The 72,089-nt window shown below is 32.7% G+C and overlaps 5 protein-coding genes and 1 non-coding gene across 6 annotated transcripts in view; 1 reads left to right on the forward strand and 5 right to left on the reverse strand.

Annotated features, from left to right (window-relative positions):
- Positions 1–16,424: 16,424 nt before the first annotated feature.
- On the reverse strand, positions 16,425–16,497 carry TRNAK-CUU (transfer RNA lysine (anticodon CUU)). The gene has a single exon. It is a non-coding gene; the product is annotated as a tRNA-Lys (tRNA).
- Positions 16,498–16,804: 307 nt separating this feature from the next.
- Positions 16,805–19,857, reverse strand: LOC144555418 (eukaryotic translation initiation factor 3 subunit I-like). The gene is made up of 8 exons (XM_078303738.1): positions 19,630–19,857; positions 19,262–19,477; positions 19,028–19,155; positions 18,805–18,924; positions 17,600–17,689; positions 17,390–17,476; positions 17,220–17,299; positions 16,805–17,067 (listed from the first exon to the last, which is right to left on the reverse strand). The coding sequence occupies exons 1-8, from the start codon at positions 19,811–19,813 to the stop codon at positions 16,992–16,994; spliced, it is 981 nt and encodes a 326-aa protein (XP_078159864.1). The 5' UTR covers positions 19,814–19,857; the 3' UTR covers positions 16,805–16,991.
- Positions 19,858–22,595: 2,738 nt separating this feature from the next.
- Positions 22,596–26,202, reverse strand: LOC144556131 (uncharacterized). The gene is made up of 2 exons (XM_078304621.1): positions 24,987–26,202; positions 22,596–22,854 (listed from the first exon to the last, which is right to left on the reverse strand). Exons 1-2 carry the CDS (start codon positions 26,087–26,089, stop codon positions 22,851–22,853), a joined length of 1,107 nt encoding a protein of 368 aa, XP_078160747.1. The 5' UTR covers positions 26,090–26,202; the 3' UTR covers positions 22,596–22,850.
- Positions 26,203–41,213: 15,011 nt separating this feature from the next.
- LOC144555199 (uncharacterized) lies at positions 41,214–41,903 on the reverse strand. The gene has a single exon (XM_078303439.1). It carries the CDS (start codon positions 41,901–41,903, stop codon positions 41,214–41,216), a length of 690 nt encoding a protein of 229 aa, XP_078159565.1.
- Positions 41,904–59,357: 17,454 nt separating this feature from the next.
- On the forward strand, positions 59,358–62,284 carry LOC144555570 (putative trehalose-phosphate phosphatase 6). The gene is made up of 11 exons (XM_078303957.1): positions 59,358–59,648; positions 59,761–59,901; positions 60,114–60,185; positions 60,466–60,564; positions 60,717–60,770; positions 60,987–61,088; positions 61,226–61,303; positions 61,405–61,474; positions 61,597–61,667; positions 61,771–61,863; positions 61,988–62,284. Exons 1-11 carry the CDS (start codon positions 59,373–59,375, stop codon positions 62,045–62,047), a joined length of 1,116 nt encoding a protein of 371 aa, XP_078160083.1. The 5' UTR covers positions 59,358–59,372; the 3' UTR covers positions 62,048–62,284.
- A 7,607-nt stretch (positions 62,285–69,891) lies between these two features.
- LOC144555201 (putative trehalose-phosphate phosphatase 6) overlaps positions 69,892–72,089 on the reverse strand; it is a 3,043-nt gene continuing 845 nt past the window's right edge. Inside the window, exons 4-11 of the mRNA XM_078303442.1 lie at positions 71,756–71,854; positions 71,580–71,633; positions 71,391–71,492; positions 71,199–71,276; positions 71,008–71,077; positions 70,832–70,902; positions 70,332–70,424; positions 69,892–70,195 (exon numbers count right to left, since the gene is read on the reverse strand). Coding sequence (XP_078159568.1) covers positions 70,130–70,195; positions 70,332–70,424; positions 70,832–70,902; positions 71,008–71,077; positions 71,199–71,276; positions 71,391–71,492; positions 71,580–71,633; positions 71,756–71,854 — 633 coding nt within the window. The 3' untranslated portion in view covers positions 69,892–70,129. The remainder of the gene's footprint in view (positions 70,196–70,331; positions 70,425–70,831; positions 70,903–71,007; positions 71,078–71,198; positions 71,277–71,390; positions 71,493–71,579; positions 71,634–71,755; positions 71,855–72,089) is intronic.

The raw sequence follows: 72,089 nt of genomic DNA on the forward strand, positions 1-72,089 counted from the left end.
AAACCGAATGAGGAATTGGATCTAAGAAGAATCTTCCAATCTTCACTCCTCAGCTCCTCCTCTTTCTTGAACGACACTCCAAAGGCTTTGAGATTTGAATTCTTGAATTTCTGAACTCCCTTCTCCAGTGGCAGAGGGTGGTCTATTTATAGCTTTCCCAAAACGAATACTTCAAATTTGGGCCTTTACTGAGCTTCATTGGGCTTCGCTGTCTGCTCTGGAAACTCTGGACGCGAGTCGCGTCACCAGTGATGCGACCCGCGTTGGAACCTGTCTGATGCGCCTCGCGTCTGTGGTAGAGTCAGGGCATGACGCTACCAGCGTCAGGTCTGATGCTATCAGTGTCAGGTCTGCCCCCATTGACTCTGATGCTACCCGCATCGACTCTGATGCTACCCACATCAGAGTCTCAGAATGTCAGTAACTTCCCTGATTTCGCCAGTTTCCTGCAAAATAAGAATGAAAGCGCGGCAGTACCACATTCTATAGATATTCAATGTAATAGACTATTTGATGGTTTAAAATGCAGATTTTGGTACGGGAATTGGTTAGAACAATAGATCAAATATGGTGATATCAACTTCATATAACATCTTTGAAATCTCAGCACAACATATTACAGTCATTTTTAATAGAATACCAAAGTACATTTTCAATATAAATACATAATAACTTACAGCCACAATTGAAGGGACGAAAAACCAGTGAGACGAAACTGGTATGTCTATTTGCATAATCCTTAATACAAGATCAACAATCTACAAAATAAATAAATAAAAATTGATAGATACTATAACAAATGATATGATTGAATTAATATTATCATATAAACATCTATACTAAATCCTTTAAACTAATTCAACAAATCCTGTAAACATACACATATTATCCTACAAACATACACATATTATCCTGTAAACATACATATTGTACTTGAAATCTTTCATTTTTAATATTTAATATGTAAAAAAACAAATTTTAATCTGAAATTCGTACCTCACTGGAAATTTTATTCCCTGTTACGAACACATCTCTGAGTTGTTTCACAGTGCAATACAAGTGGTCTTCTACTTTGTGATGGAAACAATACATTTCACCAGACAACTTACGATTCCCGCAATCCTTGCTCCATTGATCAAGAACAGCTGCAACTTCAGGATTTAACAACCTCCTATTTTTATAGTTGCATCCTGGACCAGGTTTTTTAGGCATCAAAATGTCTATTGGAGATGTAGGAGTATAAAATAAACTGTATTCAGGATTAATATCCTTAGGTTGACTATCAAATTCTTTGAAAATGATTTGTTCAGCAAGGTTGTAAGATTTTTGGCCTTGCTTCACTACTGCTTTAAAAGATGGCCAATTAATATTAGAGAAATTTGGTTCCCAATCCGGTGGCAAAGATAGGTTTCTATTTTCTTCTGGTAATATTTCACAATCAGAATCGCATACACCTTGGTTTGACTTCTTTCTTGCCGAGATTTTCTGAACTTTCTTTCTTGAACGATAAACCTTTTTCCCAGTTTGTCTTTGTTACTCTCTTTCTCATCATTTCCTTCCAAATCCTGCTTGTCCTTTTCAGCTTTGTTGTTGTTGTCCCCCTTATCTCTGTTATCCCTCGTTCCATCATTAATACTTTTATTGTCATTGATTGCTACTGATTTATGAACAACTCCTCTCAAAACATCACTCAATGCTGCTGATTTAGGTACCTCAGAATCCTCAGTCCCATCTACCATTAGAGTTTCATCCATTATAATATCATTGAGAACAGATGTCATATTCAAACTTGCTTTCTCAATCTCATCAGCTGGTACTTCTTTATCATTTTTTCCTTTTGATTTGGTACCTTTTTTTTCTTTTTCTTTTTCAGTAGTTACTGAACACTCCACAGTCGATGAAGTTCCTTCGTCAGTATGCACAGGATGTGGTACTTCTTTATCATTTAGAATTTTACTGGTCATCTCGGTGTGCTGCACAGAACCTTCCACATTCAGGTGAGCTTGATTCCTGCATCCACCTTCTGTTGTACTCTTTTTCCCTCCTCCTTCCTCTATTGATCCTGTACAAACCATCTCTTCTGGTGTACCTTTTTTCTTATCTGCTTCAGCAATCTCAAGCTCCACGGTTGATGAAGTTCATTCGTCAGTATGCACAGTATGTGGTACTTCTTTATCATTTAGAATTTTACTGGTCATCTCAGTGTGCTGCACAGAACCTTCCACATTCAGGTGAGCTTGATTCCTGCATCCACCTTCTGCTGTACTCTCTTTACCTCCTCCTTCATCTATTGATCCTGTACAATCCATCTCTTATGGTGTACCATTTTTCTTATCTGCTTCAGCAATCTCAATGTCAGACAACACACGTGGTACTTCGTTATTATCTACATCTTTACTTGTCATATCTCCTGTAACATCTTGGTTACCTTCAGATATCTGTGCACCTTCTGCTGCTTCATCTTTATCTCCTCCTTTATTTTATGCTTCTCTAACATCCTTATCTTTTTTTGTACCCTTCTCCTTTTCGGTTCCTGTACCATCTTCCCCCTCTTCTGTACTAGTCTTCTCATCTTGCCCTGTATCTTTCTTCTTTTCTGATCTTGTACCCTCTTCCTCTTCTGCTGTATGATAACTCTCTTCTGGTACATCTTCTTCTGCACCTGTACCCATATTCTCTTCATCATCTATCTTACTCTTTTTAACCACTAATTTCCTTGTTGTTTCATACTGGCGCTTCAAAGACGCCAAATTGATGTTTTCATCATTAGAAACTTTTTCTTCTGATCCTATAAAAAAAATAGATAACAATATATACTTATTCTTCTGATCCTGTGACTTTAGCAATTCAATGAACTAAACATATGATAACAATTCTGCAAACATCTACAACATTTACAAATCTATTATGTAAAACATACTTGGCATTATCGGAGAACTTTGCTCTCTTTAACTGCTTGTATATTTCCCGTCATGAAGTTCTGAAAGAATAACAACTGAAAATAGTAAAAAATATTTTTAAGTTATAAAAATTAACCATTTTAAATATTTATAATATAAATAAGTAACCTGCATCATATTGCGACAACTCATTCTGCGGAGAATTGAATAAAATTCCTGTTAACATAAACGTCAATATTGTAAGAATACAATCTAAATAATACAAAAAATAATAGTAGTTTATTTCAGACTTCTTACTTGCTTTTATTTCAGTATTCTTCTTCAATGTAACACGGGATTTACGTTATGAACTTTTCTGTGACAGGAATTGCGAAGAAGCCTTCATTGATGCATCCTTGGAGAATTCTACAATCATGCTTTGTATTTCCTCCGATGAAAAGAAATTACGCAATGGAATATCTTCGTCAATGTAAACATAATTACTGATGGCCAGTTCAAATTTCTCTAATAGAAATTTGCACGGCTTTACCCTGAATTTCATGTATATAGGAACCATATCCAAAAGCAACTCATAAATTGACTTTTTACTTCTTTTATTCATTTCCTCCTCATTACAGATGATAAACATGAAATTCGAAGCTTGCAATCCTTTGTCAATCATTGTTGTCTCTTTATTACTAGGTTCAAGTGCACATTCATTCACCAGCACTACATTGTGTTTCTCTAGTTCTTTGTTGAAACCTCTCCTCTGAAAATTGTAGCTTATCGTGTTCAACCAACTCAGATATCTTGGTACCCTTCCAAGGGTAGGCCTTAAAGATACTGTCATTTGAGCATATTCAAGGAACCACACCTACAAAAAAAAAATTTAATAATACTTCAAATAAATACTACAATAAACAATGTACGATTCAATAAATTATTGTTTGTACTTTGTACACTAACTGCCAATGCACAACCTGATAGATAACCGTATACATTCTTCTCTCCCTTCTCCAGTTTATCAGATCTCTTTCTCTTGGCACCTTTTGTTGTAATAATCTCTTGTTTCTTTCCTTCTATAGCCTTTTTTTCTATGCACCACTTAGAAACAGTTGGAATGTGGAGCATCAATAAATCAAACACTGCTTGCCCCCAGCTGTATAATCTAAGGTCAAGCACATTATCCACATAAAATAATAAGTGCATCGGGACATTGCCAGCAATCTGAGGGAAGAGTACAGTAGTGAAAATGTACATAATTATCAACCCTACTACTTCTTCCGGTGGGCAACCAGTATCATCTAATGTAGAAATAATGGCAGACTCAATCTTATCTCTTAATTATTGTCTTATTAGGGAAATGTCTGTTTCTCAGCACAGATTTCTTTGTCATTATCTTCTTATGAGAAACATAAACCCCCGAGTTCGGGAGGGCCATCACCAACGATACCTCCTTCGCATTGAATTTCAATTTTTTCCCACGGTAATTAAAACAGGAAGAATTACTATCCCATAAAAGAAGAATTTCCTGTAGTATACCAATGCTGGCAACAACTCCCTTTGGAATAACTAGAAGGTGGATAAAAGGAGTCCTTAGTGAGAGTTTGATATGGTCAACAGATAGACGATTTAAAACTTTCAAATTAATGAAATTCATCGCAATATCCACAAAACATATGTGAGAAAGAGCAGTGTACTTTAAAAATCCATATTTTGGTTATTTTTTATCTGAAAAAAAATGAATAATCTTAATTAGAAAAGTTTCTGAAAAAAAAAATTATAAATTGAAGGAAACGAAACATGCAAACTCAAATCTAAGTCAAAACAAAACAAACTTACAGTGTCCATTCAAAATTGAACGCGCATAATTTACATATTATATAGAATCAGTAAGTTACCCTTAGAAACAGTCGCTAATTTCTCGACAGATTCAGTATTGCTGGAATTATGAGATTCAGTATCGGCAGAAGCGACATAAGGAGGATCATCTGTTTTCTTCATTCTATTCAAATTCCTAATACACAAATATATCAATCGAATATATCCGACAAATGATCTCTGTTTATAGAACAACAGCGGAGTAAAACCTAAACTTCGAAAAGGTCGCAAGTTTATAGAAGAACGGCGGAATAAAACCTAAGTCGAAAGGTCGAGACTTTTAGAAAATATTAAAATATTATTATTCTTTACTTTTTCTTTTTTTTTTAACGAAAAGACGGATGGGGAGTTGCGCACCAATAAAATAATAAAAAAATAAATACATAAATACAGGAGCGATAATATGAACATACACATATAATTCTATGAACATTCACATATTAACCTGTGAACATTTACTTATAATCCTGTGAACATTCACATATTATCGTGTCAACATACATTTAGTAATTGAAATTATATTATTTTATTTGGTTCATTCTTGTTGAAATGTACTAATTTTATAAAAAATCTTTTTACATAGAATTTCATATATAATCCAGATATAGATGGTCATAGGATGTACATCATCGATTTGGAATAGTTGAAATTCACATATAGAAAACTATAATAACATGTGTTAAATTCTATAAACAGATTGTCCTAATCCTATGAACATTCACATATAATTATATGAATATACACATATAATTCTATGTACATTCACATATTGACCTGTGAACATTCACTTATAATCCTGTGAATATTCACATATTATCCTGTCAACATACATTCAGTCAGGGGCGGACGCAGGATTTTTGTCAGGGCGGGGCAATAATCAGATGCAAATAGCTTATCGGGTTCAAACTCAAGAGCTTATCGGGTACAATTCAACATAACAAAAAAAATACCAATCAATATAATAAAAATCCTAAATTACTTGAAAAAAAATCAACAATTCAACATTTATAGAGAATTTGAAATCAACATTTTGGTTCAACTTGGCAGCCTCTGCCTTTGAATTAAAAAAATATATATTTTGGTTCAACTAATTTTCGCTATTTGGGATTAGCGCCTATTTGGGCTCCGTTAATTTGTTTCGCTCAGAGTTTATATGGGCTTCATTCCGTCTATTAGAATTCCAGAATGGACTGCATGGGGGCAAGTTGAATTCCAGGGAGGGGCAGAGGTCCGAAAAGCATATTTTTAGCACTAGTTTTGAAAATCCAGCGGATCCGCCCCTGCATTCAGTAATTGAAATTATAATTTTTTATTTGGTTCATTCTTGTTGAAACGTAATAATTTTATAAAAAAATCTCTTTACATAGAATTTCACATATAATCCAGATATAGATGGTCATAGGATGTACATCATCAATTTGGAATAATTGAAATTCACATATAAAAAACTATAATAACACGTGTTAAATTCTATAAACATATTGTCCTAATCCTGTGAATATTCACATATAATCCTGTGAACATTTGAAATATTATCCTGTGAAACTACATATTGTAATAGATATTCTAATATTTATGTCTTTGGTTCATTGTTGTTGAAACGTACGCATTTTATAAAAATTATGTTTACATACAAATATGATTCATACAATCATAGAAATGTGATGTTCAAAGAAATCTATAATAACATGTGTTAAATTCTATAAACAAAAAATATAAACTCTACAATAGTACATATCTTTTTCACTAAAACAAATCTCCAATTACATTAGATAAAAATAGATATAAAGTCATTCAATTCATTCAAACGAAGTTCATCATACAAAAATACATAACATTCATATTAACAATGATATTAATAAAATAAAAAATACATAACAGAGTTCAAACTTTTTCAACTGCACAAAAACTTATAAACTAATATTTACACATCAACTTCTAAAATAACAAGTTTTCCATTTTCTAAATTTTCCATTTGATGTCTGAGATCAAACTTCAACTTATGAAAATGATCCTTTGGAAATTTAATTCTCAGCTTCAATTTGTGATGAACTGTTACGTATTCAACCAAATATCTATAGTAATCGTCTGCAGGGATTCAAGCACCTTTGAACTTCCTAACATTGCCATATGGATTGAAGACAGTAAGATCATCAACATTTGGTGAATTTAAAATAAACCACCTGACAATATCATGTTGGTAAGGAAATTCTGACCAAGTTGTTTCCATGCTCCAATCCATAAGTTCAAAATACAATTTTTTCAAATTTGGAAAACATGCAACCTTTTCCAACTCCTCCTTCACGTCAATCTACATACACAATTAAAAAATACAAACTAAACATGAGTATTATTATATCATAGAAAACATAATTATAGTGTTAAAGATTGAAAAACATACCGGTTCTCGAGGGGCATAAAAGTCAAGAACTTCAACACCGGATAAGAGCATAGAAAAAGAATAGACGGTACTCAAATCCAGTTCATATTCCATTGAAGAATGGCCAATGATTTTCAAAAAACTGTCGTCATCATTAGGAACGAGGGCAATGAATTAGGGATCAAATTCGGTGTCAGGATGAAATGTCGCCTCAAGAAAAACAACATATTTTAATGTGAAGCTGTTTCTTCTAATGGTTGCCCTTTCAACTTTTCAGAAATCTTGGGGACCCTCAATAGTTGCAAATACACACCTTTTAAGCGAAACATATTTCAACTTGTTCATAATGACAGGAGAAAACGTACCATGACAATTTTCAAACGAGAGATATTGAAGGAGGGGAGAACCTTTTATAATTTTCTACATGCTAGAATCATCAACAAAACAAGAACGTAAACTGAACTTTCGAATAAAAGGGGGGCTTACAACATCTAGTATAACATCTATCAAACTCAGTTTACATTCAAATAGACATAAAGAAATGACTCTCTATTTGAAAACTGGCGAAAAATCTCCAGAGCAATTAACAAGAGTAAGATCTTCAAGGAAATGACACTTGTTGAAAATATAACTAATAGTTTTCTTATCGAAAGTAGCATAACTCAGATACAACTTCCTTAATTGAGGGAGGTTTATCTTAACATAATCAAAAGAAAAATACTGCCCAGGGCTATCATGAATACAAACAGATAACTCCTGTACTGACGGACAATCAAACAACATGCCAATGTAAAAAGCAAAGACCATTGTTGTTTCAAAGGATAAAAATATAGGATTAAGCTTCCTAATATAAGGAATCCATCTTTCAACCAGATGGTATGAATTAAAACTGCCAAGTTCAATATGAAATAAATCAATTGAAGACAGCAAAAACTTCTCAAACACATGGTCACCAAAATTCTGGAAATCTTGATTAACTTCATTATCATTCCCAACATAAAACACATGGTCACCCTCTTCCATACTGATACCCAACGCTTTGATATTTGACATTTCTGAACAGCTTCTTTGGTTGTTAAAAAAGATGAAATTTTTTCAAGAATTTCAAGAGGCAACCGTTGGGTCGGGTCAGTTCTAAAATCCATAAGAATTGCAAATTTGTTGATTCTGTAATAAATAAATGGAAAATAACATGATTATATAAATTTAAAAAAATGGAAATAATATAGTAGATTTCTAATAAATTAAACAAAGTTTATTTTTAAGGTTTCAATAAATCATTAATTCTATAGAAAAGTAAGATAAATCCTATAAAAAACTACTAAAATAATAACTTACATTGAACAAACTGTAGATGAAGCAGATTACAACCTTCTGATCAATAGCAAAAGTTCAACAGCGTAAAAACTATTTGAGAAAGATGAAAATGATTAGAGAATAATACTACTAGAACACAAACAACAAATTTATAATATCAGTAAAAAGGATCAAAAGATTCTAGAAAGTAATGATGGATATTCTATAAACAAAAAAAAATTATTTCAAAACTTACTGAAAGAGTTGTCTGTGCGGAGAAGAAGGATATCGCGGGAGTGATAAAACCTAGGTGAGAGAAAGGGGACGACGTCTCGATATAAAATAACATTTCACCAGAAGCAAAAGCGGTTGTTTTTTTTATAAAGAGAAACGACAGGAGAGTACAATTTTAATTTTTTAAAAATTAAATATATTCAGGAATAATCCTTTCGAAGTCCAAACGACGCTTAGTCTGTTTTTCAATTTTCCAAATTTCGTAATTTGTAATTTAATATTTAATATGTTAAAAACTGTAAGTTAATGTGATAAATCATGTTAACATATAAAAATTATCTGTTGAACTTATTAAAAAACAAAATTAAAATCTCTTTACGTAAAATTTCACATATAATCCAGATATGGATGGTCATAGGATCTACATCGTGGATTTGGAATAGTTGAAATTCACATATAAAAAAATATAATAACATGTGTTAAATTCTATAAACATATTGTCATAATCCTGTGAACATTCACATATAATCCTACAATTATCCGTTGAACTTAGATATTATACTTGAAATTTTATTTATAATATTTAATATGTTAAAAACTGTAAGTTAATGAGTATACATCATCGGTTTTGAATAGTTGAGATGCACATATAAAAAACTATAATAACATTTGTTAAATTCTATAAACATATTATCCTAATCCTGTGAACATCTACATATAATCCTGTGAACATTCACTCACATATAATCCTACAATTATCCATTGAACTTACATATTATACTTTAAATCTTAATTTTAATATTTATTATATTAAAAAACTGTAAGTTAATGTGATGAATCCTGTTAAGATACAAAAATTATCCGTTCAGCATACATATTACACTTGAAATTATATTTTTTTTATTTCGTCATTATTTTTCAAATGTACTCATTTATATATTTTCGATTACAATACAATATAATTCCTACAAATATATATTTGTATTTGGTCATTACTTTCCAAATGTAGTGATTTTATAAAATTCGTTTACCATAACATATAATTCCTACAATTATATATATGTGACGTGGTAAATAAATCAAAAACAAATAAACATATAAAAATCTATGAGAACATATATTAAATTCTATAAACATAAGATATAAATTCTGCAATAGTACATATCTTATTTGCTAAGATAAAACTCCAAATATAATAACATGTATTAAAGATTTGATGTCATTTTAACCAAAAATAATAATGGCTTTACTTCTTCTTGTCCATGGGATTCTTATAAGCTGATTGCCGTGGCCGACCCTTTGAAATAGATGCAATTGGAGGAAGAATTTTTTTAGTTGGTGCAGAATTCAAAACTTCATTCTCACTACTTGAGGAATATTGGTTCTCATTCTGCATTGCTTTGGACTTCCGTTTTTTAACAGTTTCATCAACTGTTAAAATCAGCAAAACAAAGTAATTTTAAAAAATTAAATAAAAACAACTTTACAAAAAAAAATGCAAATAACATGAAGGAGTTACCTCCTGTTGTACGTGTAGTCAACATGGCTAATGTTCGAAAAATGGCATCCCAATCACAATTTAATGTGTCACCTGTTATATCAGATGGAAAATCGCATCATAAATATCATTCTTTAAGAAAAAATTATCTAAGGGTACAAATATATTACAACTGAGTGTTATACATACTTGATCTTTTGCTTGTAGAATTATTAACAGCCTTACCTACAAATTTTTTGGCACAAGTTAGGTACAGAATATAAACAAATGAATTAAATAGAAGAAAGTTATTACTGCATTACCATTTCCTCTTCCTGTAGGTTTTTTCCTTTGAATTGTTGAACAATGTTCTTCTATAATGCCACTACCACTACCTGTTGTAGTAACCATAGCTTCCGTATTTTTTTCATCAATCACTTGCTCAACTACTATAAAAAAACAAACAGTGCTATTTAAGCATACATACCCAAGTGATTATGTAATTTATATTATTTAAAACTACAAACTATTTCACAAAAATATGAAAATTGCTTGATATTAGTTGTGCAAATTCAGTAATATATTACCTTTTACTTTACGTCCGGACATTTTCTTTGGATTAGTGGAACTACCATTCAATCTACAAACCCTTCTTTGAGAGCCAACATTATTATTCCTGTTAGTTGCATCCATCACCTCTTCATCTCTAGACCCAGAAATAATATTTCATGATATTTATTGTAAAAAATTATAAAAAAAAATACACTAAAATACAGAAATAACTTTACCAAATCTTCACATTACTAAAATAAAATAGTATTAATTAAAAGAAAAAGAAAAACCTCTTAATAGGTTTCTAAAAGCTTCCAACCTATGTTGCATGGATATGGGTACGGATATCGTGTTGGATACGACACGGGTACGGCGACACGGCAATTTTAAAAAATCTAGGATACGACACGTTTATTATATATATTATTTTTTATTAATTTATATATTGTATTTAGATAATTATAACTTAAATTAAATTTGTTTAGAAAATAAAGACTTCATACAAGTATATTAAATATTATACTTACTAAAACATAACATATAAGAATGTTTGGTGTAGTGGTTAAAGGTTTTGACTCTCATTTGAGAGGTCCAAGGTTCAAATCCCATTGCTAGCAATTATTTTCTTCAGTCCACAGGGGCGGGTGGGTGTCCACGGGCCCGGGTGTGGCTCGCGGTACACAGGCGAATGTCCAGTCCGTATCAGACATTTCGGGCCGTATCGGCAGGGGTCAACCAAGTGTCGGAGACCGTATCAGACGGGTAGGGACACGCTAGCTCATCTGACACGCCATCTGGCGTGTCAGATACGTATCCTACGCGTGTCGGTGTCGGATACGTGTCGGACACGGGTACGATGGCTTCCTAGGAGTGTCGGGGTAACATAGCTTCCAACCCATTGAAAACAATATTCTGCTGCCCATCACTGGCATATCCAAAGCTTATCAGGTCATCAATTATTGGATTAATTGACCTTGTCAAATCATACCTCCTACAAACAATATAAAGTAAACAAATGAAAATAAATGTCTCATAATAACTGGTAACTACAATATATTAATTCCATATAAAATAATAACATACAAAATCAGTAAAAAAAATAAGGAAAAAATACATGTTATTCTCAACACTGTTAGTAATGTCACATCCAGCCAAAATCAAACCTAATCGATTCTTGTCCTTCCTCTAATGATCAAGTATGTACTTATCATTAATACAATTTTGCTTTTCATGCTTTAAAACCATCAGAGCATGTGAGCAAACTATACCAGAAGCCTCAAACAATTTCCAAATGCAAGAAAATTCTTTATACTCCTTGTTGTACTGAACCTCAAAAATCTGACCCCTGATATCTTCAACTTCATAAATGTTCATAGAGTCAGGTGGTTCCAATTTAAATACACAAGTCATATTAACAGAGGTTTTCAACTCATGTTGAAACCTATAGAATATGGTAAGAGTATACACCTTGGCAATCTGCTTCTCGAAAAGTAACTCGAGTACATGGCAGTTGTTTTTGTCTTTGATTCAAAATCCTTGTCATTTTATTTCTGCCATATTCTGTTCAAAACTACCAACAAATTCAGCTAGAGTAGCCTTATCTCTGAGATATTTATCAAGAAAATGATTCATACCCTCCACACGTTGGGTAGTATTCATTCCAACCCAGAATTAGTCATTTAAATAAATTGGAACCCATTTATGCCTCTGTGGAAACATACTTCTAAACCACGGTGCATTTTCGTAACCAATTTCTGACATTAATGTTAACCAAGATTCTTCAAATTGTATAGGTGTTTTCGCATTGTATACAACATCTTTGACAAGCAGAATTATACCATCCTTGTTACCAGCACCACCCAATTTTTCAGGCAATTTGCGTAAAATGTGTCATGCACAATACCTATGCACTGTGTCATCACCAAAAACATGACTAATCCCTGCTTGAATACTCGGGCACTGATCTGTCAAAATGCCACCTGACTTAACACCTTTCATACAAGCTAGAAACTTCTTCATACACCATTTATAGTCGGCCTCAGTTTCTCTTGAGAGAAGAGCACAAGCAAAAATCACTGATTGCCAATGATGGTTCACACCAACAAAAAGTACAAGTGGCATATGATACCTATAAGTTATAACAATAAGATAAAACAGTAAAATTAATCTGTAAGTTCAACTTTCTAATTCTGCACAAAAAATAACCTGAATTAAGAATATGAACCATGTTACATAAATATAATTTGTAAAGTAACACAAAAATATTACCTATTTGTAAGGTAGGTTGCATCCATGACAACAACATCATAAAAATATCTGTATGCAGCACGGCCACGACCATCAGCCCAAAAAATATTACACAAATGCCCTTCCTTGCCATGCTTGTATGTATACCAGAAATCCAAATCATACTTCTTCCTTTCATCAAAATAGTCAGAGAGTAACTCAGCATCATGTCCACCTAATGACCTCAATTTACTTCTCTTGTACTGATCTAAGTGTTTTTTAGCATCTTTTCGTGTAAAAGTACACTTCAAATAACCACCAGCTATCTGTGTTACAATATCTATATTATTAGCTGCTTTCATTCCTTAGTCTGCATTATATTCCATCATTGCCTTATATCTCAGTGGAATAAACCGATAACAAGGGATAAGGAAAGATGACTCCGGATTGAGATCATGGTTATGAGTTAGCTCCATGTCACTCACTTCCCATCTATCAGTAATAGTGGAATATATTATCCTCATATACACCGGGCATTTTGTATGTACTAAAGGTCTCCGTCTCTTAGGAAAAGGTGCAATATCAAGAATACATTCCTTTACATCCTTGAATTTATTGCATGCAAATTTATAATCTACAAAAATATCACCATTCTTGTGAAAGGTTCTCTTGTTTACTCCAAAACCAGTTTGGTACCCATATATTTGTTGTTCGTACAATAATCTTTTACGTCTATTTGACTAATTTGCAAAAACATACAATTATTGAATTATACAATTTCTTCTATTTTGAGAACTTATAGGTCCAAGAAGAGTAAGAACTGCGATATAATAAGCTTGGACTGAAGAAATCACGAAGACTTTTATCAAGAATACTAATTGTAAAATCAAAAGCTTGGTAAAGTATGTATGAGGTTGATTAAATTGAGATAAAACGTTATGAACGTTTTCAAAACGTTGGTAACGTTTTATAATGATCAGAAGCTTCAAAATTATCAAAAGAAGAATCAAGTTATAACGTTATAACGTTATACAACCGTTGTGACGTTTTACAAACGTCATAACGGTTGACAAACGTTGTAACGTTTAACAGATACAGAACAACTGAAGTACAGCTGTTCAGTACAAACTAGAAACGTTGTAACGTTCATAAAACGTTGTAACGTTCATAAAACGTTGTAACGTTCATAAAACGTTGTAACGTTCATAAAACGTTAAGTAACGTTTTACTAAGCTGTCAGAGAATTAAAACCCTAAATCGCATTTGAATAAAACGTTGGTAACGTTTTATGTCAAACAGCTCATTTTTGAGCTGCCACTATAAATAGACTGAAGGGATCACTTTCAAATAATCTCAGCCGACCCTAGTTATTCTAAAAGCGATTTTCTGAGAGCTTAGCATACTCCATTGTTGTGAGAGCTTAAAACTTCAAAATCCCTCAAGCAACCTCAAACCTACTTCACTAATCTTGTTATAGATTAGGTTAGAGTGATCTATTGAGTGTTTCTCTTGTGTTCCTAGACAATCGAGACCTTGTTCTCATCTCTTTGAGTTGGCCGTTTGACTTCCCGCTTGGTGTGTAAGGGCTCAACGGTTCACAAGTTGTAATCCTTTCGTATTGGGTAATAGGAAGGCGCACCTCACAAGGTTGCGAAGCCCCGGAGACGTAGGCCTTTGTTTTGCCGAACTCCGTTATCACCCCGCGTGTCAAATTTCTCTAAACTCATCTCTTTACTTTCAATTGCAATTTAATTTCAGTTTTTGAGCAATTAGAGGTGCCCCTAAGTGTAACAATATTTGCCAGTATAAGTAAGCTTCTGTAATAGAGTCAAACTTATCACCTATTGTAGGTGGAGCGATGAATCGGATCTCATCAGGATCAAGTTCGCTTTCTAACTGATGGCCAACATTAACAAATTGTTCCCCCTCATTCTCAGCCCTATTCTGATTTTCACCAAGATTCACATTCTCAATAGGCTTCTCATGAGAAAATTCAGAAGGATCCTTGTTCAGATCCCATTCATGAATAGATGATCGGGAAACTGTATCATCCACACATTCTTCATTCGGGTCAACATCCATTATATCAACTTGCATTTACACAAACACAAACAAACCTATAAGGACATATGTTAAATTCTATAAATACAACATATAATTCTATAAACATAACATAATACATATCAAATGGAAGCAATCAATCCTATTACCAAATAATCACAATATATCAATTTATACTTCATCAACCAATGCATAATAAAGTTTCAAACTTCAGTTTATGTATACATTACACATACAAATCACAATGCAAGCTAATTTATTAATTCTGTTCTACTAAAAAACTACCACACTATGAATATGTAATTGAAACATAAACATGACAATCTAATGTAATCGATCCTATTAACAAAAATATTGAATCCTGCAAACAACAATTAATAATCATTGAATCCTCTTCACATTATAGTTAAGTAAATTAATCAGAAATTAAAGGTTCAAAATTAAACGATTTATGTAACTTTCAAAGATTCGATACCAGAATATAATGAACAACAATGATCTACAAAGCAATATTAAATGAGAAAAATGACCTGTAGTTTTCAAAACTTCAATGTTGTTCGTCAATGCTTAATTCAAAGAACTATAGAAGACGCTGCTCTTCGATTCTGAGATTCAATACTTGATTGAAACAAAGAAGAAAAGAAAAAAAATCAGATCAGAAAAGAAAAGAAGTTTCAAAATTATACGAAATTGAAAAATTACATCAATACTAGTATATAACGAACAAAATGTAGCTCTCAAAAATTCGATGCTGTTCGTCAATGCTGATGCTCCTCGATTCTACCACTAAATAATCGATTGAAACAAAGAAGAAAAAGAAAGGAACAAAATCAGATCAGGAAAGGAAAAATCAGATCAGGAAGGTTCAAAAAATAATTCAATTTTCAAAAAAAAGGAAAGCGGTAAAAGAGGAATGCCTTAAATAGGAAAAATGACGGCGGAATTAGTGGGGACCGCGTCGCTGCCGGTTATCGGAGGTTGAAAGCGCGTCGGAACGACGCTAAAACGAGAAGGTTTTAATACGCGGGGATTATCCGGAGGACGTTACATTTTCTCATAAATTAATACTATCTTTTTAACTTGAAATATAAATATTTAAATAATAGATTACGATAATAGGAAACAGGAGAGTCTCCCCTCCACTCCTCCAGTATAGGAATAGTAGCAACGGAGGTGATGCCATTGAGATACCACCGAAGAATCGAGAAAAAGAGAGAATTAAGGTGGAATCAGCGTTTCAATGAAAAAGCGGTTGGATGCACGTGACATGGCACTATACAATACAAACAGTCAAATCTCTAACCAAATCATTTTGTGTGAAACCGAAACTGAAACCTGTCTAGCGGGAATTACGTGGTTTTATATCATATCATATCATATTCATACGTTTTCTTTCAAGCCCCAAAATCATAAAGCAATCATAAAAATAATAATAAATCGCCCACCGTGGGGCTCGAACCCACGACCACAAGGTTAAGAGCCTTGCGCTCTACCAACTGAGCTAGACGGGCTTTTGTTTTAAATTAGACGCAGTCTCAATTTAACAGATAGTAAATATTGAGAGAATTCCCAAATTACAACATGTCTAACTTGCTTTCTTATTGCTAGCTGACGATACTGGTTTTGGCTGGTGAAATATTCTCACCTAAACATCACACACTACAACTTAACCAGTGTGATTTTTTTTTTTTTTTTTTTTTTAACTTTCTTAAATTGAGGCGGTATTAGTGTAGCATTCTTTTTTTCTTGCGCCTAAGTAAGGTTGCATGGCATTTTAAAAAAACCGGTAATTCAACTCCATTGCATTACAAATAATACAAAGACATGCCATACAGAATAAGTATAGTTAGTACTCAAGAATCAAGATCCATTTTGTTATCCTAAATAGAAAAAGAAAAAAAAAATCAAAATTTGAAATCATTCAAAATACAACCGTAATCCTAGATCTCCTCATGAAATATTTCAAAATTTTCCATGAATAATGACAACCACACTGCTTGCTCGTCTACATGCGGATGCTGAAGTATTCAGGGTCAAAGTGGTGCAGCCTAACGTATCCATCTTCGCCACCGCTCGAGAAGCTTTTATGATTTAAAAGATAAAATACCCAAGTTAGCATCAAACTATAATAAAGGGTGACCAGGTGGTTACCGGAGGAAACGGGTTTAAATGCAGCAGGATCATCACAAGTGAAATTCGGTCAATTTGGATAAATAATGATAATAGAACTCACCTCCTTCCATCCGGATTGAAAGCCAAGGCATTTATTGGTCCGAAGTGGCCCTTTACTCCACCAATCTCTACTTGTAGAATCTTAAAAGAAACCATAAAAAGGATAAGTCTTCAATAACATTCTACACAATTCAAATTAGCACTAAAATTTTTATTTTAAAAAAAAATAACCTTGTGATAGAATTTAGCTTCGAATTTTCCGGCACGACGATCAGTCATTGTCACATTAACTGCCTCCTGACCTCCTCCAATCACCACCTGAAATGGAAACACCATGTCATATTCTATCAAACCCAATAAAACATACCCAAACTAACCACCTTTCTTGCTAATTTTGCTGGTTTATGTGTAAAAATATTTGCGAGAGTAAAATGTACTCACATGATCAAGGAGGGGAGAAATTGCGCAAGCATTAACAGGACGATCCATCACATACGTCTTCAAAAGTGTCAAAGACCTTGTGTCCCAAAGCTACCCACAAACAAAATAAAAAATGACTTTGAAAATCATGAGACGAGGACATCAAACAAAACTAAATATGAAATTTTATTTCTCCATATTCACAACATTGAACTATCCGTATTTAAATTACAAATACAAATACATGTATATAAGGTCCTGTAAAGCATTATGCTGGACTTACACATAACAAATACACATTGGAGTGTGTTTTTCTATCAGGCTCCTGCTATAAAATTTGTTTTGATATTCATAAAACACTTATACTACTACTCAATTATGATTGTATTACGAGATTACAAATTCACCCTGCTGAAGGTGTTTATCCAATAATAAAGTAGAGTGAATTTGTCAGCACTAACAGATTTTCCACCAAATTGGTTTCTCTATAATTTCACCACGTTCATAAATGTTTGATGTTTTTTAGTCTACAATACCAAAATAAAAAAATTCACTAAAAAAGGAATAACTCCAGAAATTGAACAGCTAATTTATCTCCAGCAGAATATATTCCAACTATGCTACCCTGATACTTCAGATATACCTCCTTACCTGTATCTGACACAAACGATACGTACACAGTTCGTATGTCACACGCCAGATGGCATATCTAACATTTTATAATAGGTTGACACCAGACACGGTCTTTGACATGCGCTGATACACATGTCGACCCCAGAACAGCTGCATAAAGGCAGCCAAAGGAAAACTTCAAGCACTGGGAATAAGTCTGGAACAGTAGTGCTTGGGGCCTTCTATAACCCTCTGAGTGGACCAATAGAGAATGATGAACATTCTGGGAATAACTAAGCGGCAATGAGACCGGATTCAAATCACAAATCAGTCCACCGCTTCATTTAATGCTACAGTTACCTTTCTCCCTCCAGTCTTGGAGTTTCGTGACTTCTTTATGTTTTTTTTTTTTTACTTGTGTATATTTTCACTCATGTCCTTCTGTAAATTTTTTGTTTTATCTTTAATCTTCTTTTGTTTACTTGCTCCCAAGTTTAATTGGTAGGTTAACTCAAATTACAAATATTTTAAAATTATTTTCATACTACATCTCAAATATGAATAAAAATATAAACGATACCAGTATTAGTACGCGTGCAGCACAGTATTCTAACCTTGGCTGATTTATCAGCAGAGCCTGTGAGGAAGTGGGACTTGTCAGCAGACATGCAGAGAGAAGATATTGTCTTCTGATGACCACTCTCTTTATCTGATTCTTTCAACAGTTCACCGGTCTGTGCGCCACAACAGATCATAAGAAACAATTGTCAGATCCTCTCTTTATTTGACATTTAACATGTGTGAGGTGAGGTAGGATTTTAAGAGATAAGAAGAAACCTCAGAATCCCAGATGCGAATGACAGAGTCCTCACCGGCACTTATAATAGTCTTGTTTAATGGGCCCCATACAGCTCTGTTTATTCTCCCTTGTGGGCCCTTGATTGTCAGGACGGAATCACTGGTCTCTATAACAAATTTATATATTAAAAAAATAAGAGTAAAGCCAAAATGGTAGGATGAATTAATTTAGGTAGAAGTGTTGTAGTAAAATATTTAATTAGAGTTAGTTACGGTCTGATGGGTGGGGAGCAATGCACTTGATTTGGATAGTAGATGGGTTGCCCATAAAGGGGTCAGTAGTGATGACAGCGAGCTTGTCGCCGATAGAGAAATCAACAGAGCGAGCGGGTGAGTTAAAGTTGAAGGAGTAGAGCTGGGTGCCAGATTGAACATCCCATAGCTTGACAGTCTGATCAGCAGAACCAGTAATGAGGCGGGTAGAGTCGCCTACCAGTAACAGAGGAAGATATGAGTATTGTAATTTGTAATGGAGAGAAAAGAAGATAGATAGATAGATAGATAGATAGATAGATTAGGGGATGATTGATTGATTGATTGATTGATTGATTGATTAAAAAGAAGTAATAATATAATAATACGTGAAACGTCGCAGCACCAGACAGCTCCGTTGTGGCCGCGGTAGGTTCCGAGTCTTTGGCCGTCGTCAGCGAACCAGAGAGTGGGAGTGTGATCCTTAGCGCAGGAGAAGAGGAGATCGCCTTCTCTGTTGTACTTGAGAAATGTCAGCGGCCTCTCATGCCCTTTCATCAATATAGGCCTCATTTCTTCTTCTTCTTCTTTTAAAAGCAGCAGCGGCGGTGCTGGCGGTGCTGGCGGTGGCCGGTGGGACACTAGAGAGAAGAGAACTAGAGTCTAGACAAGGGAAGGGAAGAAGAAGGGAAGAAGAAGGGAAGAAGGGAAGAGAGGAGGAGGCCACATCTTTCCAACTTTTCCAGTGGGCTCTCTTTTTCTGGGCTTTTATGGGCTTCCTTTTCTTTCTTTATTAATTATTAGTTTATTACTACCAAACCAAACATAGGTGCCACATGAAGTGTAACATAGGTGCGCGGCACCGAAGAACCAATTGAGTGAACAAATTAAAGTGCTTCAACATCATGAAGACAGACATGTGGGACCCACAAAAAAAACAGGAGCAATCGATTGTTTCTCCACTACTTGGCTTACATGCATATCATATTTCATATCTATCAAGCTACACACGATGGATCTAGCTATATTATATTATATTATATTATATAATATTTATATACACTACACTACACTACACTACACCAGTACTAAGTCTTCATTTGTTGTAACCCTAGTGGAAAGGCATCTAACTTTCTAAGGTTTTGGTGGGCCTCTTCAATCCTCTCTTTTTTGAATCGGTGCAAAAGTTGGCCTCAGATTGTTATCATGATGTTCTAACCTACTTCGACTTGCATTGGTTGCCTTTATATATAGTTCATTTTTTTTTATTTGCCATATATATATATATTATGATCGAGTATAATAATAAGCAACAAATTATTGAAAACTCATAATGACTGGTAAGTAAGGTAAATTATTAATTATCACCTTGTCATAGATAAAGCTAGCTATCTATACATATCCAAGTAAAGAGATAGATATACTGACTTAATAATGATCATCACATGATTAAAGCAATTAATATATATATATTTACCGATCATATGCATGTAGGTAAAGTGTGATCATGTGAGGACTAAAAAGTTGTACAACTCAATTAATAACACCAAAAAATTCATTATAAAATTGTAAAATGTTTATATATGAGGAGGGATCAGATGACACCGTTTTTTAGTGACATCGGATGACACCGTGCATTTTCAAAGTCCAAACAGTCGATCCAAACCGTTCAACTTGATGGATATGTTAAAATGTGCTTGCAAATCAAATTTTACATTTTTCTGAATTTTTTTACTATTTATTAAGATGGGTACAAAAATTGAACGGTCTGAATATAGCGATTTTGTTAAATACTTAATAAATAGTAAAACAATTCCAAAAAATGTAAAATTTGATCTGCAAGCACATTTTAACATATCCATTATGTTGAACAGTTTGGATTAACTATTTGGACTTTGAAAACTTTGAAAACTTTGAAAATGCACAATGTCATCCGATGTCACCAAAAAACGGTGTCATCCGATCACTCCTCTATATATATATATATATATATATATATATATATATATATATATATATTTCATCAAACTGTAATCCATTAATTATATTGTAGTACGTACATGCACATAGTTGTCTGTTAATTGGCTGCAATGTACGTACATTAATTACTAACGGGTACGTAATGCACATCAGATATTGCTCCTCCTTAATTAAAAATGAGAGAGTTAGAATATATTTTGAACCTACCTAGCTAGTCATGAGCGCTACATCATTCACAATTTCACATCATCAATTAGCTAGATCCGATTTAATTTGCTTCTCACCTCATTTATTCTCATGGGGCAATTTTTTATTTTTTTTATTTTTATTTTTACATGATTTATTCTCATTTCAAAAAGATATTGTATATATGATATGTCTAAAGTGCAACAAAACACTCACAGTAATTCAACTATTTTTTTGTATTAATTTCTCCGCATAATTAATAATTTTGACACGACTTATCGCATTATTTTTCTTTATACATAATTATATATATGTTTCGTATTAAAAATATATATTTATTTGTAATCAAACTATACTGAATATAATATTCTTAATATAATTATCTTATTTTGGTATATTACATTTTAAATAGATCATATTTAGTTTTTCTCAAGTGATGTCCGAAAAATAACTCTAATAAATAAATAAATTCGCACATGAATCTTATAAAAGAATCCAGCATATTAATTTATTGGATTAATTGGACAAAATAATATTAGTCTACTATATATAACAAATATACTTTGCATAATTGTTTCTAAAGTTATGTCAATATGTTTATAAAAATTATATATTTAATCAAATTAGTGATAGAAGTTATATATATATATATATATATAATTAGTTAAAGTCATTGTTTATAATTCATATATAGCTCTATATATAATATAAATATATTAATTTGTGTCGAGCATGCATGTATGTTCGTTGCTATTTGAAATATATATTAAGCTAGAACATTCAAAATATAATTAATTTGGATCATGTTTGAAATTCGTCAATATTTAATTTAATTAGGATGATTCACATATAGATCTTATTGCATTCAAATTAGAATTAATCTTGTTAATTAGAGTTTAATTAAATACGAATTAATTAATCCGATCGATCTGTACATACAGTGATCGATGTAGATGTACGTACGTACTGGCATGGGAATATATATATATTTGTCCCTCGATCTCTATTTGCACTAAAAATTAATAAATGAACAGCTAGCAGCTAGTCTGATCATTTGAGACATGACAAACGTACACGTACGCATGCAGTGTGTGTATATTTAGCACATGATCGATGTCAACAATTAAAAGATCACCTAGCTCTTTCAAATCACATTTCAGAATTACAGGAAATTAATTAAACAAAGGAAAGAGAAATGGAAGGAAATTAATGCAGATTCTATTTTTACATATACATTAATATTGAAAAAAATTAAGAAAAACAATTAATTCTAGAGAAATTTATAAATACACACAGACTAGCTAGCTAGCAGCTACCTCTCTTAATTAAACAGTTGCCTTAATTCTCTCCTACTCTTTGAGTATATCTATATGCTTCGATCTGATCATCTAGCTACAAATTTCCATATAGCAATATGCATATATAGCATGCAGCTGGCCAAACTTTACCTAATTAATGAAAGTCATCAAAGCAAACATTAATAATTTTCTAATTAAGGCAATTAATATATATACTACCAAAAAAAGGCTCAAATTAAGCAAGCGCGCATTTTAATTTTTAATATTTGCAAAAGTTTAAATCATAAATATCTAGTTAAATTAATTAGAAAGAAAATGTTGAGATTATGTTCAACAACTTGTCCTGACTCCTCATGAATGAAGAAAAAGCCTAATAGCTAGGTATATATACATATGGAAAACAAATATATTTTTAAAAAGCACAATAGCATGTGTGTACACCAAATTGAATATATTTTACTATATATATGGAGCAGTAATGCATAAAGAAAAAGTTCTCAAGCTACAGTATACATCAGACACAAAACGCCTATTTGAAAAAGAAAAGAAAAAGAAGGCTACATGCATATATATATATGGCCTATATTTAGTCAAGTCCACGCACAACATGTACATTGCTAGCTTGGCTTTTGTTTCACTATATATATATTGCTCAAAACATGTACAAATTACATTAATTACAGACCGGACGAGCTAGGGATTAGAAATTCTTTATACAATATATATGTATATATATATCCTTTTTGTTGGCATGATTTTTGATAAAAATTTGCTGGGCTTCGATCATTAAAATGGTTGCAGATCAACTATATATCGTTTATTATTTAATTGGTGTAAATATGTATAGGTATATATATACTTTTTAATTTGTGGCTCCAACGACGTTTGTTTGAAGAGCGATCGAGTTCGGTTGGACCACATGTGCATTGGTTCCTTAATTAATTTGTGCTCTCTTTAGAAGAGTGCACTGTGCATATATTGATATATATATATATATATATATATATGTATATATAGAGATGGGCTATGGTGCATTGCAATGCATGAACCCCCTTATGCATTGCACTATAATCACGGATTTAAAGTCCAAACGACCGATCCGAACCGTTAGATGTTTAATCCATATTGAAATGTGCTTGGAGACCAAATTTTACATTTTTTGGATTTTTTTTTACTATTTATTAAGCATTTTTTAAAATTGCTGTTTTGCTGTGAACAGTAAAAAACAGTAAAATTTTCTGGACCATCAGATCAGCAACTTTCAAAATTGCTTAATAAATAGTAAAAAAATTTCAAAAAATGTAAAATTTGGTCCCCAAGAACATATTAATGTGAAGAACAAGATGAACAGTTTGGATCGGTCGTTTGGACTTTAAATCCATGATTTATAGTGCAATGCATAAGAGGGTTCATGCATTGCAATGCACCATAGCCCATCTCTGTATATATATATATATATATATATATTTGTCTGTGTGCTCGTAATCATCTAGTACTGTACTGTCTTTCACAAGAACACAAAACGGGCACAAGGAAAAACAAATTCAGGATATATATATATATATATATATATAACCAAAACTAAAACCATGGATATATAATTTATTAGCCCTCCCTCATTAGTAGCTATTAGTACTGCTGCAGTTTGACAAGGACCTAGCTAAGAGACCCAAAACCAAATTTAAAAGAAAACAAAAACTGATTGATCAAAATCTTGCAACGAGCTGTCTTTTCAGAGGTGTACCATTGACAAAACCATTTCATCTAATTAGCTAGAGGTGTGAGTTGACACGCAGCTACCTTCTAATTATCTCTAATTATGTAATTCCGTTTTCCTAACCCTACCTAATTCTTCTTGCTACCAACAAATTAACCTAACATTTTCTGTTGTAAACACTTTTTATTTTTTTTTTTTTTTTTTTTTTATTATGATAAGAAAACATTAATAAAGTTAGATTTTATTAGGTTGACCGTTTAATAGTGACCTAAAACATTATCATTCATGCAATATATAGCTAAAAATTGTATTATAACTCAATTCATTCTTCTACTTGAAGAATTTTAAAAAAGAAAAATAAAAAATGGAAAATTCGTGCTTAATTAGATTTATATACCTGAACCAAACTAAGTATTACTCCTAAATTAAGTATATATTAGATACTAATTAAATAATTGAAATATGATTTAACCATCTAACAATTATATATATAGAGAGAGAGAGAGAGAGACAAGAATATAAATAAAATGATCACAGTTTAATATATATATTACGTACGTAGTACCTTTTATCCTTGAGATCTGCATAGTTTAAGAATCCAAATATTCCTTTCTCCATTGCTTGTGTTTCAGATTCTAAGCTAGCAAACCTTGACTTGTCGGGTTCAAATCCATCACATGCTAACCTCATGGGGTTTGAGCCATTTGATCCAACCAAACCGTCAAGGTCTCCTTGTGCTGCAAAATTATACTTGGAATTTGTAGCATGGTGAGAATGCAAATTCAAAAAGTTAGAGATTGGATCAGTGGAGGAGGCCAAAGTTGTAGCAATACTAGTAGTAGTAGTAGTACTTGCATTCACAAAATTTGTATTTGAGCCGGATGAAGAGGTTGATGTTGCATTTGAAGCACCAAACATTGTGTTATTAAGATTATTAGCTAATAAGTTACCATTACTCCTAGCTATGGAAGCAATAGCATCAACTATAGTAGAAGAAGAGCTCAAATTGTTTTGTGGTACACAAGGGTTGGTTTGTAATTTTTGAGGAAATGGCCTGAGGAGGCCGTATGGTGAACCCAGACCAGTATTAGAACCGGATTGGAACAGTCCCAACCCAGTATTGAGACGGGGCCGTACAAACGGAGAAGCCGGTACAAAGGGCGCTGCAGGGAATCCAGTAAACTCTTGCACCATGGCACGGAAATTTGATGTGTCGGTGGTTAACACAGTGGTCGGAGGTCGTCTCGATGCCCTAGACCTCTTCTTTGGCCCACGCGTTGGTGCACTGTTGGCCGGTGTCATTGGTCGGCTCTCAGACGCAACAGGCGGTTGCACGGATGCTGCCAATGTAACTGAGTTTAACAATTGAGCATTATTATTGGTGCAACTAGGGATGAGAGGTGTGGATGATGGCCAATGAGGTGAGTCGAGGGATGTACGGGAAAGGATAGAGTCAGGGTTTAAGGGAAAGTGGTCTTGAATTTGAATTTGATAATTAGAGAAGGGAAATTGATATTGATATTGATCAGGGGGTAAAAAAGGAGAGAGGATCTCATGATTAGGAGCAGAGGTGTACTCTTCTTCATGACTGCCGGCACCATTTCCACCACCGCCACCGCCACCGCCACCGCTTGAGGATGGTAGGCTTCCACTCGAAGATGAATCCATTAATTAATTAATTGATGATGAGCTAGGGAAGGGTGAAGAGAGATAGCTAGCTAGCTAGCTAGATTATTATTAGATTTGGGGGTTGTGAGCTGAGTGGTGGTGACTTGGACTTGGGGAGAAAGAGAGAGGTTTCATGTTCTCATGTTCTCATGTTCTCATGTTGTACATTTCTAATGAATTGAAAGATCATCAAGAGATATCACAGAGGTTTGTGGGCCATGATGGTGATGTAACATTAGAAGATAGATAGGCACTAACAAAGCAATGCATGCCAACAACTGAACAACATACATATATATTATTAATTCACCACATACAGAGCCAGAGGAGATAGATAGATAGATAGATAGATAGATAGTCAGGTAGCTAGAGACTAGAGAGAGAGCGAGTGTGAGGCATCATCATTTCTCTGTAGACTAATATATGTTTGTTAGCTTACCAGACAACATCTGATCACTTCTCATAAGATCCCCCCTGCCCCTGGGCCCTGGCCTCTCAAATCTCAATTGTACGTATAGAGAGACTAATTAATTAATTAAGCTATATATATATATAGACTTTTTCAAATTAAGCAGACGTTTTTTTGTATGCGCACCTAACTATATATATATTTCAATTCCTGCGTGTAACTAGCTAGCTAGCTCTAGTTGCTGTACTGCCAAGCAACTAATTAACGCATATATACATACAGACATCTAATTAATTATGTATTCACACTCCATCTCTAATTAGTTGTTAATATATATATGTATATAATTGAAAATACGTACCGACGTTAACCATAACATAATTAAGCAATTTGTATATACATAATCGGCAATATATATATATATATATATATATATATATATATATATATATATATATATATATATATATATATAGAGAGAGAGAGAGAGAGAGAGAGTAAGGCTTGGGTGCTATGGATAGCATAGAGGGCTACAATGCTACGGCTCAATATTCGAGTTTTCAAAATCCTAACGGTCGATCCGAACCGTTCATCTTGTTCTCCATATTAATATGTGTTCGGAGACCAAATTTTACATTTTTTGAAAAAATTTTACTATTTCTTTAGATAGGTAGAAAATCAAATATCTAAATGGTGCATAATTTTTTAGATCAAGTTATTTTCTACTTAGCTAAAAAATAGTAAAAAAATTTCAAAAAATATAAAATTTGGTCTCCAAACACATATTAATATGGAGAACAAGATGAACGGTTCGGATCGACCGTTAGGATTTTGAAAACTCGAATATCGAGCCGTAGCACCGTAGCCCTCTATGCTATCCATAGCACCCAAGCCTTACTATATATATATATAGAGAGAGAGAGAGAGAGAGTGGCTAATATGCATTCGGTTGCATATGGACCGAAGTGCTTACGGTCCAAATTTGATTTTTCAAAATCCAAACGGTCGATCTGAACCATTCATCTTGTTCTCCATATTAATATGTACTTGGAGACCAAATTTTATATTTTTCTGAATTTTTTTTACTATTTATTAAGTATTTTACCAAATTGTTGATCCAACGATAGCTGCTGATTTTACTGTTTTGTTAAGCTACCGTTGGATCAACAATTTTGTAAAATACTTAATAAATAGTAAAAAAATTCAGAAAAATATAAAATTTGGTCTCCAAGCACATATTAATATGGAGAACAAGATGAACGGTTCAGATCGACCGTTTGGATTTTGAAAAATAAAATTTGGACCGTAAGCACTTCGGTCCATATGCAACCGAATGCATATTAGCCACTCTCTCTCTCTCTCTCTCTATATATATATATATATAGAGAGAGAGAGAGAGAGAGATAGGCTAATGTGCTTTCGGTAGCATATGGGCCGAAATACACACGGTCCAAATTTGAAATTTCAAAATCCAAACGGTCGATCCGAACCGTTCATCTTATTCTCCATATTAATATCTGCTTGGAGACCAAATTTTACATTTTTCTGAATTTTTTTACTATTTATTAAGCCACTTTGAAAATCGCTAATCCAACGGTTTTACTGTTTTGTGCAGCCACCGTTGGATCAACAATTTTGTAAAATACTTAATAAATAGTAAAAAAAATCAGAAAAATGTAAAATTTGGTCTCCAAGCAGATATTAATATGGAGAAGAAGATGAACGGTTTGGATCGACCGTTTGGATTTTGAAATTTGAAATTTAGACCGTGTGTATTTCGGCCCATATGCTACCGAAAGCACATTAGCCTATCTCTCTCTCTATATATATATATATATATATAATATTCTCAATTAATTATTCAATAATTAATGTGTGTAGTATATAGTGATTGATTAATTATTGAGTAATTAATTTTCATCACATGCAGCAAGTATATATATATATATATGAGTACGGCTAACGCGCTTCCTCTAGCATATGGGCCGAAATGCTTCCGGTGGAAATTTGAAATTTCAAAATCCAAAAAGTTGATCTGAACCGTTCATCTTCTTCTCCATATTAATATCTGCTTGGAGACCAAATTTTACATTTTTCTGAAATTTTTTACTATTTATTAAGCCACTTTGAAAATCGCTGATCCAATGGTTTTACTGTTTTGTTAAGCCACCGTTGGATCAGCGATTTTCAAAGTGGCTTAATAAATAGTAAAAAATTTCAGAAAAATGTAAAATTTGGTCTCCAAGCAGATATTAATATGGAGAAGAAGATGAACGGTTCAGATCGACTTTTTGGATTTTGAAATTTCAAATTTCTACCGGAAGCATTTCGGCCCATATGCTAGAGGAAGCGCGTTAGCCGTATTCTATATATATATATATATATATATATATATATATATATATCAATGGCTAGCTAGGTAGACATATATGAAATTAGACTGGATGGGTGCATGCGTGCATGTGTATGTGTGTGTGTGTGTGTATATATATATATATATATATATATATATATATATATATATATATATTATGGGATCGACTAACTATCTTCCAGTCAATATTTCCTCTGTTTATCTCTCAGTCAATAACTACTTGTGGGGACCATTAACTAACTGAACTTCATTAATTACTTGGGGACCACCTAATATTTAATAGATTTTATAACTAACGCGTGCAAATATGGATACCTATGCGCACAAGTGTTAATATATAATATATCAAGTATTCATACCGAAGATATCAAGTATTTCGAAAAAAACTGGACACATCTTTTACACGTTTTTAGAGTTGGGTTTTTTTTTCTCCGTTCAATTTTATCAATATTTATGACGATCTGTGAGAAAATTTATAAATCTAAAACCATGGACGTCTTCTACGTAATTTTCTCTTTCAAATAAGATTCATGATGACATACTTTCAGGTTGTCCGTCGTGCAAGTATTTATGCCTCGTCATGCAAATATTCATACGTTGTCATGTAAGTATTCATATCTTGTTGAGCAAATATTCATACCTTGTAATGCATTACCTGTGGGGACCGCTAATTAAGTGGGGGATCACTAACTACTTAGGTAACCACCTAATATTTGATAGATTTTACAACTGTCACGTGTAAATATGGATGCATATGCGCGCAAGTGTTAATATATAATATATCAAGTATGAATACTTGCGCGGCGGACAACTCAAAAGTACTTCATCATGGATCTCATTTGAAAGAGAAAATTACGTAGAAAACGTCTGTGACTTTAGATTCGCAAAAAAAAATCACAGATTGTCAGAAATATGGGCGACATTGAAGTAAGAAAAAAAATCATAAAATGTGTAAAAAATGAGTATGTGATAAGAAAGATTGTTTAAAAAAATACTTGATATATATCTTACATATGAATACTTACTATATTAGATGTTAATACTTGCGTGTATAAGTATACATATTTATGCGCATCAGTTGTAAAGTTTTTCAAATATAAGTGGTTTTCCAGTTAATTAGTGGCCCCCCACATTATTAATGACATATACATGTTTTCTTTTGTCTTTTTGTGCTGGAAGTTGTGGTCCCCTTATATAATTAATAATTTGAGAATAAAATGGAGAAAATAAACTGGGGGAAATAAATCTTTATTCTATATTATAATAGAAGAAGTGATGAACTCTTGTCTACCACGACTGTTTAATTGTTTTAGAAATAATTAAGGATCGATCGATGTACGTAACATCAAAGCGGCACACTTTGTAGGTTACCTACTTGGTCAATATAATAAATAAATAAATATAGGAAAGAAAATATTCATATGAGGCCAAGATAGAAAAATTTAAGGAAGTAGACAGATTTGTGTGTGTGTGTGTGTGTATATATATATATATATATTGCTTGGGCAAATAGCTAGCTGTACATATTTGGTAGCCAAATTTCTTGGTAGAAGATAAGAACAAGATGCAGGCAGGCTAGCTAGGTCACGTACGTGTACACCATTAATTAACAATAAATATATAATTATTTTTTCTGGACCTTCTGGTTTCGGAATTGAACCGGTGTGTGTGTGTGTGTGTATATGTGGTATATTGAAAATTCAGATGGAATAGTCGTACCTACCACACTAATTGACCATGCATATATAATGCAAAGTTCAAACCTACAAATTAAGGTTCTTTATATATATATATATGGAGGCTAAACCTTCATTTCTTATTGAAAATTTAAAGATGCATGTCATTGGAAACTAATTCCATAATTTGTTTAATGAAAATTGTATCAGTATATATATACCTAGTTTAATTTATGAATCGAGCAAGAATAGAGCTAATTATATATTCCAAGTTTTGAGAATAATAGCTAATTCATATAAGACAAACAAATAATAGTAAATTAGTGGTATTCTTGCTTCATACAAACATGGAATAGCTTGTTAGCCAATATTTTGATTTAATAAAGCAGAATAATTGAATAAATAATTAAAAGTGGCAATTAATAAAGTGTGATTTGACAGTAGTATATATATAGGCGTGTGTTGTGGTGGCTGCAATTGGTTGAACCATCATGCATCGATCCAACCAAACCAACCTCCCTATGTTTGACTTAGTCAACAGCCTCCTTAATTTCATTCTCTTAAATCTTAACTCTTAATTGCTCCTGTTTTATTTAATTAATTAAGATCGATGAAGAAATTGATTAAGCAAGTGGTACTTAATTAATTTTAATTTCCTATCTCCCCAAGGGTTGGAAGCTAGCTAGGTTTAGGTTATATAGGTGAACGATATATTAATTAATTAATTAATTAATTAATTGTTGCAACTGCATGCATGCGCAAAATTCTCAATTAATTTTGCGCGCACACACACACATATACATATATACATACATAGTCTGATCGATACACAAACACATGCATGGCATGCAATTTAGATATTAATTAAAATTATATATTCCAATGAATCATATATATATGGATATATAGATGTTAACTGCATGAAAATTAAATTCTTTCTGTGCCCCATCTACTATAATTAAAACGCATTAATTAAATTTGATCAGCATCCAAACATTAACAACAATAATTAATGCAAACGTTGACAAATTAAGGTCCAAATCTTAATTACAAGTCTAATCCGGCCTGGAATCAAGGAATTAATTAATTGAAGACAAGTTCAACATTAATTACATCTTTAAAACAAACAATAAAGTATTTGAATTAACATAATAAATTAATTAAGATGCTGAACACAAAATATCATTAATTACTATATATCACAATAAAGACATCAATTAATTAAGTCGCGCGTTAATTTATCTCTAATTAGCCATTCTGATTAACCATATATATATATATATCCTGAGCCAATCTATATATATATATATATATATATATATATAGAGTACGGCTAACGCGCTTCCTCTAGCATATGGGCCGAAATGCTTCCAGTGGAAATTTGAAATTTCAAAATCCAAAAAGTCGATCTGAACCGTTCATCTCCTTCTCCATATTAATATCTGCTTGGAGACCAAATTTTACATTTTTCTGAAATTTTTTACTATTTATTAAGCCATTTTGAAAATCGATGATCCAACGGTGGCTTACCAAACAGTAAAAATCAGAAGCTACCGTTGGATCAGCGATTTTCAAAATGGCTTAATAAATAGTAAACAATTTCAGAAAAATGTAAAATTTGGTCTCCAAGCAGATATTAATATGGAGAAGAAGATGAACGGTTCAGATCGACTTTTTGGATTTTGAAATTTCAAATTTCCACCGGAAGCATTTCGGCCCATATGCTAGAGGAAGCGCGTTAGCCGTACTCTATATATATATATATATATATATATATATATATATATTATACAAGCGAACCGATGAGCATTGAAATTAATTAAATTAAATTATATACGAGCCAATCTATATATCCAACTCTAATATTAAATTAATTATATACGAGCGCATGCGCATGCGCATGCAGTTTAATTAGCTAGGTCTGATGAGCATTGAAAATAAATAAATTTGGATCTAATTAGCATCAGAGCCATCCGTGCGCTTTAAAATTTGTGCATTAATTACAGCTGTTCATGCACTTTAATTAAATTCGTGCACACGAATCTCAGAAGGAAATGTATATAAATCTTAAAGTGCATGCGCGCATCAGACGAATTTAATTAATACTTATCGAATTCAAAAGTAAATTTACTTTTGATGGACATCAAATTAACTTAATTACACTTAATTAATTTCCTGTTCCTGAAACGACGCAACGAAATGTGCATTTAGCTAGCTGTCGTATTCGGATGCAATTAGCAGATTCTATATATCTCTTCAATTAATAAATCTAATTAATAATATATAGTGTACACATCACATGCCAAACAGGCGTCAGTGTTTACATCAAATAAGAAATTAATCAAGGGCTGGGCTGGGCTGGGCTGGGCGGGTTGGATGGGTCTTCCAATCTACCACACACACACACACACACACACACTAATTATTTGACTAGATATTTAAGTTGACCTTTCTTGACTGCGACTTCATGATGGGATCTTAATTTCATTCATATAACACCATGTCAATTTCATTAATTAAATTACTCCCTAGTCCCTTCATATAAATGCCTGAAATTGACATGGTGTAACTTTACATACACGGCCGTATGATCTTGTCTTGGTATGTCTTATGAATACCAGATTCAAATAATATTTTTTTATGAGTGAGGCTATAGTATTATGCTATTATGTATAGTACGGATTAGTTGGCATTATGAATTCATATTTTTATTTTTAAAATTTAAATAATCAATATTAATTATTCAATATATATGATATTCATATAAAAATGTATTTGTTAATTAAAAAAAAAAGTTCAATTTCTTTTGCTATTTTTCTAAATAATTTCAAACTCACTACACTTTTGAATTAATAGTTTATAATTTTTACATTAAGTGATTTTCTATCTATCTAAAAAATAATAAAATAGAAACATTAAAAGTATAATATTTGATCAACAAATATATTTTATATAAAAATCATAGTAAACACTTCAGATTAACTACTTAAACTTTGAATATAAAACTATTTATCTATACTACAAACTTCGTAGTATCGTAACCTTACTATTTTTTCATAGTGCTTCCAAAGTCATAAAGAACAAAATAAGTTCAATATTGAATATTGAGTAGAACTAGGGTGTTTTTAAGTTCACTAGTTTTTTTTTATGAACTCAACTCTAAAATTTATCGGATTGATTTTAAATGACAAATTTAAACAATTAAAACTCATGTACTTAATGAGTGATGCATCTATATACGGAAATTTTAAGCTTTCGAATTAATTTAAGTATAAAGTCAAGTGGTTCAAAGTAGAAGGTTTATAAATTAATTTTAATGCATTCATTTTTTGAAAAATATTTATCAGTTCACACTATACAAAATTAATTTAAAAATTAAAAAAATTTCACATGTAGACGCATCACTCGTAAAGTAGATGAGTTTTAACAATTCAGATCCGTTATTTGAAGTCAATCTAATAGATTTTAGAGTTGAGTTTACAAAAGACTTAGTGAACTTAAGAACACTCTAGTTCTACTCGAATAGAGCAAAGCTAGGGTGTACGTGATGTCCTCACTCCTCACCAAGAGAGGTTGTTGAGCACAACTTCAAAAGTCTATCGGATTGATTTCAAATGACGAATCTAAACCGTTGAAATTCATCTACTTCATGAGTGATGCATGTACATAAATTTTTTTGAAAGTTTCGAATTCATTAGTACAAAGTCAAACGGTAAAAAAAAATGAATCTTTATAAGTTATTTAATAAGTTGTTTTATGTTTTAATTTTTTATTATTTTTTACCGCTTGACCTTGTGCTAAATGAATTCAAAACTTTCAAAATTTTACATATATATGCATCACTCTTGAAGTACATGGATTCCAACGGTTTGAATTCGTCGTTTGAAATCAATACAATAAATTTTTAGAGATATACTTATCATATTCTCTTGATGAATATATCACAGCCTAAATTTTCTCCAAAGGAGCCTCAAACATTCAAAAAAAGAAAGTTTATAAGGTTTTTTTAATATATATAATTTTCATCTTTTTTTAATTGTTTAAATTGTAGTAAATTAATTTGAAATTTTATAAAGATAACATGTAGATACATTATTGGTAAATTAAAATGAACTGTAAGTAGGGCTACAAATGAATTGAACATATCCTAGTTTGAGTTTGGTTTGAATTAATTTCGAACTAAATTTGATTTGAATTAATTTCGAATCAAATTTTTTACGAACTTAATTTCAAATCTTTTATGAACTTTTTTACAATAAGGATGAGTGATCGTAGTCGCTAGGGGTGTAAACAGTCGAATACGAATCAGATAGTGGTCTTACCGTATCCGTTATAATTTTTTGGATACGGATAGTCTCGGATACGGATCGGATATTAAATGTTATAGATACGGATCGGATATCGGACGGATACGGATGTTTTTCATAATTAGCTTGTTAGTTACAAAACATCTATTATATTATTAAAATATTAGTCACTAATTATGTCATAGCGTTATATTGTTCATCAAAATATATATATCTATATGTAATTTAATAAATTATTCATAAAATATGCAATTTAATAAATCAATTTAACAACATATATCATATTTGTTGTGATTTAAAAGTATAAACGGTCTAGTTTGAATTTGGTTTGAATTGATTTCAAACTATTTCGATGAAGAAGAAGAAGATGATGATGATGGTGATGATGATGATGATGAAGAAGTTAAGGTGCTGCGTGCACAGAAGACGAGACGAGAGTAGATCGCGAGTAGGGTGAATTGTGAGTTTGGACCATATATTTGGCATTTGGCACAAGGTAACAGTGATACCACGACATTTGGCAATCATGACGCCACGGATACGCGTCCCACGCTCCCCATTTTTAGGTGCTACATGTTCCCTTTCTTTCTTTTTTGTTTTAATTAACTTTTTTTATGTTTCCTGTTGCATAGCAAATTAATATCAGGAGGACCATGACCAATTGACCATGCCAGTAGCCCAGTAGCCCAGTGCCCCAGTACTAATATTTGAAATTGCAATTAATCAAAATCATAGGCTAGTTTCAAAACATGGGTGGTGCATGTGGATGTGGTACTCCATCAATTGCATATTAATTTTTGCATAAGCTGTGGTGAGCCAGTACTTTTTTGAATTTGAAAAAATAGAATGCAGTGACATATTCGCTATGTTTATACACATAGATGGATGTCAAATTTATTCTTTCCATAACAGCCACATTAATTTTTTAAATAAAATTTATTACTATGGATACATCCTTCAATATTTGCCTTGATATCCTCTGCATAAAAATGAAAATTTATTGCTCTCGTTGATATGTTATTTATACAAATTATTAGCATTCCATTAATATATTTTTTGAACCATACAAAAAGAAATCGTCATATCTAATATTTTACTTTTTAAAAATTATATATCTTCTTCAATATTTTTTTTTCAAAAGTTATTTTCTCTCCATCCTTCTGATTTTTTTTGTGACATATATCCGTTCCGGATCCGGAACCGCCCCGTATCTGAACCGGATCCGATAATCTACAAACAAGTTATGTGTGTATATCTACCCGGAACCGAAAAACTAGACCCGAAATATCTACGGGTAGATATGTATCCGGATTCGGACCGGACCTGAATTGAAAAAGATAAGCGTATAGATTGAAATTTGGATCCAAATATTTTTAGAGTACGGATCCAAATATAATAGTATCCAGATCCAACCTGACCCGACCCGATAGCACCTCTAGTACAGAGTTCCCAGCGTACCTGGCTTCCCCTAATAAAATCAGAAGTTTTTGCACGTACCTCTTGTATTGCCTTTGCTTCAGCTTGTAGTGGACAGCAAATTCAGACAGGTACAGCACCACTTCCTCTCCCTTATTGATTACAATTCCAATGCTCCCTTCCAGTTTTGGTACTAGGAATATTTTTTAAAAGGAAATTTTGTGCATTGCTTGATTGTATTGAATTTTTGCTGAGCGATGCAAAGATGTCCTTTCAGGACACTATTTGCAAAAATAAAATAAAAAATTGTCTAAATATTATGATTATAGATGTAATATCAACCGAAATTTTTATTAATATCCAATAAAATAAATTAATTTCAAATTCTACCCACCTATTCGCTCGAATTCAAAAAGTGCTCAAACCGGCATTTTTTCACCGGTTTCCAGCTAACTTTCCGACAATAATTTAATCGGTTTCTTCCTTCCAAAACCGGTGATAATTTAACCGGTTATCTAGGTCCAGTGATAAAACTACCAGTTTCTACTTTGGTTGATTGTCTTGTAACGATGATTCTTTGTTTAGTATTTTATTTTAAATTGGGCACGTGGTTGCAACTGATTTGGAAAGAAAAACTCAACAGACACGTGTATGGTCTTTTTGATTGGTTTAAGGAAATTGCTGAATAAAAAAATATTAAGGAACCGACAAATTTTCTCTCAGTTATAGAAGTTGGCAAAATTACCACCGGTTTCTGAAGGCTTCAAACCGGCTATTTTATTGTCGGAAAGTTGGTTTAAAATTGGTGAAAAAAAATACCGATTTGGGCACTTTTCGAATTCTAACAAATAGATGGGTAGAATTTAAAATTAATTTTTTTTTTGGATATTAATAAAAATTTCGGTAATATCAAATAGCGTTTAAATTAAACAATGTTTGATAAGTAGTTTGTCTGTATATCGAAAAGTATTGCAATGCACATGCATTTTTTATTTCAATTTTTTTTTTAAAGTTAATTTGTGAAATATTATTAAGATTGTCCAATAAATTATTCCAAATGTCATTGAATTTCTTCCGAGAAATTAAAATCTTGAAACTCCATATGGCAAAATGATATATTTGACATTTGCATTTGCCATTTAAAGCATAAATAGAAAAGTTTCCATGAAATTAATATCATAAAAGAAGGCCCGGCCTGAATCTGACTGTTTATATTTTTGGTTCTGTGACAAAGTTTTTGTTACATGTCACCGACAGACAGTACATGAAATTCTACATGTTTTTATCATTTATTGGCCCACTTTTGAGTGGCTTTGGAAATCACCCGCGATTTTTTTTTTTAAATAGAATTCGTATCAAATAATTAAATAAAACCAGCCCAGTGAAACGAAATTTTCGTAAAATAGCCTCCACCGATCCCTAGATCGGTGTAGCAAAAAATTTCCATCCCACACCGGTCTTAGGGACCGGTGGAGCATTTTGTAACCCTGTTTTGCACTCGTAAACACCCGGTAGAGGCAACGCCACAAAAGATCCAAAATTAGGCTGCACGGATCCTGGGGACTGGTGGAGACCCAAAATTAAGCTGCACGGATCCTGGGGACCGGTGGAGACCTTTTCTGCTATTTCGCCCGACGCACCCTTCTTCTTCCTCTTCTTCCTTCCGGCAACCATTAGAACTCTTTTTTTTTTTTTTATCCTCTCAATATATTCCACTATTTCTCAATCCAATTGTTTCAAAATTTTGAAATTGTTTAAGAGATTGGGAAACTCTTCAGATCTACAATTTTGATAAGGTAAATATTCCTCTTTTTTTAATTTTTTATTTTAGCCGAATTTAAATAAATAACTAAATTAATTTAGTTTGTTTATTATATTTAGATTGTTTTTGTGAAATGTCGTATTAAATTGTAGTGTTTAGTATATTTAGACTTATTTTAGCCAAATTTAATGAATAACTAATTGAATTTAATTAAGTTTCTCTTTTGTGAAATGTAGTATATTTGATGTAATTTAGTGTTGATTTGGAGTATATTTAGTAATTTGTTGGTAATGTAGAGTTAATTTAGAGTTGATTTGTTGATAATTTAGTGTAATGTAGTGGTAATGTAGTGTTAATTTAGAGTTTATTTGATGTTAATTTAGTGTATGTATTATAAATTTGTGTAATTAAGTGTTCATGTAGTATAATGTAACTTTTTAGTAATATGTATTATAATTTGTGTAAAATTAGATAAATGTGTGAGTCATCATGAAGTTTAAAATTAGATAAAATTATAAATGTTTAAAATTAGTAATATTCATGAAGTTTATTATTAAAATCAAAATTAGATGATACGTTGTTTACATAAATTTTGATTATTGTAGGCATATGTTTATATAATTATGTGTGATAACTCTCATCAGATGCAAAAACATTTGTTTATCAAATTTTCTAACAGAGTCAATGGATAATGTGAATTATCCGGAGCTGTTGAAATTAGCACCACAGAACCACAGAGCATGGAAAGTTCGTGACATGATAATTTTGATTATATCTATTAATTATTTGTGGCAAATAAATATTATATGAAGTATTTGAAGGGTTTATAATGTTTTATTTCTTTTTGGCAGCCTTCTTTTTCATTGAACCAGATAAATTCACATCAGACTAGTGTTCCTTACAATAGTCGGATGGATGATGCTCTGAAGAGATTAGGGTTGTATCAAATTGCTCGCCTTAATGATTGCAAGATTGATCCGCATTTGATTAGTGCCCTGGTTGAGAGGTGGAGGCCGAAGACCAATACATTTCATCTACCTGTCGGTGAGATGACAGTGACGTTGGAAGATGTTGCATGCCTATGGGGCTTACCGATTAAGGGTAATTAACTAATTAAAGTTGTTTATCGATTAATTTAAATAACTATTTTTTAAGGTGAATTGTTGATTGTATAATTCTTTTAATTTGCAGGTGACCCGATTACTGGCACCAGCGATACTGATTAGAACCCATACGTAGAGTATGATCTAGGAGTTGATCCGGCTCATTTTTACGATAACCTCATTCAGACAATGCCATATAAATATAGGATTTATAATCCTAACACATCGAAAGAACGATTGTCCGTCTCTGCTTATGCGCTTAGACTGAAATGGGTGTGAGCCAAATTTAGTGAACCCTTACAAGATTGGCACAGTGATGAGAGAGTTGCACAGTACACCCGAGCTTTTTGTATGGATTTATTCGGGTCAATTATGTTTCCGGATTCTAGTACGGATGGAGTCCCTGCGATGTATTTGCAATTCATCAATGATCTGGAGACTCCAAGAGAATACAATTGGGGAGGTGCTGTACTCGCACATCTCTATCGAGAGTTGTCGCGTGCTTGCCATGCGGGAGTAGACACGATAGCGGGTCCGATGTTGTTGTTATAGATTTGGTCATGGACTCAATTTACTATTGGTCGGCCTATTCCCCGGGACGAGCCACCTCCCTTCGATGGTGCAGATGAGGATACGAGAAATGCTTTCGGTGTGAAGTGGACCACTCGACATTTGTGGTCACGCAACCCTCACTTAGGTATAAAGAGTTATCCATCTTTATGAATTCGATAGATTTATAATTGTTTTTTAAAATTTATATTTTTTTTGACAGGTGGTACAGCCACGTATAGAGATAGCTTCGACAGACTAGCTGATGAGACAGTTAACTGGCGACCATACGTTGATTACTATGATCAGTTACCTCGACATGTCCGACAACAAAAGAGGTATTGGATGAGCTGCGGTTACGTGATCCATTTCTGGATGGTAGAGTATCAGCATGCAGATAGGGTCATGCGCCAGTTTGGTAAGTACCAAGAGATCCTGCCTCCTCCTCCTCTACCATGGGATGAGATCAGTTATTTAAGAGAGACGTGGTATCACGATGACAACTCCACAAGGGATGGTTGTTGGAAGATTACTCATAGTGAGTTCATCGAGAAGCCTGCAATACTAATTAGAGAGCGGAGACCATATGACATGGGGAGGCATCATATGTACATGCATTGGTTCAACGCGCGTGGTATGAGATCAATGTATCTATCAGATAACAATTCGGAAGCTCTACGACGTCAGCCTCCCCCGCGGACAGGAGATGTTGCAACAATGGCGTACGTTCCTCATGGTCATAGGCATTCTCGTGTGGTTCGTACATTATTTATTTTTTCAATCAAATTAGATTTTTCAATAATAATGTGCAATATGTCACAGTTCGAAATGTGTTATGCAGATTTCTCGAGAGATACAATTCACTATGCAGGCAATAGATATGGTGAAGACCCCGGGACAAATGGCATATGGCAAGCTGATGCTTGAGAATGTCCGTGCCATTATGGAGGATATTGATCAGATTCACATCTTCCGAGGCATACTCGACAGTGCTGGGATCCCTACGGACTTGGACATGATCAATTTGAATGATGATATCCCTGATCAGCATTACCATCGCCCTTCAGCTTCAGAGCCTCCTCCGGCGTGGGACAACTTCATGAGCGGCACACAGCATGGACAGATTTCTCAGTTCATGATCGATGAACTAGCGGGAGGCTTCAGTATGATGGGACCATCCACTTCAGGTTATGCTCCATCCACTGCAGATCCGGGAAATCTTACAGCAGATTATGCTCCCTCCTACTGGGATCCACCTGTTGGAGACCGTACAAGGCAGCCTACTCACCCGTACACTCCCGGGACTGGTGCCCTTGGACCACCGCGTGTGCGCCGACGAAGGAATTAACATGTTTCGACTGAGTAAGTGTCTCTATTGAACATGATACATTTTAATTTTTTGATTGGATCCATCATTTATTGCATAATGCATGATACATTTAAAATTTTTTTTGCAGAGGTACCTGAAGAGTAATTAGATTGAATCCATTAATGTAAGGTTAATGTTAGATTGGCTTTAAATTTATGTTTAATGGACTATCCCCTCGTATACCAAATTAGGAGCCTCAAACACCCCTCGTATACCAAGATGCTGGTCCGAGATGACACATATTTTTCCTGGTCCGACAACATTGATACGCAACCAATTCATAAACCAACCCCAATTTTCTATAGACTCTTTTTCACAAATTGCAAATGCAAGTGGCAAGAGTTGTTGCTCTGCATCGTAAGCACAAGCCATAAAAAGTTTACCCTTATACCTTCCGGATAAGAACCCGGCATCAACACTGATAACGGGTCGAAGATGAGGCCATGCCTCAATGCATGGCCCAAATGCCCATGCAACCCGGTTGAAAATATTGATATTAAACTTGGTTGATGGTTCATTTTCTAGTAGGTACTGTGTACCTGGATTAGATGCTTTGATGGCAGCCAAAAACGATGGCAGCACCTCGTAAGACTTCTCACAGCTCCCAAACAAGTCCGCAATTGCAAGTTCCCTACCTCTCCACAACTTGTTATACGAGGGCACTACTGTCCCAAATTTAACTTTAACCAGATGCTTGACCGTTTTAATACTTAACTCCAGATCATCTTTCAAAGACGGTTTAATAATATCAGCAATTACTCTGGCAGCCATTTGATGACTATCCAACCTTTCAGCACTTCCAAAACATGTGTGGATAAATGGGTTGGTGGAAATTGTCCATGCACCCATTGGTACTACAATTGCATACAATTTCCATTGGCATTTTGAAGATTTACATTTAACTCTATACTTGGTTTTGCTGCTGTTTAGCACGGCTAACTCTGTGTTTTTGGTTAGGTGAAATTTAGCAAGTTCTGATTTTAGTTTGGCTTTGGATTCAAACATTTGACCTTCAGCAAATTTTTCATCTAACCTGGGGAGGGGTTTGCAAAAAATGCACGATCCTTGTATGGCATTGGCAATTCATCGTGGAATGATGAAGATGGATGTCTATCTCCTCGATTGAGGAATGGGATCGACTTGTGCCAATCCTTCAATATTTCTCGGGCGTTCATTTCATCCTCATATTCATCCATATCTGCATCCCATGCTTCAGCCGAATCGTCATCATCAAAAGAACTTGTATCGGATTCTGTGTCTTGATCTGATTGCTCACACGGGTCATCATCGGCCCGATCCAGAGGTGTGTAGGTGGGTACAGGTACACTGCCCGAGTCAGGATGAAAGCCGGTCTGAACCGACGGTGTGTTACTACCTCCAGGCAAACTATCTGGACACGAATCATAACTGGTTTGGTTTCTAGCCTGGTGCACCTCAGCTACCAATTCTATAACCTTGAATCCAGCCACTTGAGCTGCAGTTTGTTTAATGACATCCCAAGTTTCCTCATTTTCTATCAAAAATAGTGAGAAATGGTACGATCCGGGTTGTGCTGTGTTCATACGTACCCTGATTGTCAATTTGACTTGACTCGGAAGCAATTCAAGCCCAACGTATATTTGCCGTCTTATAATAGCAAAACTAGTAGAATCAGATACGGTAAAGGTAAATGCAGCTCCTATGTCATAACCAACACCTGTTGAAGTGCTTTGGAGGTTACCACCATAATATACATTGATCAATAGCAGTGACATTTTGCTGAACAAAAATCAAACACTAAATTAACTCCAAATATTTTTTAATTTTACAACACTAAATATAAACATATGAGTAAAAAAAAACTCACAATAATAATTAGGAGACGATGCTGAATACAATGGTGGTGGCGATCTATTCATATGGCAAGTCCTCTATTCTATTGAAAAAAACGAAATAATGAAAAAAAAATGAAAGAAGAATGGCGGCAGAGAAGTGAAGAAGAGAGAAGAGGGAAGAAGAAAGGTGCGGGACGCACCTGAAATACTTACATTCTCCGCCGATCCACAGGATCGGTGCAGAGATGGTTTTGAGGCTCCACCGGTCCTAGGGACCGGTGTAGGGTTAATTTTGTAGCTTTTCGTGCAACTGTGTGTGGCAGGGCGAAATGGGTCTCCACCGGTCCCTAGGACCGGTGTAGGTTTTATTTTTTCTTCTCCACCGATCCCTAGCACCGGTGGAGGCTATTTTCCGAAAAAAACAAAACTGCAGGGCTGGTTCTGTTAAATCATTTTACAGTAATTCTAAATAAATAAATAAATCATCACCCGGTGATGACTTGTAACGATACCTGTCTTAGAAAACAAAACAAAACAAAACAAAATAAATCTAGAAGAAAATATTTGGATATTGAAAAGAACAATTGACTTTCTGACATGTATTAATTAAACAATAATACCATTATCAACTGTAGCCAGTATCATGGATGATGCTTGTATAGTTTATTAGAGATTAAATGGTGCTTGAAAAGATATCATGCATTTGCCATTTGTCTTGTTGGACTTACATGGATTTTATATATATATATATATATAAACAGTTTTGAGTGTTTCAATAATATTATATTAATGGATCATGTGGTACATTGTAGTACTACCTTTGTAACAAATTAAAAGAAGGTACAAAGTTTAAAGTTAGATAGAATTATATATAACAGTTGTATTTGCATATCCTGTAAATGTAATGGTTGGTAGCTAGGTAGGTGATGGGAATTAATGGTAACTCGAAGCATTAATGGTAACAGCTCTAGTTTTACTTACCAGACAGAAAGACACCACTGGTGTGGTGTCCATTAATGAAAATACAACTAGCAGGAACAGGAACAGGAACACGCACGACATGGCCACAATCAATCACTTTACATTACAGATGCAGCCTGCAGGTGCCACACTAGCAGTAGGCAGTAGCTGGTACATAAAGCTCAAGGGTTAGACAGATATATAGATAGTGTCTACTGTCTAATCGCATATATAGCATAATTAACATTTTATGAAATGAAGGGTTGAAATCTGGGAATATGAGAACAGCTAGCTAGCTAGTTCAGGCTGGTATTTAAGTCCAAATTAGCCGCACCAATTTACAATCACAAGCGCAATTTAAAATGATAGATACCTCATAGCCTCATACCTCTGCATGAGCAACAATTAATACAGTTTCATCTGTTAGTTGGATTAGGATGGCGCACTTCATTCGTGCAAGATTGGGCCTAATTATGTTACCAAAGTCCGGCCCAATATGAAGTACCTCACTCTTACTTTGAGGGCCTAATTTCAGCTATATTGGGCTCAATTATAATACAGGATTAATGTGTATTTCTAATTTCAAATTGTACCAAACTAAATATCTAAGTATATATATATATATATATATATATATAGAGATGGGCTATGGTGCATTGCAATGCATAGGCCATGGTGTGCATTGGACCATAAATCACCGATTCAAAGTCCAAATGACCGATCCAAACCGTTCATCTTGTTCTCCATATTAATATGTGCTTGGAGACCAAATTTTATATTTTTTGGAATTTTTTTACTATTTATTAAGCCACTTTGAAAATCGCTGATCCAACGGTGACTGTTTGGAACAGTAAAATCAGAAGCCACCGTTGGATCAGCGATTTTCAAAGTGGCTTAATAAATAGTAAAAAAATTCCAAAAAATGTAAAATTTGGTCTCCAAGCACATATTAATATGGAGAACAAGATGAACGGTTTGGATCGGTCATTTGGACTTTGAATCGGTGATTTATGGTCCAATGCACACCATGGCCTATGCATTGCAATGCACCATAGCCCATCTCTATATATATATATATATATATATATATATATTTAAATGTAACAAAGCCCAAGATGAATGGATTCTTTGTGAACATACTATATATATATATCCTCATTTTTCCTTCTGCAAATTAAACAAGTAGAGAATATCTCCGGCCAATTTTATTAATACCCTTAACAAAAAACTTAATTTTAAAAGTGTCATTTTATACCGTTTTTTGTCAAAACTACCCCGACCGCTAGGCCCACGGGCGGCCCAAAAATCCAACCAAACCGCCCATGGCTGGGGCGCTCTATACCGCTTTTTTTTATTTTTTTTAGAGATCTTAGTATTTTGATTTAAATAATTTTGTGAAGAAAAAGTTTTCTTGTTTAGAGTGTATGCTAAAAAATAAAACATTTGATATATTTATGAAGTGATGTCGTAAATCAGCAAAAAAAATATCAAATTTGACCTTTGTTGGTAAATCAGCAAGTATGGATTGATACAAGGACTAAACTGTAAAAGTGATTGCACCAGCATGTAGAGCATTCAAAAATACACATAATTGATATAAATTTCAACTTATTTGGATTTTTCTACAGTTAGTTATGAATTTTCAAAATTTAATTTTTGAAAAAACTTTAAACAGCCATAACTTTGGCTAGGAAACTCGAATTTACACGTATGACAACTTTTCGGAAAGGGGAGGATGAGACGGATCAGTTTTGCCCGGGTGGTACATCGGGCATCATCATATCGGAAGCATCAGAATTTCAAAAAAATGTCGTTTAGGGCCTCAAAAATTCAGTTTAAGTTTTCGTTCGACGGTAGGCATTAAAAAATAGCGATTTTCAAACCATCTTAATAAATAGTAAAATAATTAAAAAAAAATGTAAAATTTGGTTTCCAACCACATTTTAATATAGATTAAACATCTAACGGTTTGGATCGGCTATTTGGACTTCCAAACTAGAGACATGAGCGCAAATTAAAACGCCCCGTTTAATTCACGAAGTAGCATAGGCTTACTGTACATGTATATATATGTATATTATATATATAATATATGTATATGTATATATTTATAATATATATATACATATATACATATATTATAAATAAATGAGTTTATAAAAAAAAATTGTATAGATGTATATGTATATGTGTATATGTTTATATGTGTATATGTCTATATGTGTATGTGTATGTGTATGTATATGTATATGTATATGTATATGTATATGTATATGTATATGTATATGTATATGTATATGTATATGTATATGTATATGTATATGTATATGTATATGTATATGTATATGTATGTGTATATGTATATGTATATGTATATGTATATATGTATATGTATGTATATATGTATATGTATGTAGATGTATGTATATATGTATATATGTATATACTATACAAATATTATAAAAACCAGAATAAAGGCCAAGTCCTTAATTAGTGTTATATTTAGACTTGTGATATCCAATTGACAAATAAAATCAAAGTTCATCAAAAAAATAAAAAAATCATAGTTATAAAGAGTTACGACATCACTTCATAAATATATCAAATGTTTTATTTTTTGCCATACACTCTAAACAAGAAAACTTTTTCTTCACAAAATTATTTAAATCAAAATACTAAGATCTCTAAAAAAATGAAAAAAAGGAAAAAAAAAGAAGAAGTGGTATGGAGCGCCCCAGCCACGGGCGGTTTGGTTGGATTTTTGGGCCGCCTGTGGGCCTGATGGTCGGGGTAGTTTTGACAAAAAACGGTATAAAATGGCATTTTTAAAATTAAGTTTTTTTGTTAAGGGTATTAATAAAAATGGCCGGAATATCTCTTATGATTCAATAATTAGAATGTGCAATTAATGTTCCAAGCCCGATTCTTTTTTTGAGTAAATTAAGTTCCAAGTTGAAATCTTGATTCTGATTCCAGTTCCTAATCTTTCTTTATTTGTGCTATTGACTTAATTAGCTATCTCTAACCTATGCTTAATATTCGCGTTTTAAGACTTTTGAGTCTTGTGATTGGTCGGTAAATAAAAGAAATGCGATGCTTAATTATTACATGAATTATTGCCTCGTGAATAATTAGAGGCCGCTGATTTTCAAACTGAGCATAGGATGAGTAGATATATATATAGATGCTCTCAGTAATTTTATTATTATTATTATTATTATTATTTATGGATTTTAGCTTTCTGTAATGGATGGTTGGGGGTGCAATTTGTCTCTCGATATATATATATATATATATATATATATATTTTGAAATACATTAATTAAATAATAGATGGGTTATGGGTAATCCAATTTGAAATACTTTGACCTATACGGCTATACTTTGACCAATGTTAATTAATTTGATTGAGTAGTTGAAATTTGAGCATAATGCAATTCCAATCACGACAATCCAAAGTGAGAATCGAAGAAGTTCCTTCAAAATTGAAAACGACAATGCATGCAGATCGAGGAGAGGAGAGAGAGATGCTGAGAAAGTTGGTCAACAAAAGTTGGTACAGTTGCAAATCTTTGACAATTGACAGATTCTAATTAGCCTAAGGTTTAAGCAACATATATATATAGATATAATAATCCCCACACTTGGTACTTCTTTTGGCGCACATGTTAATTAATTGTTAGGAACAGCCTAAAAATCGACAGCCACGTCATTAACTAATTAATTAAGCTTAATTTTCTTGTCAAAATTTGACGGTCTATGACTTAATTCCAAAAGATGCAGCGGAATATATAGATCGATGCATGCACGGGTGACCATTGTACTGTTTTGATGTTAAGAGATGCTTAAATCATGAAAATATATATGGAGAAAATTAAATGGCCGGTTTGAAAAGAATAATCTAAGATAATTAACATATTATATATATAATAAATAAATGAAAGCTTCTTAGTTTTTTCTTTTCCGTGTTGAATTAAAAAAACTAACCTCCAAATTGTATTTTTGTTTTTAGAGAAGGGTTAAAATGTTTTCATTTTTTATGGCTTTCTTATATCTTTATTTTTTAATTTCGCAATAACAAAAAATATGTTATTTTTTTTTATTTTTTACTTTTTAGAGAAGATTTTGTCACACTCTATATTTTGACCATCCGAAACATGATTATAACATCATCATTGCACTTTTTTCTTGACCCATCAACCTACGTCGCCAATAAAAAGGAAAACAAAATAACAAAACGGAGTCAGCTACAAAGCTCAGTAACCGGTTATTTAATGATGCACTTCTCTATAGTTGGCTATTTAACAAACATTCAAACATGCCGGATTAATCCACACAAATACACATAAAATTAGGCATGCATATTTAACCGCCAATAGCATGTCAGTCTAGGTTATTCGTAAAACAAGTCACTTCATATTCACAGATGTGTAATCCCTGTCACAGGTGATTCTCATATTCTCATGACACAATTTCTTAAACCACCAATCCAATGGAAAATGCATCCAACAATATTGAAAGGCCGCAACCCACTGGAAAGTCCAACAAACAGTGGGATGTTACAACCACAAATCAATTTCCAACATCAGACCCACTATCCCGTTAAATATGTCATCATATTTCAATATGCAATATCAATATTTAAATCAACTATACAAAACGAAAACACAAATTATAAAGAAGTTCGGTTACCTAATAGCGAGATGTTTATAATTTCCAATCAGATTGCAACGGCAGTTGAAAATAAGTACGACGTAGTTAGAATTTGAATCAGACATATACAATAGGGTTCCTCTTAATCGGTTGTGCAAGGAAAAGATGAGAGAGATAGTGTGACAAGAAGTTGAATAAGGAGGTTTGTAATCGAATCAAATTATATGATCATTATTATATAATTAAATTATATGATCTTATTAATTTGAAAGAATTATAAGGGAGTTTGGCTAGTATAACATCAGTGTCATTTCAACCTATATAACACCAACTCTAAAACCTATTAAATTGACTTCAAACAGTGAATTCAAACCGTTCAATCCAATCTACTTTATTAGTTGTGTGTTTACATGTAAAATTTATAACTCTTCGAATTTATTTAGTATTAAGTCAAACGGTCAAATGTGTGAGTTTTTAAGTTAATTTTAATACATTAATTTTTCAATATTTTTACCGCTTGATTTGATACTAAAATAACATCGAAAATATAAAAAAAAATTGTATCTAAACGCATCACTCATAATGTAAAACGGTTTGCATTAGTCGTTTGAAGTCGATTTGATAGGTTTTAGAATTGATGTTATATAGGCTGAAATGACACTAATGTTATACTAGCCAAACTCATTATAAAGATAACCACTGGAAATTGAGGGAAGGTTGAAATGGGAGAGCGGATAAAATGAAACAAAGAGGCGCCAGGAAAATGAAATAAAATTAAGGGCGCGGTTCAAATCCAAAACAGAATGGAAGTTAATTTATATGACCGGTTTAATTTAAGGGGTGCATGGGTGAATCAGAAGGGATGCATGGAGGGGATACCGTTATTTATAAAATTAAATTTTCGAAAATACAGTAGAATAGTGGTTATTGCCATATTAGAAATTAGCAGATACACATAACAGTTATTGCTATAAAGGGTGAAGATAGAGTGGAAAAAAAACGTATTGTGCTGTGTCGTGACGTGACTAATACGTTGTGACTTTGGTCTCTTGCTGTGTTGTGTTCAAGTGAACAGTGACCCGTGTTGTGCCGTGCTGTGACTAAAATGTCAAGGGGTGGTCACGGCACATGAGTCACGCCGTAACTTGCGTACCATGTCCAAACATAACTGGTCAAGTTTTTCACGTTTAACTATTTTTTTTTATAATTTAAGTTAGTTTATTCAAGACTCACCATTTTATTAAGACCTAACAGTTTTAATTACACGTGACTCGCGTGATTACGTGCCGTAGTGTGACCGGATCTTTCGCGTGACGTGCCGTGCCAAATTTTCTACAAGCTGATCACAACATGCAAATGGTCACGGCACAGGACACGCGAGTCACGACACGGAACAGTAACACATGCCGTGCCATTCCGTATCGTAACCGTATTGTTCCATATCGTAACTGTACTGTTCCATATTGTATCACGAGCCGGCTTGACTCATTAGCAGCCAATACATTTTGCATCCCCTTATCAATTATGTTGTATGGAGACAAGTACGGGTATCATATTGTATACGATACGGAATACGGTGATACGGAAATTTTCAACACAATACGGGTATTGGACGATATTTTTAATAAAAATATTGATATGGCAATATATACGATACGTATCAGATACGGATACGAGACCATATATAAATTAAGTATCAGAGTAACATAGCTTATCAACATCCGAAAATATTTAAATTTGATGGGCAATTTGTTTATATTGATACTCGCAAGTGTTTATATCTTATATGAACAGTGTTCCCACCGATTTTCTTTAAATGATCAAAGTAAAATATTTTGCCTAATAAGTTGAAAGATAACTTTTAAATTTTTACTCGTACGTAACAATAAATATATAAACACTTTTTTTCTTTTTTGGAAAAAGAAAATTGATAATAGCACTCCTATATATATCCTACACCAAGATTAATTGTGCACACAAATTCTCTTTCGGATACAACCGGTTCATATGCTATTTTTCTCTGTGAAATGAGAAAGGTGTTTATATATAGTTATAACATCTATAGGATTAATTAGGACCAATCTCGTCTCATCCTACTCTGCATTTATTTAATCACATACAAAATTTTATATAATTAGAGATTTAAACTAAGTACAAAGTATAAGGATAAAGGATCCCAACTGAATCAAAATTTTAGGCTAACAGGAGATGAGTTGAATGAAGTAAGAGGCCAACGAAAATGAATCAGATAATTCATGGCTTGAATCGAAAAAAAGAAAAGAAATACATTTGATGGCAAAATTAAAAAAATTGCAACATTGGGTCAATGTAGGACAACCCTTTTTAATTAATTAGTTTGTGGTAATTATTTGGATAGCGTGTTTCAATAATATAATATTAAATGTAACCAGTAGTCCAGTACTAGTAACTAGTCCAAGCAATAATTAGTGAACTTGTAATTAGCCAAACAGAAATCGCAACCTAGCCTAGCTAAGTAGTAGCTATCACCCTTTCACCCCGCCTTTGTGGCTTAACAAACTTTTGTGTTTGATCCTATCCTAAGTCCTAAGTCCTAAGTCCTAACCCTACCAATAAAAAGTAAAAAGAAAAGAAAAGAAAAGAAAAGAAAAGAAAAGAAAAGAAAAGAAAAAAGAAAGAAAAAGATGGGAGCCATTGAGAAGCTGAAAGGCCACATCTTCTTCTGACTGCACTGGTTGGTGTACATAATGAGGGGAGGGGTTAACGCTTAAGACTTAACAATAACAAAAGGATGGAAGTGTCAAGTGTCAAGTGTCAAGTGTCAAGTGTCAAGTGTCAAGTGACGTGATGGAAAAAAGTATACATTCTATGCCCAACACCAACACGTCTTAAAATAACTTTACAAATAAAAGAAAAAAAAAAGCAAACACAAAACACATCATTGTGACTTGGCTGATTGGCCCCCCAGGCCCCAGCCCCTAATATGCCCTTTTAATTAATTTGTTGCACATCCACTCTTCTTCTCCAATCTCCAGTCAGATTTTGACTTGTCATTTATGAATAAAGGACATCTCCATTTAAGGGAAGCTGGAGACGATGTAACTTAACTCAAGGGCGACTGGCGAGTGGCGAGGCCGTTAAAGGTAGTTTGAGAGTGGAGACAAATAACCTTTATAATTCGCTGGGCTCTCTATGGGCCGTTTCTATCTGGGCCACGTGGGCCCCGCTTCAAATTAAATCATTAAATCATTAAATCATTAAATGCAGTGCAGTGCAGCTAGCTTAAAAGTTAAAAATGAAATTAAATGCAGCAACCCCAGACTGTGAGACTGTGAGACTGTGAGACTGTGAGACTGTGGTCTGTGGCTCATGGAGTCATGGGTCATGGGGTCATGGGGTCATGGGCTCATGGCTGTTACAAGTTACAACGTACAGTTCACCGGCCATTCTTAATTTTTCAACCCATATCTTTTGACTATATATATATAACTGCTCAGTCTTCTTGTTATTTGGTCAAAGTGTTGAGACAAAATTAAATTTTAATTAGTATTTTAGCTGGCATATGTGGTTCATATTGTTATGTTATGCAGTACGGTACGATTTAATTATATTCAATTTGAATTGTCTAATTAATTTCAAACAAAAATGGTGGAATTAATGCACGCACACAGTTATTAAGAAAACAAGAGGCTACCTACCTAGCTATATAGCTAAACTTATATACATACATACATACATACATACATACATACATATATAGTACTGTTGATTAATTTTGTGGATTTGGAAAATCATATAAATTTATTTATATAATATTTGACAAGCCTAGTGAATAGTGATGTGCATCAAGTAGTAGGTAGATTAGAAAAGAAAGAAAGAAAGAAAGAAAGTCAATGATATATATATATATAGGATAGGAGTTCGTTGTTTATTAAAACTTGTAAACAACCAAATCCAAATCAAGCATACTTTAACATGCATGTGATTAGAAAAAGACAAATATATTTATGTGTTTCAATTAAAGAGCACTTAATTTTTTGACTAATTAATTAACATGCTCGATCGTAGTCTAAACTTTGACACGATGGATGTTACTGAATATCTTTGTGCATGGTTATAGTGTTAAACACTTGTTGGTTAACTAATTAACCCCAATGAAAAATGATAGTTATTTATACTAGAAACTACTTGAAGCTTGGACCGTAATTAAGCCTTCCAATCCGGTTCTTTTGTGTAACTGGTACGTAGTTTATTCTGTAGCCAATTGATTGCACATTATTAAAATAAGAGAAACATATATATATATAAGACTATTAATTAAATAATAGATGTGTCAGAGGTTGTGACCTGTTTTAGCCTACACTAACCATATCATTTTGATTCTAGCTAGCTTGTTATTTATTTGTTAGTACTATCTATCAATTATCATACTAATTAATTAGTATATATTAGCATTGATTGTATCATCATCATCGGCATGATATCACCATATATACTCCAAATTTAGCTAGGTAACAGTACTTGGAATTAATGTGAGATAATCACAATCTTAAAACGTGAAGCTGCATAATAATAATAATAATAATAATAATAATAATAATAATAAACAAATAAAACTGATTCCCATCTATATATATATATATATATATATATATATATAGAGTTAGGCTGGGGTGCTATGGATAGCATAGTGGCCTCTATGCTACGGCTCAATATTGGAGTTTTCAAAATCCAAACGGTCGATCCGAACCATTCATCTTATTCTCCATATTAATATCTGCTTGGAGACAAAATTTTATAATTTTCTGAATTTTTTTACTATTTATTAAGCCACTTTGAAAATAGCTAATCCAACGGTTTTACTGTTTTGTGCAGCCACCGTTGGATCAACAATTTTGTAAAATACTTAATAAATAGTAAAAAAATTCAGAAATGATTCATAAAAAATGAATGCACCCTAGTCCCTAGACTACTAAAAAGGGGGAAAAAGTAGAGGGAAAACAAAGAGAGCAGAAATGTAGAGTTAATTGGGGGTCAAGTAACATCAAGTAGAGTTAAATTTAATGGATCGATTTGGGGGGCACTTAAAATATATAGTGTTGTTTCTCTCTGGTAGTGACTAGTGAGAGGTAAATAATAATAAAAAAAAAAGTTTGTTTTTGGTCCACACTCCACAACAATATATAGGTTACATCTACATCTACATCTACATGAGATAACCCACTATTTTTTAATTTTAAATAAAAGATTAGCAAATTGAGCGAGATTTAATTTGATCAATCCGTATCCTCTGCATTAACTCAAAAGGGAATCTTTTGAGTTAATGAATCTTGACCATCTGATATGTTTGAAGATTTGTGTTGGCTAAATCTGCACTAATATTAAAAGACCTCCTATATCATAAGCAGAAGACGGATTGACTCCGTTTAAAATCAGACGGTGAAAATTTATTAACTCAAAAGATTCCTTTTTGAGTTAATGCAGATCAGGATACGCATTCGATTTTGATCGGTTGTGTGTGAAAAGTGAAAAGTGATATTGACAGTCAGTCAAGATCAATTGAAATATGTGCGTTTGTTTGTTTGTTTGTTTGTTAATACTTAATACTTAATATTATTAATTTAGTTGTGTTGTCTGGTGACTGGTGTAGTGGTGTGTATGCAAAACGTGCCAAGTGTTGGCGTAATTAAGTTAATTGTAGCTTCTGTGTTTGGTCGGTGTCTAGGCCATGTCTCTCATGGACTTACAATTAAGCTTTAAATGAAATGAAATGAAATGAAATATCATATCAGGTGACTAATTCTTAAATGCTGTTTAATATATATGTTCTGTACTTGACTTGAAGCATGTGTTTTTTTTTTTACCCTGGCCTTCTTTTCTTTTTCGGTTTAATTTGGAGGGGGCGGTGTCTATGTAACACACATATCATATTTATAAAAATTAATTAGTTTTCATATATATCTTACCCTGCATTAAGTGACTTGAACTTTAAAATTTATGATTTTATGCATGCATTAATTATCAAAAGATACTTGAATTGTGCAAAAATTAATTATTAATTGTTACACCATCTCCATGTCGATCGAATAACTTACCTATAATTTACTTCATTTATTTATTTTCAATCTCAATTTTAATTGATTTGAAAATGATAAGATTATCAACATAATCATTTTCAAGTTAATTATCTTTCCTCATAATAAAAAAAAAATACAAAATTTGTTACAAGGGACGATTCCTGGTAATAATATATATTAAGTTCTTCATTTTGTAGAATTCTGCAACTTCTTAATGCATGTATTTCAATTTTATCTTATTTTCATATGCGACTGAGGGGACATGAATTAAAGCTAGCTGCCTTCGAGTCAAATTCCAAATAAAATAAAATAAGAGAAGAGGATCGAGAATTTAATTTGTTTATGTCTGCGCAGAAATGTTAATTAGTACGTACCACGAATTCAGTGATTTGTCTTGAGTTATATATTTATGGCCAATTTTTTTTCCTCAACTTGCTTTTACATTATCAAATATATATATATACATATATATAATAGCCGATCGAAATAATAAAAAAGTTTCCTATGTGTGGTTAAAATTTGCATCTTGAAAATATTAACCAAAAAACAAAAAGAAAAAGGCAAAAACGAGAATCACGCAGGCACACACACACACATATATATATGCACTTTCAGATTTTCAAAATTAAGAACCCTTTCCTTATTATGATGTTACAAAATGTAATGAATCTTATTTACATAAAGCGTTACAATTAACTTTTAATTAATATAATGAGAACTGCAGATCGACTACAGTGCCAATTAGGCATTGTTATCATGTTATGTGTGTAAAAGATCATCCTAATTAAGTTTGAAATTTAAAGATTAAATAAAATGATTTAAAGATTTTTTAAACTCTTATCTTATGTTAAAACTTAAAAGAGTAAATAAAATAAATAATATAAAATAACCTAGCACTGTCACAATTTTTTTTTTTTAAATATATATATATATATATATATATATATATAGAGGTTGGCTAAGATCAAAGTGGTAGTTCCTGAGCTTTGGTGCTACCAATTCGTTTTTCAATTTTTAAAGTTCAAAACGTTGATCCGAACCGTTCAAGTTGTTCTCCATATTAAATTGTGCTTGGAGACCAAATTTTACATTTTTCTGAATTTTTTTACTATTTATTAAGTCACTTTGAAAATCGCTGATCCAACGGTGACTTAACAAAACAATAAAATCAGAAGCTACCGTTGGATCGGCTGTTTTCAAAGTGGCTTAATAAATAGTAAAAAAATTCAGAAAAATGTAAAATTTGGTCTCCAAGCACAATTTAATATGGAGAACAACTTGAACGGTTCGGATCGACATTTTGAACTTTGAAAATTAAAAAATGAATTGGTAGCACCAAAGCTCAGGAACTACCACTTTGATCTTAGCCAACCTCTATATATATATATATATATAGAGATGGGCTATGGTGCATTGCAATGCATGGAGGGATTTGTGCATTGGACAATAAATCTAAAATTCAAAATCCAAATGACCGATCCAAACCGTTCATCTTGTTCTCCATATTAATATGTGCTTGGAGACAAAATTTTACATTTTTCTGAATTTGTTTACTATTTATTAAGTATTTTACAAAATTGTTGATCCAACGGTGGTTGCTGATTTTACTGTTTTGTTAAGCCACCGTTGGATCAACAATTTTGTAAAATACTTAATAAATAGTAAAAAAATTCATAAAAATGTAAAATTTGGTCTCCAAGCACATATTAATATGGAGAACAAGATGAACGGTTTGGATCGGTCATTTGGATTTTGAATTTTAGATTTATGGTCCAATGCACAAACCCCTCCATGCATTGCAATGCACCATAGCCCATCTCTCTCTATATATATATATATATATATATATATATATATATATATATATATATATATATATATATATATAACCGCTTTAAAGCTAGCTAGATAGGGAAATTAAGTGATCTGGAGGGACATAGGAGCATGGGTTGAATAAGTTCGATTTGGCATGTGCATATGTATGTATGTATGTAAACTTCTTGTCATGATGTCGATATATAGTATGATTTAGAGAATATTTTTAGGAACAGTAGTTCTATCTATATATATATATTAGGATTTTTCTTTTTCTAAAAAAAGTATGCGTAAAGTTTATTAAAGTGGAGGCTAGCTAGGGTGGAAAAGAATCAATGTGCTATAAAAGAAGTAAGCAAAGATCGATCTTGCATACAAAATTTTCCAATTCAATTCTAAAAAAAGTTGCATGCATAATTAAGTAGTAAGAAAACTAGGAAACAAAACTATTTAATTATAGAGGAGGGTTCAAATGCCTTCATTTTTGGTACCTCCATCATGCCTCCATTTTTTAAAACGCTAATAACTCAAAATTTAAAACTTAAAAGTCAAAATAAAACCGTTGGATATGATCTACATCATTTTATTTATGCACTTGTAAAATATTATGACATTTCAATTTTGTTTTGGTTGTCATCAAGAGCTTGTAAGAACGCACTAATGTGGATAATTTCTAGACGTTGATTTTTCAGCTAATTGATTCACATAAAAAGAATACCAAAATGTAATAAAAAAATTTGAGCACATAGATATAATAGTATAGATCACATTTAACGATTTTATTTTAAAATTTATGATTTAAATTTTGAGTTATTAATGTTTTAAAAAATGAAGGCATGGTGGAGGCACAAAAAATAGAGGCATTTGAACCCTCTCTTAATTATATATATATATATATATATATATATATATATATATATATATATATATATTAATCCAGAAACGCATGCAGCAGCCCACAGGACCAAAATTTTCAGGGGGCGTTTGGTACACTAGCTACAGTTACTAATACTACTAGCCTGCCACTTTCAACCATTTTACACAAAAAAAAAAAAGACACCAAAATATCAATTACTTTGACTCAAAGGGGAAAAATAAAAAACGGTAACTACAATGAAATTAAATTGAATGAAGCCTCGATCGGTACGTCCAAGTCCAACTTTTATTACCAACAAATTGAACCCTGGGGTTCTTATATGGCTTCCATGAAGTGAGAATTCGTGTACTGCCTTCCGTGAGACCTAACACAAAATAGTTTAGGCAAATAATTTTACTTATATTTGTATATATGTCACACATGATCAGTGTAGTAATATTCGGTCTATTCGGTCGAATAGTTCGGTTGTAATCCGAATATAAAATCTATATTCGGTTTAAATATGCGGTTTAGAGCATATTACCTGTTTACCATATATTAACAATGATAAAAATACCGGTTTAGAGTATATTAACAGTGATTTATACCACATAGTATTGATTTAGACTATATTAATGATTTCGAGTATATTAACAGTGATAAAAATACTGGTTAGAGTATATTAACAGTGGTTTATATATATATGAGTTAGGTTGGGGTGCTATGGATAGCATAGTGGCCTCTATGCTACGGCTCAATATTCGAGTTTTCAAAATCCAAACAGTCGATCCGAACCGTTCATCTTATTCTCCATATTAATATCTGTTTAGAGACCAAATTTTATAATTTTCTGAATTTTTTTACTATTTATTAAGCCACTTTGAAAATCGCTAATCCAACGGTTTTACTGTTTTGTGCAGCCACCGTTGGATCAACAATTTTGTAAAATACTTAATAAATAGTAAAAAAATTCAGAAAAATATAAAATTTGGTCTCCAAGCAGATATTAATATGGAGAATAAGATGAACGGTTCGGATCGACCGTTTGGATTTTGAAAACTCGAATATTGAGCCGTAGCATAGAGGCCACTATGCTATCCATAGCACCCCAGCCTAACTCTATATATATATATAGAGAGAGAGAGAGAGATGGGCTATGGTGCATTGCAATGCATAGGCCATGGTGTGCATTGGACCATAAATCACCGATTCAAAGTCCAAATGACCGATCCAAACCGTTCATCTTGTTCTCCATATTAATATGTGCTTGGAGACTAAATTTTATATTTTTTGGAATTTTTTTACTATTTATTAAGCCACTTTGAAAATCACTGATCCAACGGTGGCTTCTGATTTTACTGTTCCAAACAGTCACCGTTGGAACTACATAGATTTAACGGTGGCTTCTGATTTTACTATTTATTAAGCCCTTGTAGCTGGCAGATTTATAAATTTTCTCTAAATGATGAGAAGCTTAATTTTTCAAAAAATAAGACATTGATAACTACATAGATTTAATGGTACATAAGAAACTTTTCACATAGAAATCGACAATTAATTAATAAACTATTAGTTCACATATGATACAGTCATCGATCGGTTTATAATTTTATATTCATTCATACGCGCGGCGCGAGTATACATACAATACAATAGGGCTAGGCTACTATGACATTGGTGTTATTTGAAATTAAATAACACTAACTTTTAAACTCTTAGATCTGCCTTGAGATTCGTACAAAATAAAGTGCTTGAACAGTAAAAGCGGATATTACGAATCTCAAGGCAGATCTAAGGATTTAAAAGTTGGTGTTATTTAATTTCAAATAACACCAATGTCATAGTAGCCTAACTCTACAATATATACAACTAGGAAGTTATTGGAGCCGTATTGGATGTTGTACCCGTTACCAAAATCCGAACCAAAACATAAAAAGTGAGTTTGAAGGAGCCGGTTTCATGTTGGTTTCGGTGCCCACCTTTGTGTCGTCTATATATATAAGCCTCAGCACAACTCACTTGCACTTACACCTACACCATTCTCTTCTCTTCTCTTAATTTCTCCATTAATTAATTAAAGCAAGTCGTAGCCAGCTATACGTACGTAGCTACACTACACTTGCCTGAGCTGAGCCTGACAAATTAAACCCTTTGCAAAGAAACCATGACAAAGAATGCAGTGGTGCCAATTGAGATACCAGCTGTACCCGTCTCTCAACACTACTCGTACCCACCGCCACGTGGCCGTGGCGGCAACACAAACTATCCAAATTACAAGAAGCTCTTGAACCAGATTGAGCTTAATGGAGCTAACAAGCTCAATTCATGGCTGGATTGCATGAGAGCTTCTTCTCCAACCCAAACTAGACAAAATTCCATCCTCACTTTCACTTCTTCTCCTGTCATGCCTGATCTTATAGATGAAACTGACAAATGGATCGTGAGTTAATTAATTGAGAAACCTCAAACAATTAAGTTGTTGATCGATGATCTAGCTATTTGCTTGATTTTTAAGGATCCAAATATGTATATATTTATATATTATTCTCTAGGAGGAGCATCCATCAGCTCTGTGCAAATTTGAGGACATCATGGCAATATCAAAGGGAAAGAAAATAGTGATGTTTTTGGATTATGATGGCACTTTATCTCCTATTGTTGACGATCCTGATCGGGCGTACATGTCTGAATCGGTTCGTAATTAAATTAATTCCTTCCTTCAAATATTTCTACAAAGTTAATTTATTTGTTGCATATATATTTATTTAATTAATTGTTGCCCTGTTTTTTCTTCACTTCAACCATATTTTGGTTATGGAACAGCTAGCACATGCGAGATTAATTAATTAATTGATTGTAGGAGGTTTTTTTTTTTTTTTTTTTTTTAATATATATAAATTTATAGATGAGAGAGGCTGTGAAAGATGTGGCGATGCATTTTCCAACAGCTATTGTGAGTGGGAGGTGCACTGACAAGGTACATTAATTTACTACTACACAATATTTTATGTACCAAGATACCTTAATTTCTGATTTTCAATTAGGAAATGTTTTTCTATACCTTAATTTTCTTTCTTTTCATGGGTATATGTCCATATATCAGAAACACCCTCATAAAACCATGGTGTACATGATCAGGTAACGCTAGCTCTGTGAAGCATATATGTGTTCCCGTACGTGCTTCTATATATATATTACTTGCCATGATTAATTAAATTGGTTCTATATATATATATATATATGCATATATATGGCAGGTGCTTAGTTTTGTACGGTTGAAAGAGTTATACTATGCTGGGAGTCATGGCATGGACATTGTGGGTCCCACTATAGGCCCAAAGAATATGAAATCTAAGGTCCATAATTGCCTTTTTTTTTTTTAAATTTATTTTTATGTTTTTTACAAATATATGTCTCCCAGTTTTGAACGCACGTAGCTAGTATACTCATTTAGAATTAATAATCTCATGATATCATTTTTTTTTCCTTTTTTTTTTTTTTATTATAGACGAAGGAGGTTCTTTGTCAGCCGGCCAGTGATTTCCTTCCAATAATAGAAGAGGTGAACATTTTATTTATTTTCTTCTCTCTCTCTCTCTCTCTCTTTATATATGTCTATAGCTTTAATTTTATATATCCTCATAATTAATTTGTCATATATATATATATATATATATATATATATATATATATATATATATCAAAGTGATTTGCTGATCTACGTACGTACATCGATCTAATAATTTGTTTTTTTACTTTTTCGATCGATCTCTTGTAGATATCTAAAACCTTAACAGAGAAAACAAAAATGATTCCAGGGGCCAAAGTGGAGAACAATAAGTTTTGTGTTTCAGTGCACTATCGCTGTGTGGATGAGAAGGTAAACAATGTTTATTCCACAACGGCTACTTAATTGTTATTAGGAAAAGATTCCTCCTTTATGATTTCCTCTCTCAAGAGAATATATGCATGCGTGCATCAATATTAATTAACTTTTCGGAAAATATTTGCAACCAGAAATGGGGTACACTAGCAGAACAAGTTAAATCAGTGCTGAATCAGTACCCGAAACTCCGGCTTACCCAAGGAAGAAAGGTTCTACTTCTATATATATATTTATACCATATATACTTTAATTAGTACCAATTAATGACAAAGAAATATTGTTTACTAACTTGTTCTCATATTTAAATTAGGTTTTAGAGATCCGACCTACTATTAAGTGGAACAAGGGGAATGCACTTGAGTTCTTGTTAGAAACCCTTGGTACGAGTCAATAATATATTAATTATTCTAGATGTTCAATTTTTTTTTTTTTTTTTGGCTATATATATGTTAATTATTTTACTACCAAACGATATTCACAAAATTACTGTTTGTTCTTGCAGGATATGCTGATTCTAATGAAGTTTTTCCTGTGTATATCGGAGATGACCGTACTGACGAGGATGCTTTCAAAGTATGCTAGCTATTCAAACAACATATTAATTCTCTATTAATTAATTTACTGTAAATTACTTTCTCAGGCAAATTTTAAATCTGGATTGATACACAATTTTCAGGTTTTATGTGAGAGACAGCAAGGCATTGGTATTCTTGTCTCAAAGGTTCCAAAGGAAACAAATGCTTGCTTTTCTCTCAGAGAGCCTACTGAGGTAAAACAACATTTAATTACTTACTTCTTTCCAGCACCTTCTCCAGTTGGCATATTAATTAATTAATTAAATTTTTCTGTGCTCATTTGTATGCATAACCTCCTTTTATAACTAAATTTTGTAGGTGAAGGAACTTTTGCAAAAGTTAGCACAGTGGAAACCCCTAGCAACTAATGAGCATTAGAATTGGGACAGATGAAGATTAAGTTCTTGTTTGATAAAAGAAGATCTAATTTTCATAACCCATAGAGTTATTAACCATCTTAGTAGTTGTTTCCAGCTCTGTGTAATTTTGTATCTTAAATTAATCAAATTAAAGGCCTAAACAGGAAAGATCTTGTATTTTCTTTCTTGTAATTAGGATTTGTGACTATCATTTTGCTTGATGGAAAAGAATTAATGCAATTTTCCTTTTTTCTACCTCCAACTAAACTTCCTATTGACAAACTTTACATTTTCTATGTATATCCAACTTTCTATTGACTAATTGTAAATGTGTGCTTGTTATAGCAATCTTGTTAGAGGGGAGAGGGGGGTTACTACCAAGCTTAAGACAAGATCACCATTCATTTATGGAAGACTTGTGTTCAGTGAACTGTACAAATTAATTAAGAGCATACAGGGAAATACGCGCGGATATCGATGTTAATTATTAATTAAGCACATAATGTGTTAGTTAAAATACTTAAAGTGCTTTGGTTTTTTTTTTTTTAAAAAAGCTATCACAACATTTTTCTAAAATGACAACATTAATTCCAAGTGTACAAAAGAAAAATAGTGTTGCTAATAGCTGCAATGGTAAAAAGGAATTTCTGATTTGGTTCACATGGACCTTGAACTTCGATGTGCTTATTGCACTTTGAAGAATAGATGTTATTCTTTACCATGAAACTAAAACAATACCAAAATATACTAAGCCTAATTGATCAATAAATAAAAATTTGAAAACGAGATTCAAGCAAGTATAATATATTAGTAGGGATATTGAACTAAATCTTAAGATAGATTATGACCTAATTGAACCCAGCACAGTAATTCAGTCGCTGAATTTAGACTTTGATTTTCTATGAGAAAAAAAATTGTACAACCACACAGACATATATTGGAAGGTATACTGGATAAGAGACTTATGTTAATTATATATATACTCAAGAAAATGTATTAATACCAAAACAGTTCCATGCACGAGATACTGCCTACCTAGAGGTAGAGGAGTTCAGATCCAGTGAAGTAACTCAAAGATTGGGTTTTAAATTGGGACCGTCCGTTTCGAATCCGAGATAATCTATCTGAAGTGGAGAGCACACATCTCGAGAGATGAATTCGAATCGCAAAGCAATCTCGAGCGACGGATTCAAATCGGACAGTCCTGATCCAAAACCCAAAAATTGGGTTACTTAATTAGGAGATTTGGACCCGAGGCGGAGGCATATTAAGGAAATGGAGGTCAATTGATCCTCATTTATTTTCAAAAAAATTATATTTGTACACGATTTTCTATATAATTTAGAATAAAATACTATGGATACTGTAAATTGATCCTCATTCACGGCACAAAAAATTTACGTGATTGACCCCTATTTACATTTGACCTCCATAGTTTGAAAGTTTGGCTCCACCCCTGTGCCTACCAGTCACAGTCACAATGTGTGTTTCGATCAAATTGGCTTTTTCTAACTTGATTTTTCTTTTTCTTCTGTTCAATCCCTACATACACTAGTAATGCTAACTTTATGGTTTTACCGCTTAATTGTGTCCATCAATGTGGTCAAATTGATGCTCAATAATAATATACAGATATCATTTTCCATCAATGGTTGATGCCCTTTACCAGATACTTTACCCGGAAAAGCATTGAAGTAACCCATGCTTCTGGACCAGAGACATATGCATGTTCAAACCCCACAAAAAGAAGGCAACAATAGGAAAAATAATAAAAATAAAAAAAAGGAAAATTATTTAGTTCCAATCTACTTCGTCTGAAGTGAACGTTGCCCATTGCTCAGAAACTCAAAAATGCACAGCCCCACAAACCAACTCAATACCTTCCTATACTATGTGTAAAGCACAAAGCCGGGGAAAAAAAGAACTAAAGAAATAAAGAAAACCATTGTTGATTGAAAGAGGAGTCGGATTCCACTTAATTATAAGTAGTTTGGCCTCTATATATGTATCTTTCATGCATGCTTATTTTTATTTTATTTTTTTATTTTTTGAGAAAAAAAAAAAAGATGGTAGCCTCTTACACCCTACGCGTATGACAATCTTATTAAATCAAGCAAAGTATGGTATATATCTACTCCAAACCATATTATAACAGCTAAAAACAGAGAAACCTGCTAAAGGTAAGTAGAACAAAAAAAAAAAAAAAAACTCGATTAGTACTTCATATTGCTACAAAATTAAAGAGAGAGAAGATATCGAGTGCATGAGAAGCGCCGTTTGTGCGCCCTCAACTTTTGATTTAAATTAATTTGGATGAAGTGGACCACTTGTTATTTACAATATGGCTTTAACCATGCTTGATACAAGTTAATCAATAATGTCTAACAGAGAGAAGGATTGAGATAAATTGTGCATATGCCCTCTCAGATACTCGACAATTCAAAGAGATGAACCGCAAAAAAAAACTTAGATCACAATCGGAAAGAGCAGTGGTACCAGGATGACAAGGCTTAATTAGCAAGTATTTTGTTTTTTTTTCTTTCATTTTTTTCGGATAAACAGAACCATATCAAATTAGAGATAAAATGCCCGTGCAAAGCTATCATAATGAAGATGAAATCTATATATTAGCATGATGTATTTCTCATCTTGCGTACTCAAATTTAAATTAGAGATAAATTTGTTCCATTAAAGCTGGGCACATGCATGATTGTAGTTAGAAAAAGTTAATTAGGGTGGTCCATGCCTAGAGAGAGACTCTAAGCCTATAATCGAGGAGCTTTCATTAAACTTTTTTTATTTAAGAATAAGAATAAGAAAGAAAACAAGCACAAACATTGTTTTTGATAATTTCTTCCAGAAAAAAAAGATGAAAATAAGCTGAAGATAATGTTAACAATCATTGATATCTCAATTGAATAAGATGAACATGTTATAAAACTGTGTAACTGTCTCAAATCAGGATTCATGGCTAAGCAAGAATAGATTCAATGAATGAGAGGCATCAGGGATGCACATGATTGGAGAATAACTGTGGTCCGGCAAGTAATCGCTGGCATCTGTGGAAAAGGATAGTTTCTTTTACACGCATATATTAGTAGTGGATCCATGTGCAAATGATAAATTATATTTGTATCTTCTGAGCTTAATTTTGTAATGGAGATCCATGTCGGAATGGTAATTGGTTCTTGCTTGTTCCAATCAATGATCTCAACTTGAACTCTATATGCAACTATATATAGTAGACAGTTTAAAATTATGAATATAAAGAGGTTGTTTAATTATGACTATGAATGTTAAGACTCATCCTTTCAGGGTTACAAAACACATTATTCCAGGAGTCGGACACGCTACAAATTGTGCTATTATATTGCACCATGGATTGAGCATTCCACAATAAATCAGTCACCCACCAAGCAACTAACAGTCCGTACAAAACACTATTAATTCCTAGCTACTGTGTTCTGTTTTCTTCTCTTTTTGCTTCTTCACTTTTTTTGAGAAAATATTGGCAAGCCCAAATAATGCTTCTCTATAGCATATATAGCATATAAATTTACTCGATGGAAGTAAACAATTGATGAAGTACAGATTAAGTTCACTGCTTCAACATAATTACTAACTCTTTATGGCAGCAATGTGAACTTCTGTTTCATCCGATCAGGGGAATTTATATATGCTGGTGTATATATAATTGAAAGAATACATGTGGTATTAAACTATTAATATTAGTAATTATTTGAACCTGATGCACAGTGTTAACATAGTTTCAATACTAGTCCAGTTGTGGAGTGACATTTTAGTTCTTAATATTTATACCTCAATGTACGTTCTCTCTCTGTTTTACTATTGATGGGAAATGAAATCTTAGTACCCAAATATGTGATAGAAGAAAGACAAATTGTCAGAAGAAAAGATGAGGTCACTGATGAGCTAGGGACTAGGAGGTTAAAATGAATTGCCTTGATATCACAGGAAACCTGTAGTGACATATTGAAAATAACATATTACAGTGTTTTCTTATTCTTTCCTCTCTTTTTTTGCACCAAAGAACTTCACATGGGGAATCTATGCTGCAGTTGCTTTTATATATAAATATATTTAGAATGTGAAATGTGAGATTCATAAAACAAAATAAACAAACAAGTAGAGTACCTTTAAAGAGTTATTCAAAGATCCTAACTGCAGATTATTAGTGATGCAAATATAAGACAAAAGAAAAGTTATATTTATTCCATTCCATACATTTAAAATATAAAAATAAATAAATCTAAAGCAAGATGCTAGCAATTAGTATCTTTGTAGCATCAGAGAAAGGAGAAGTATCCAAGAACATTGCTTGCTTTTGATTGTCATTATACCTTAGTTGATGCTGTCATCATTGTGTATAGAGAATTTGCGTCTATCTTCTCCTCAAATAATATAATGAAACTAATTATATTTTCTATATCATCAGACACCAAAAGGATTAGCACTAACCATACTGATACAAGAAAAAATCTACCAAATCTTTCTTTCCCCTTTTTCTTATTATATTTTTTTTTGTAACCAAATCTTGTTAAAAAGAAAAGACTTAAATCTGTTGCGAGAATAGCACAGAGCTTTTTAGGATTATGTTTTTAAAAGTTGATCAGAAGGTATAAATATGGTTTTATTTGAACATTTCGTATTGAATACCTCTCTTAATTAGATATTACATGTACATCCATCTGGAGAGATTTGGGTTTAGATTGAATGTTCTGGATTAGGCTTGCAACTCCCAAAAAATTAAATGCAAAATAAATAGCTGCCTAAAAAAAGGATGAAGAAGATAAAAATTATTGATGACGTAAAATAAAATAAAAAAAGTACCAGGTGAAAAGGATGACAGTGAAATAATTGAAAAAAAGGAAAAAAAAATAAAAATAGAAATAACAGATAAACTAAGAAGGTCCAGAGTAGCGCCACCAATACGGCTGTACCATACATTCCGTACCACTTTTCACATCTGAGCCTTTTACTGGTTTTTTTTTTTTTAACATTCTGAGCTATAACAAAAAAAGGGTCGTGAAAAAAGAATAAGCAAAGAGCATCGTTTTACTGGTTTTTTGTCTGATAGCTAGAAAAAAAAATGCTCTCTACATAACCACTTGAAAATCATCCTAGTGAGTTATCCACTTGGCCATTTTCAAAAGTAAAGTTTAACTGTTGAATAAGAATCAACAAAAAATCATCTCTATTTAATTAGAATAATTATAACAAACCCCTCACTCCCATCCCCCCATTTTTCCCGCACTCTCTCTCTTCCTTAACTGCCATATATCCCCCCACTAATTTCCCTAAAAGTTTCCTTTTATCCCCCACTAATTATAAGAAACCCCCCACTCACATCCCCGCATTAATTATGCATTCCTCTAATAACAATTCCCGCGTTAATTATTGCTTTAAAAACAATCTGCGCATTAATTATACTGTTATCTAATAACAATCATTGTTAATAAATGCTTATCTGTTAATTGATGTTCAAAAAAATATTTATCATTATTTATGAGAAGTATTTATCCATGTAACATACAGTATTTATCATTATGTCTGAAAGTATTTATCATTGATATTTTACTGTAAGTTGCAATTATGTCTGAGAAGTATTTATCTATGCAATACAAAGTATTTATCCATGTAACATAAAATATTTATCATTATGCATGAGAGTATTTATCATTGATGTTTTACTGAAAGTTGCATGCCTGAGAAATATTTATCCATGTAACATAAAATATTTATCCATATAATGTAAAATATTTACCCATATAACATAAAGTATTTATCATTATGTCTCAGAGTATTTATCATTGGGTTTAGGGTTTATTTAATGGTCTCCAGTTGTGCGGGGACGATTAAAAAAAAAAAAAAATTGTGCAGGAACAATTAATGGATTGATTTATTCTTTCATAAATAGAGATCATTGCATAGGGTTTAATACCTGATAAATTCAAGTTAAATACTTTGATGCTTCAAGTTAAATACTAACAGTTTTTTAAACGCTCATTAATGATTGAGCGGTCCCCCCATGTTTAATGGTTCCTAGTTGTGCGGGGACGATTAAAAAAAAAAAGAAATTTTGTGCGGGGACAATTAATGGATTGATTTATTCTTTCATAAATAGAGATCATTGCATATGGTTTAATACCTGACAAATTCAAGGTAAATACTTTAATGCTTCAAGTTAAATACCCGCAATCTTTTAAACGCTCATTAATGATTGAGCGGTTCCCCATGTTTTTTTTGGCAGTATCTGCGGGGATAAATGCGGGGATAAACCTGCGGGGATTGTTATCACTGTCCATTTAATTATCATTTCCTGGTAGCATCATTAACCATGCAAAATAGGATTTATGGATAATGAAAATAGCTCAGAAGTTATTAAGAGATTCACTGAAGCTTGCATCTTTCCAAAGATCCTTGTCAGGTTGGATACAGTACAAGATCCAATTGAAATCTTTACCAAATTTTTAGATTTTTTTTTCCTTTTCTTACAATTCAATTCTTTCCTTTTTTTTTTCTTTCCAAAAAGGCAAGAAGACCAATATCTTTTGATGTCTGCCTTTGAAAATAGTCCTTTTGCACCAATTTGTGCCAAACTACAACTCTCATTCATACAAATTTGCATTAACAACTTGAACAAAATAAAGATTGGCATTTTGGTCCTTTTAATGATAACAATTGTCGAACCTCAGTGTGTTTAATGTGAGAACTCACATGCACTTGGTGACAGTGAATCTTAGATAGTGGACTGGGTACTGAATCATACCGACCAGTACATATTGAACAACACCAAACTCATACCTGCCTCAGCTGCCTCATTGAGTGCTAGTCGACCTGTTTGTACTGACCTAGTGATCTGTACTAGTTAGTATCTCTCTCAAAATTATTTCAAGTTGTCAGACACCAGTCGGTCAAGCAGATTTCATGTTGGTACATGTCATGGTTCGTACCAGCACAATTCACAAAACAATATGTTTGATACTGGATTTCTGTACTTCATATTGGGCAGAGGTCTGATGGGTCTTGGTACAGATTCTATAGCCAAAGTGACAATATGTTTGATCTTTCAAATTAGGAAATAACCTGAAGACTGAAGTTAACCCGATTGGAAAAGCTAAGAAGGTTCTAACCTCACTAATTCACAATTAAATGTACTGAACCAGTTAACCAACCTGATCATAATTCAAGAAGTCTCAAATCAAATACTAAACCAGAGAAATTGTTAGACTGGCAAAATTTACTCGATTTCAGGTTTTGTGAATACTTTTGTTTGACCGCATATCTGAAGAGCATTGATGTTTCCAATGTTGACTGGGAAAAAAGCTGGTAGAAATCTAAATGAGGTATTTTGGATATACTTAGGACAGCTGCTTTCAGATACTCTGTAGATATTTCCATATCAAAATACTCTGTAGATATCATATATCTAAGCTAACATCTACAGAGTATGTACTCATTTTGATCCTTGCCCTGTTAAGGCTTAGGAAGCTCTAAAAAGCTCTCTACAGCTTGAATTTTGGACCGTTAGATTATGCCAAGTTTCACACAGGATCTTATCTCTTCATTTTGTAAAAAAAATGGTTGCGTGCAACAAATTCATTTAGCAGCGATTTTGGTTAGAATTAGAGTGTCGCGTGAAACAATGAGAAAATTTGTACAACCCTTGTTTAAATTAGATTTTGCTATATTTTTTAACTTTCTCGTCTTGTGGTATTTAATGACTAAAAAATTAATGAGAAAGTGATTGTCTGATACTGATGCAACTACTTTTAGTCATTTTTGGTTTCTGAGCAGCCCTCAAGCAAAGACAAGTAGAAAATCAGAGAATATTATAATAAATTTGATGCTGTAAAAATCAAGGACATTTGTAAATTTGATATTTATCAAAATATCATTTACATGACCAAGCAAGTGTTTTCATGCTTTGGCCTACAAAATGTAAAACATTCCAAAATTATATAAAAAAAATGCATGGAGGAGAAAAATCATCTCCATTTTTTTTTTTTTCCAAATCCTCAGCCTATATTAGTACTAGATCTTTAGCTATTTATGGCGGTAATTAATGGATCGGACTAATTCAACTCTTCTGCTCATCAAATGAGATGTTCTTCCATTGCACTAAATTTTGTAAGAAGTCCTTGACCTGTAAAATGGTATCGCAGAATTAGTATACGATACTTGTATTTGAGATGATATATAACAGTGAAAACAATTAGTATACGATACTTGTATTTGAGATGATATATAACAGTGAAAAAAGTTTACTTCCTAATAATTACCTCAATTGGTCCATTAAGAGAATAGTTGGCTATTGTTTCCTTTGGAATTTTTGAAACTAAAATTCCAATTCCTTGTCCCCGTTTGCGTAAAACCTACAAAATTAAATACAACGTACAGAACCAGTTAGTTTAAGATGAAAATTAATAGATGTGATCAAAGTATAATTTTTTATATGTGTTCTTGACGACCTGTAATAGTTTGAATCCTGATTTGGCTTTTTCTTTGCAACTGAACTGATGACTGATGTGACATTTTTCAAATATTTGAAGGTAACTGAATGTTAGTTGATTACAGTTGAGGCAAATTAATTAAGTCTTTCTAAAGACAAAATTGTACAGCTTCTTAGGTCTATAGAGTAGAGACATTTATATATATATATATAATTGCACAGTAAACATGATTAAGACAAATAGCTAGTGCCTATATATATATGCAGTTTAGGTGTTGAAAATTAATTATACTGCATCATATCATATCATTGTTTAAGAATTTGACATACTTTGAAGGCATCCTCATCGGTGCGATCATCCCCAATATATATTGGAAATATATTACTAGAGCTTGTGTAACCTACAGATTGAATAAATAAAGAAAATAATTAGAGAAGAAATTCCCAAGGACAGATTCAAAATTTGGAAGAAAAAATAATAAAATAATGTAAAGATTCTTAATTACCTAGGGTCTCTAACAAAAATTCAAGTGCCTTCCCTTTGTCCCACTTAATAGTCGGTCGAATTTCCAGTACCTAATTTTAGGCAACAAAATATAAATTACTATCTATTAAAGCTAGATGAACATTAATTAATTCTGTAAGATCGATCCAGAGAAATTAACAAGTATTTGTGTCAAATTTAAATCAAACCAACCTTTCTCCCTTGAGTGAGTCGTAGTTTCGGGTAATCTTTAAGTACAGATCCGACTTGTTCTGCTAATGCGCACCAATTCTGATATAATTAATATATATAATACAAGTTAATTATAACAGTAATATTAGTTTCCACAAATATAATTGAGAAAGTTTAACTATATATATATATTGAGCTCAACGAAAACGGTACCTTTTCTTCTACGCAACGGTAGTGAACTGAAACACAGAATTTATTATTCTCCACTTTGGCTCCCGGAATTGTCTTCATTTGCTCCTCCAAGGTTTTAGAAATCTAAATAAGAAATTAATTTAAAATAATATAGAGAGAGAAAAGAAGAACACATGTTTGCTCAGAAATTATGAGGAGAAGAAAAATCACCTCTTCTATCATAGGAAGGAATTCACTCGCCGGTTGACACAGAATATCCTTTGTCTGGTGAAATAAAAATATGAGATACATTATTTTGCAATAACCAAACGATTATTAATTAGTACATTGAAATAATAATAATAATAATAATAATAATAATATAAAACAGATCAATAAATGCTAACCTTAGATTTGATATGTTCGGAACCTTTGGTGGGACCCACAATGTCCATTCCATGGCTACCAGCATAGTACAATTCTTGAAGCCCAACAAAGCTAAACACCTGTCAATGTTATATATTAATATATGTCCCCACACCAAATCAACAATAATTACCATTTTTGACCCAACCAAAAAAATTTAAAATTAAAAAAAAAAAAAATTGTAGGTGATATATATTATTTGATTTGATTTGATTTGGCTTTGACTTTGAAAAACATAAACAGCAATAGTAAATGCATGCACCAGGTCTTTACAATTAATTAATTCTCTATCTTCTTTCTTCTATTTGATTTGAC

The sequence above is a fragment of the Carex rostrata genome, chromosome 6 (assembly GCF_964058835.1).
Source record: "Carex rostrata chromosome 6, lpCarRost1.2, whole genome shotgun sequence".
In the NCBI taxonomy this organism is placed as follows: domain Eukaryota; kingdom Viridiplantae; phylum Streptophyta; class Magnoliopsida; order Poales; family Cyperaceae; genus Carex; species Carex rostrata.

Excerpts from the sequence above, each read along its gene's own strand:
- LOC144555199 (XM_078303439.1), bottom strand. The coding sequence starts at position 41,903 with ATGGGTGCATGGACAATTTCCACCAACCCATTTATCCACACATGTTTT.
- LOC144555418 (XM_078303738.1), bottom strand. The coding sequence starts at position 19,813 with ATGAGGCCTATATTGATGAAAGGGCATGAGAGGCCGCTGACATTTCTC. Across the intron at positions 18,925-19,027 it reads TTCGCATCTGGGATTCTGAG|ACCGGTGAACTGTTGAAAGA; the intron begins GTTTCTTCTTAT and ends TGTGGCGCACAG. Across the intron at positions 17,690-18,804 it reads CTGCTGATAAATCAGCCAAG|CTTTGGGACACAAGGTCTTT; the intron begins GTTAGAATACTG and ends GTTTGTGGGTAG.
- LOC144556131 (XM_078304621.1), bottom strand. The coding sequence starts at position 26,089 with ATGGATTCATCTTCGAGTGGAAGCCTACCATCCTCAAGCGGTGGCGGT.
- LOC144555570 (XM_078303957.1), top strand. The coding sequence starts at position 59,373 with ATGACAAAGAATGCAGTGGTGCCAATTGAGATACCAGCTGTACCCGTC. Across the intron at positions 61,304-61,404 it reads GGCTTACCCAAGGAAGAAAG|GTTTTAGAGATCCGACCTAC; the intron begins GTTCTACTTCTA and ends TATTTAAATTAG. Across the intron at positions 61,475-61,596 it reads GTTCTTGTTAGAAACCCTTG|GATATGCTGATTCTAATGAA; the intron begins GTACGAGTCAAT and ends TTGTTCTTGCAG.